The sequence below is a fragment of the Dioscorea cayenensis genome, chromosome 14, assembly GCF_009730915.1.
Source record: "Dioscorea cayenensis subsp. rotundata cultivar TDr96_F1 chromosome 14, TDr96_F1_v2_PseudoChromosome.rev07_lg8_w22 25.fasta, whole genome shotgun sequence".
In the NCBI taxonomy this organism is placed as follows: Eukaryota; Viridiplantae; Streptophyta; class Magnoliopsida; order Dioscoreales; family Dioscoreaceae; genus Dioscorea; species Dioscorea cayenensis.
The window spans coordinates 4337213-4409301 of NC_052484.1; the positions used below are offsets into that span (position 1 = coordinate 4337213).

The 72089-nt window shown below is 34.2% G+C and overlaps 3 protein-coding genes across 6 annotated transcripts; 2 read left to right on the forward strand and 1 right to left on the reverse strand.

Annotated features, from left to right (window-relative positions):
• The first annotated feature begins 7525 nt into the window (after window positions 1-7525).
• On the forward strand, window positions 7526-14243 carry LOC120275871 (protein LIKE COV 2-like). Of its 3 annotated transcripts, none has more exons than XM_039282594.1 (8): window positions 7526-7681; window positions 10840-10892; window positions 10983-11092; window positions 11921-12088; window positions 12711-12808; window positions 13442-13568; window positions 13665-13778; window positions 13862-14243. In XM_039282594.1, the coding sequence occupies exons 1-7, from the start codon at window positions 7580-7582 to the stop codon at window positions 13763-13765; spliced, it is 759 nt and encodes a 252-aa protein (XP_039138528.1). In that variant the 5' UTR covers window positions 7526-7579; the 3' UTR covers window positions 13766-13778; window positions 13862-14243. The 3 variants fall into 3 exon arrangements, with proteins under 3 accessions (XP_039138528.1, XP_039138527.1, XP_039138529.1); XM_039282593.1 differs by having other exon boundaries at window positions 13665-13774; XM_039282595.1 differs by lacking the exon at window positions 7526-7681 and adding an exon at window positions 7718-7738 and having other exon boundaries at window positions 13665-13774.
• Window positions 14244-31332: 17089 nt separating this feature from the next.
• Window positions 31333-40289, forward strand: LOC120275802 (RNA-binding protein 39-like). Its single transcript, XM_039282509.1, has 13 exons — window positions 31333-31901; window positions 32998-33076; window positions 33263-33319; window positions 33871-33926; window positions 34816-35035; window positions 36337-36423; window positions 36496-36570; window positions 36740-36823; window positions 37523-37587; window positions 37689-37884; window positions 37954-38042; window positions 39284-39398; window positions 39738-40289. Exons 1-13 carry the CDS (start codon window positions 31450-31452, stop codon window positions 39777-39779), a joined length of 1617 nt encoding a protein of 538 aa, XP_039138443.1. The 5' UTR covers window positions 31333-31449; the 3' UTR covers window positions 39780-40289.
• A 1965-nt stretch (window positions 40290-42254) lies between these two features.
• LOC120275682 (polypyrimidine tract-binding protein homolog 3-like) lies at window positions 42255-48541 on the reverse strand. 2 transcript variants are annotated; one of them, XM_039282348.1, is made up of 15 exons: window positions 48291-48541; window positions 48060-48132; window positions 47729-47800; window positions 47559-47635; window positions 46404-46491; window positions 45238-45370; window positions 44865-44929; window positions 44727-44776; window positions 44601-44642; window positions 44142-44193; window positions 43929-43986; window positions 43823-43836; window positions 43561-43668; window positions 43328-43471; window positions 42255-42955 (listed from the first exon to the last, which is right to left on the reverse strand). In XM_039282348.1, exons 2-15 carry the CDS (start codon window positions 48114-48116, stop codon window positions 42566-42568), a joined length of 1350 nt encoding a protein of 449 aa, XP_039138282.1. In that variant the 5' UTR covers window positions 48117-48132; window positions 48291-48541; the 3' UTR covers window positions 42255-42565. The 2 variants fall into 2 exon arrangements, with proteins under 2 accessions (XP_039138282.1, XP_039138281.1); XM_039282347.1 differs by having other exon boundaries at window positions 43929-43989; window positions 48291-48540.
• Between the last annotated feature and the right edge of the window lie 23548 nt (window positions 48542-72089).

Sequence of the window (72089 nt, forward strand, 5' to 3'; positions counted from 1 at the left end):
CCAAAATGAAAAAGAAACCATATTGATAAATATCATTAATTTTAAAGTACTCCATTCATTTTTTTACTTGTCTCATTCCAGAAGTTTTATTTATTTATTTTTATTTATTAATTTAGAAAATTTAGAAAATATAAATTATTATTTTTTAAAAAAAATTACCTTTTATATTTAGGGTATGTTTGGTGGATATAATAAGAACGATAAGATATGATAAACTATCATATTTTGTTGTTGTCCTTTATTTGGTGTGCCAATAGGATATGATATTTCTATCCTATTGACCCACTTTATCCTGCCGTCCACATGATAATGAATCCTATGGGGGGAGTAAACACGTAAGATATGATAAAAAAATAAATTTACTTTTTTACCCTATTATTTGGTTTGTCTCCCTTATCTAGGATTTCATTGTATCTTTTTTTTTTTATCTTTTGAACACGATGCTTGGGACAAGAAGCTTGTCAACAATTAGATAGAACACTAATTTCACTATTTTAAGTAGGATTTTATGCATTCAGAGTGTTTAAAAAGTTTCTCCATCAATCTTTGTGCTTGAGCAGATTATTTTTCATCTAAATCTCTTTTTTTTTTTAATCATGTCTTATTTTTAATTTCTTTAGTCTGATGATTTTGTTTTTTCAAATTGATTTTGATGCGATCTATTTATTTTCCATTAATGAGTTTGTTACTCTAGTTTTATGTCATATTGATGACTTTGTGTATGATTTTCTCTAAGGAAATAAATATTAACTATAATTTTTGCAAGTTGGTGATATTGCAATCTATATATTTGTAGACATTATTTATAGGTTATTTATTTTTTAAAAATTTAAAATATACCGATAAGTAAATCATTAAAAAAATTCAAAAAAGTCTATTTTAAAAGAATATATATATCTATATTATAAAGGGTAATTTTGTCTATTTACATATCATTCATATTATATCATGTCATTATCCTATTCATTTCAAACATAAAAATAGGATAACAAAATGCTATCTAATGGTTTATCCGATACGCATCCAACATATGATAGGATATGAGCTTATCATGCCCATATCCTTTCCTACTCTCATTTAGTCCTCATATTATATCCGTCCATATCCTATTCTGTTTATCAAACAAGTTTAATGCACTTTTACAACTTCTAATAAATCATATTCAACTACATATTTTGATGGTTCCGGTGGGTAGTGTGGTAAGATAAGTCACTCAAAAACTCACTTGAAGATTGGACACATACACACAATCAAACAAGAGAAAAGGAGACACGCAAGTTGGTAACCCAGTTCGGCACAACCTTGCCTACATCTGGGGGGGGCAAGCCCGGAGAAATAATCCACTAAAAGAGGTTCTAGAATAAATAGTACAACACTCCCTTACTCTCTCAAGACAAATAATACCCTCTTAAGATTCCCCGATGCCCACTCTTCTCAACCCTCACCAAAGGGTCTCTCACTCTGTGACTCATCCTAAATCTTCAAGCAGAATATCTTATATAGACGCGCTGACGTCCAAAAAAACCTTCCTCTTTTAGAATTCTCCGCAGCTTCCTAACTTGGACACCTTTCAAAGTTAAATGTTTCAACACCTAGTTGCAACACGGGCCACCTTACTGAACATGATTGAATTCTAGCCAGTTGTACCTGAATCTACTACTTTCAACCTTCCCGGTTCCTTCAGTCGGCCTGGTAGTAGTTGACTCGACCCGAGCTCCTCCTACCTCTAGCTGCTTCATTCCTCACATCACTTCAGCAAATCTCTTCTCCCGAGGAATGCGCCTACCAAGGCACACTCAACCATCTCACCAAAGATGGTCACCGAAGATCTCCCGATCTTCTTTCCAAATTTGGTCCAAGTTTGGTCTTCCCAAATAATCTTCGTTTGACTCATGGAAATATTGTTACTAAACTTGATCTCATCTCATCCAAGTTTAGCCTTCAATATCTTCAAGCATGATCTTCAATCATCCATGCTTGGATCTTCAAATCTTCAATCATATCTCAAGTATTCTTCAATCAATCTTCCACATATGATTTGTCTCTTTGAATAGCTCCGCCCATAATTAGCTCTTAGATCTCCCTTCAAATTGTGTTGCTAAATATGGTCTTGATAATCTCATTGGCTTGTCCTTGCCTAACTTAGTTTGTGTCTTCAAATAACTTCACACCAAATTAAGTTTGTCCTTTCCTATCTTAATTTGTGTTTTCAAATAGCTTCACACCAAACTAAGTTTCATGCAATCTTCATGATCTTCTTTTCTTGCTAATGATAGAATATTTCTCTCCCTCTTTAAAATAGATTTTTCCAAAAAAGAGTTTTATCAAAGATATAGTTTATCATCCCGGATCTTACCAAGGATAGATCAACCTACTTTAAATAAAACTTACCCTTTTGAAGAGATCCTTTAGACTTGATGCACTTTCCAAAAAAATAATTGATCATCATATGACTTCATTGAGAGGAATATCTACTAAACATAATCTTCATCTTGACTTTCTAACCCTTGTATCTTCACATGTCATGACATCCATATTTTGCCACATCATCATCCTAGTCATTATTTCTTTCGCTGAGTCATCATTGCCACGTCATCTTTCTTTGTCATATCACCTCTTAGCTTGTTATATAATGCCAATCTACGTCGTCAGACCTAACATATTTTATTAAATTATATTTTAAATAAAGATAATCTAAGTTAATATATTTTTTTATAAATGTTAAATTAATAACTAATTTTATCCCTTTTTTTAATTATTAATTCATATAAATTAGTTTAAATTGGCAAATAAAAAAAACCGAGGGAATAATACATAATTTTTTTTTCTCATAATGAACAAATAACCCCTCTAAAGTTAAAGTATTCACAAAAAAAAAATCAATGACTTTGAGTATTTTTAAAGGGTCATTCTTTTTTTTTTGATAGGCTACTTTTCAAATCTTTTGACATAAAAGTAGTTGATATTGACATAAGGGTAATTAATATTGGAGAAATGCTATTTGAGCCGAACTCGCAGGCCGAATGACGTGGTTGCCGATGTGGCAACCACGTCATCAATTTTCTCTCTCCTCTGTTTTTAAAAAAAACCCCAAATTGAAGCCCTATGTTGAAACGAACTCCTCCTCATCTCGTCTTTGAAGCCGCCGTAACGAAGAAAAAGAGAGATGGGCGAAGAGGTTGCGGTGAGAGAACCCATGGACGCCACTCCCCTCGCCGGCGACCTTCTTGGACAGAACGCCTCCTCATCTGTCTTTGAAGCGTCGTTCCTCATCTTGTCTCCAAACCGAAAAAGAAGAGAGATGGGCGAAGAGGTTGCGGTGAGAGAACCCATGGACGCCACTCCCCTCGCCGGCGACCTTCTTGGACAGAACGCCTCCTCATATGTCTTTGAAGCGTCGTTCCTCATCTTGTCTCCAAACCGAAGAAGAAGAGAGATGGGCGAAGAGGTTGCGGTGAGAGAACCCATGGACGCCACTCCCCTCGCCGGCGACCTTCTTGGACATAACGCCTCCTCATCTGTCTTTGAATCGTCGTTCCTCATCTTGTCTCCAAACCGAAGAAGAAGAGAGATGGGCGAAGAGGTTGCGGTGAGAGAACCCATGGACGCCATTCCCTCGCCGGTGAGCAGGCCATCTTCTATGCTTTCTACCGATAGTATGCATATGGGTGTCCTTGCTTCCGCAGATCATGCTGCATCTAGTCAAAGCTCTTTCACTGTTTATTATAATCCAAGGTTCATCAGTCTCTCTTCTCTTTAATACCTTTGTTGGAATCCAGTAAACACAGGTTGGTATCATTATGAGAGCCTTTGGGTTTAACTTTTAATTATCAATATTTATCAAAGGAACAACATGTACTTGTCAAGCATAATCACCACTTTAATCCTGAAATTTTCAGGAAAATTTAAGAACAGATCTCTGGAGAATGTTTGCCCTTTTATTATGTTTATGTTATTACATTGAATCACTACGAACAAATGTAAAGTTTCGCTCTTTGTTCTTAAGATATATGGGCACAATTATGGGTATTAGTGATTATGATCCTCTGAGATGGCCAAATTCACAATGGCGTGATCTGTGGGTGAGTTTTTTTTTATGTGTATTTTGGAATCATTTTTATGCAGTGACATTTTCCAGTTAAACCTTGCGAATTTGCTCTTCCATATTCCATATAAAGCTTAGCAATCAACTGTAGGCTCTTGTGGAATGAATCACTATCAGCTTGGCCTTCCTTCTCACAGTTATTTTGTACTGCCGCCTCATACTTTAAAAGAAATTGCTTCAATGTGCTCTTTGGGTGTATATATCCATCAAAATACGAAACCAAATTCTCTTTGTGTTGAATACATGACAACCCTGTAGAAAATGTTTCTTTCACAAAAACTGGAGCCTTGGAATGCCTACTTTCATACAAGGATTCGAGCCAGACATTGTCTTGAAGCCCATGTTTTTCAATCATATTTCGCCAATCTTCTTTAAATTCTTCAATTCTCAATATAGCTCTCTTGAGCAATCCTTTGACTGCTTTGTATTCAGAAAGTTCTCCCAGATTATCCTGCATTTCTCTCATTATATGCCGCAGACACATGTGATGACGAACTCCTGGAAACACTGCAGCAACTGCTCCTCGTATGGCCTGAGATTGGTCAGTGATGATAACACTTGGATGATTTCCTGACATACATGCTAACCAAGACTTAAACAACCATATAAATGCATCAACATTTCTCTCTGAATTGAAAGATAACTAGCCCTGCCCAAACAAGAACTCATTTCTACACACACAAATGCTGAACAAAATGGAAACTTTCCAATAATCCAATAATCCAACATGGTTTTTAGCGAATAAATGCTGAGCAGATTAAATACACACATTCATTCAGCCATGTGAAAACATTCATTTAGCCAGGTGAACAAAACAAAGGAGCCAATTACAGCAGCCAAGGACTAATAACAACATCAGCCAAGTGAACAGACTAAATACATGAAAGAGAACAATTACAACAGCCAAGGACTAATAACATTAGTTGAGCATAAAACAAAACCAGACTACAACAAAGTATAAATCCTAAATTATGAACAGAACAAAGAGATCTAGAAGTGCATTCACTTCACCCGCAGCTTCTGCAGCTGCACCATAGGTACTCCATCTACAGAAAAATATGAAAGTGAGTGATAACAACAGCTCATAAACAAAAATGTGTTATAATTGATGCCCGTCTTGCTTATAAAAATTGGATGCAAAAAGCTGTATGAAATACAGAATAACAGTATAATGTACAACTTGGTATACTTGGTTTGGAAATCAAACTAGCCTCGTGTTACAAATAGGAGTGTGGTTCTAGAGGAGAGAGTGCCATCAGTATTCCACACAATCAAATAAAAAACAGATTAAAATCAATTAGCATGGTATCTATGGCCCCACAACTCACCCCATTCAAGAGTACACTGACTAAAAGAATTTCATGGCATCAAACAAGTAATGAACAAGCACGTTCTTTAGAACTCTACAAGTATATAGAAGAGCTCATCAACTGTATAAAACGTTTGCAAAGTTCATGTATGCAATATGCAAGCATAAAACAAAAAAAATAATCCCAAACACTCGAAAGAATTGGATAATATACAACAAAAACTAAAAAGCACATGAAGCACAACCACACAAAGATTTGCATGATAAGCTGGGAATGCTAACAAATTAAAGTTGACAAATAACAAAAAAAGTATATACTTTTATCACCTCCTCAAATAAGAAAAGAATGAAGCAACACAATATAATCAACATGTGAAGTTTATGCTAGTCTTATAGATCATAATGAAAATAAAGATATGTATTTCACTAAGCTCAAATCATTCAAAAATAAATAAATAAATACCAAAACTCAATCAGACCAAACAAAATAGCAGGTATAACAGACAATCCTTGAGTAATTATAAAACAAGAAAGATATTGAAATTAAAATTTTCTTAATGGAAAGTAAACTTTATTATAAACTTTTCAGTTTAAGAATCTTTTAGAGTGGGTAGATTTTCATGATAAAATGTGTAATTTACTAATTAAAAAAAAACAGAAATTAGTTAATGACAGAGGCTTTGTTTTTACCAAGGATAGACATTCATAACAACATTTCTCAAATAAAATTTAATTATATGATTTTTTCCCATAACAAACACCAATTTATAACAAATAGAATGCAAACAGTAAATATATTAAATCCAACACTAAATCAAATATTATCAATGGAAAAAAAAATTCTCTATGTAGCAAATATTCATAACAAATTTTCATGCTTCGGATACAATAATAAACAAAATATAATCAAATAAAATCTTCACCATCACAAACTAAATTTGAAACTTATCTCTATAAAGCTAACGAAGATATGCTTAGAGACAAGATTAGGCAAAAAAATATTTTTTCACCGAATGACATGGTTATTATCTACACTAAGAAAGATGAAATAATACCTCAATTGATTGATGTCAAGAATGGTGGAGAGATGAGGAACGGCTTCGCAGATGCTTCACAGTTGACGAAGAAAAAGAAGGAGTTCTGTCCGAGAAGGGGGGAGCGGCTTCAGTTTGGAGATGAGATGAGGAGTAGCAGCTTCATAGAGGAGATGAGGAGGAGCTTTGATGAGGAGCGGCGACTTCAATATGAGGAATGGCAGATTCGATACAAAGAGGAGATGAGGAACGACGGCTTCAGTACGGAGAGGAGAGGCCGCTTCAGAGAGGAGATGAGGAGCTTCGATGAGGAGCAGGGCCTGAGACGAGGAACCATGCCTGCAGAGAGGAGTAGCGGCTCAAGACGAGAGAGGAGATGAGGAATGACGACGTCGAGGCGTAGATGAGGGGAGTTCGGTCCAAAAATAGGGCTTCGGCTATTTTGCTGACAGAGAGGAGATGAGGAACGACAGCAAGATGAGGAGGAGTTCATTTCAACATAGGGCTTCAATTTGGGGTTTTTTTTTAAAAAACAGAGGAGAGAGAAAATTGATGACGTGGTTGCCACATCGGCAACCACGTCATTCGTCCTGCGAATTCGGCTCAAATAGCATTTCTCTTAATATTGACAAGATTGACTCAGTTTTTTAAGTAGAAACATATAATTTTAAAAGGGAAAGTTAGATTTTAAGCGGAAACTTATAATATGTTACATAAAAATGTAAAATATTAAGTAAAAACTTATGTGGTTATACATAAACACACAATATTAAATGAAAACTATAAATATTAAATGGAGTATATATTATAAGATAAGATAAACTGACAGAGTAAGCTATATTAATGGAAAAAAATATACTAAAAAAAAAATACGTCTGAGAAATTTAAATATTAGAGAGTCGGTCTCATATGTTACTTCAAAAAAAAAGCGCTATGTTATTACACAAAGACAGCAGACCGCGTGGTCCAACCCGAAGAGACCCCTCACCCACCTACCTGAAGGTCATAGGTAGTCTCTCACTGTCGAACAGGGGCAAAATAGTAATTTCCTTACCTCCCACGTATATAGTTCGCCGTTCTTGGATCTCACCGCCCCCTTCTCTTTCTCTTCCGAAACTCTCGACGCCGACAATGGCGGAGGAGAAGGAATCCACATCAGTCCCGCTAAGCCAGGCAGTCGATCCCGAGGACCCCGCCAAGACGCCACCCCCTTCACCCAACTCGACCCGCAAGGTCCGCTGCTCTCGATCCCTGGATCTCCCTCCATTCTCGGTTAATTCTTTTTGATTGGTAAAGTTTTTGACGGATTTGTTGACTGTTTAGTGGTTTTTTGTTAGTGATTTGATCTATTTGGGTTTAGTCTTTGGAGCTGGAGCTGGAAAATTTGCGAGAGATAAGTGGGATTTGTGAATTAGGGATCATGATTTAGGGGAGCTTAATTTGTTTGAATTTTTTAGTTGATTGATTTGAGATGAAAATTGGGATATTTGGAAACTGGTGCATTGGCATTTGCTAAGCTGTTGGGGTTTCCTTAGATCTAGATGCATTTCAATTTTTATGGGAATGATTATATGAGGAACTCTGTGATTCTTTCTATAAGAGAATGATGAAGTTTATTAGTTCATGGTGAGAAAGGTTTGCTGAGTGGCTTGTTCAGTATTGGGGTTTGCTGAGGAGCTCTGGGATCCTTTATTTCTGTTACTCTTGATGGAGCCTTGGAAGATGCTGAGTCCATTACCTAAGCATCTGTTTGATGTATATTCATGTAATTGCATCTTAATTTGAACAATCATGCCCATTTACATGTAACTGGTTCATCTAATTTTATTCATTTGCATGTGAGAAATTCTTATAAAGAGTTCACCTTTATCTTCAATGTGAGAGTAGGATGTGTTGCTCTTTAAACAAATAGTTGATTTGGTTAGAAGTTTGATTTAAAGATATCGAAGGGGCCTATAAACCATATTTGCACTGATAAAATTTCTTTCTTTTTTTTAATTTAAGGAAAATTATAAAATTTGTTTTTCTTGTTTTTCTGGACTGTCATTTCTGTGAAGAAAAAAAAAATCTTAAAAGGTTGGCTGTTATCAGGCTAGATATTTGGCATTATGCCAAGCTAAGATGAAGTAATACTGTGGTCAGTCTGATTTAAAGTCTAAATCCAACCCCAAAATGTAAACTAAAATGGTTAAGGCCAAGTTTGGCCTAGGTAGTACTTAAGTTGGGCCTAAAATATATTTTTTTTGGTATGCAGGCCCGCTCCATGACTTACTTAGACCCTAGCTGGGTCTGACATGTTGCAATCCCTAGGGTCATGTTGGAGTACCACTTATGGCTGATCTCCTTTAAGTGTTAGATCACATGCAAGTGCCAATTTACTGCAAATCAAACACTATGGTGGCCATAAGTGTTCCATTTAGGACCAATTCTTCTTAGTTGCTGCTTTTGTGATTCCCTGTCATTATTATAAACAGTAAACAAACAAAAGTTATTCTGTCCAACTCATGAAATTGTTATTCCCAAAAATATTTTGGGGTGTAGGGTTTAGGGAATAATGTGATTTGACTGGAAAACCATTCTCTCTATTCCTTGAGCCTAAATCAAGCATTCGGCCGGAATAAATTTTATTTTAGGATTTATTCCATGTGAGATATGAATTAAATAATGCGTTGGCTTATTCTTATCCAAAGTTCAAAATTTGCCCTAAATGGTAAACTGAAAAGGTTAAGGTCAGATCAGGCTTGACTTCTGCCTATAATATTTGCGTCTCAACCCTGAGCTAGGCTTGCCTTATTTGCATCTCACGCTCGGTGAACAAGCTTTATGGCTGATTTGCCCATAAGATCATCTCGTTTATTTTAAGACTTTTCAAGGAGTTCACTTACATGTGAGTGCTAGTTTCACTTAGTCAAACAATTTAAAGTGGCAATGAGTTGTTCCATGCATAAGGCTTTTTAGTAACTTGTTCATGTGTGCTCCATTGACACCAAACTAAGTAATTAGTACACGACTTATGATAGGTTTTGTTGCTAGCATAAGAAAATAGACAAAATGAATCAAACCATTGCATGTGATTTTATTTGGTCATATTTTCCCAAGCTATGGTTTTGGTTTTGTTTGAATTTGTTTTAAATGAATTTTATTCTATTTGAGTGAGGTTTGAAGTTCTATAAAGTTGACTTTCTCGAACAGAATTGGATTTGAATCAAGGCTCTGAATAATAGACCCAACATTGTAATAATCTGATACTAAAATAGGTTCCCTTGAATTGTATTGTTTTGAAACTGATAATGTTTTTTAAACTATCTACATTAAATTAGAGTCTAGCTAGATTAATGTATTAATTAGCTGAAGTAGTATTCATGTCACATGTTATAGTTCTTTAACTAGTTATAACCCATCCTACATTGCTTGAGAAACCCTAATCAACCAAGAAGAAAAATTGAATGGTAGCAAGTTCAACTTGGATTTATTTGTGTTTTTAAAACTCGTTTGGTTTAGCTTAGTTGCCTCAAAGAAAATTGAAAATGAAAAACTGATTAGTCTATTCTGGGTTGAAGAATCTTCCAGAACTGAGGTAAACTGACTTATGTGCACCTCCTTTGTTATTCTATTTTCATTTGTTTGGTTTACTGATTTGGTATTCTGATTCTATCCCTCAAATATTTTGATCAAATTTGACCACCTTGACCAAACCTTTTTCCATTTTTCATCATCAGATATTCTCAACCATGAAGTATCTCATTATTACCCTTGAACTTTCCAAATAACAAAGTTGACCATATTGGCCATAGCTTTTTGCTACTTTGCACTTTTGGAAGGTTAAATATTTGTGGGTAATTTCACCCCAAAAGCATGAAAAATATTCAACTTGGACCATTTTACCTAACAATTCCCATAGTTCCTGCTCTCAAACATATAAATACACACATTGGACTGTGGTGATCAATCTGTTTACAATTTTAACCCTCTGTAGTGTACAACTACTCTAGTTGGACTGCTGAAAAATGTTGTGCACTTGGAACTTAAAGTTAAAAATTGCACCTAAATTACATGGTGTTGATCACACTTGTTTTTAGTTTTATATTAGCATAATGACTAGTCAATTTAATGTTGAGATAATGCAAAACTTTATTTGTAAGTTTTGTGGGGCTGTGAAGTTGGCTTATTTATATATGCCTTTAAAACTTCCAGGTTATTAAATGCTTATTTTCGTCTACTCGATCTGCATATCATTTTATTAGTTGATGTTAATTTTTAGAGAAATCTGTTAGTTACAGTTTTATAGGCATCTTTCTCATTCTATGATATATACTATGCAATTGTTGGTATTTGCATTCATTTGCTTTTATGTGCAATTATCTCACAAACTTTATGTTGCATTTCACCAGGCTTGTTTTGCTGTTCTTCAGAGCTGGGTTTCAAGAAAATTCATGACTGGATGGTAGAACATTATCTTCTTTTAGGATTTTACAGTGAGAACTTACTATCAGTCTTTAACTTCTAATTCTTCTTCCTTAATTCAACATTGCAGCGTAGTTCTTTTTCCTGTGGCTGTCACATTTTTCATTACATGGTGGTTTATTCAGTTTGTTGATGGTTTCTTCAGTCCACTATATGAGAAGCTTGGAGTTGATATATTTGGTAAAGCTTTCAATACAGTTATAATGCATTGTCTTTGTTGTCTTTGTTGTCTTTGCTTACAATGGTTGAGATAATTGGCGTGCCTTAATTTTTAAAACTGATGACAACATTTTAATTTCTTGACAGTTGTCCTTGTTGATGCTTTATAAATTAATACACACAAATCTTGGCTTTGTCGGGAATGGTATTAGCTGGTGGAGGCTAGGCTGGGTATTAGAGTAGGAGTTGAAGGGGGTCCTTAGTCTTAGGTCGGTGCTGACTACTACATGGCCTACTCTTGCACTAAAACCCAATGATAGTATGTCTCCAAGATGTGTTAGTTAGTACTGTTATTAAGTGCATTTAGCCCTAAGAGTGGGTATTGGACTGTTGGTACTAGATTTCCTATTTTATCGAGTTAATATTAATCCAAACATTGCCAATGACTTCGTTTAAGCAACTCTGTGGCTTATATTTATTCTTGTCATTGATGTGTTACGAACCAATCTTTTATTACTTCATATTTTCTGACAGAGTTTGGTGGAATCTTTGGGGATAGCTCTGTCAGTGACTTTTGAAATGCTCAAGCCCCATGTCTATTTTAGATGGATGATAGAACGTTATATGTTAGAATTGATCTCTTGCTGCTTGACATAAAAACCTGGACAAAGTAGTGGAAAGTTTGAAACTTTATGGTTTTGAACTCCGTCCGCTCTCTCTCCCCCCTATGTTCTGGAAATGTTATGCCCATGGAAATTAATATGTTTTGATTAAGTGCAATTTGCCGTTTGCTCAAATCCATTCTGACTTTACTGACATGTGCCTTGCTGCTAACTTTTTATGTTGCAGGCCTTGGATTTTTGACATCACTTTTGTTTGTATTTCTTGTTGGCATATTTGTCTCATCATGGTTGGGTGCCACTGTTTTCTGGGTTGGAGAATGGTTTATAAAGAAAATGCCATTTGTGAGGCACATTTATTCAGCATCTAAGCAGATCAGTACTGCCATTTCACCAGGTATTACTATTATTTGGGATGGATATTTTTAATTCCAAATCAACAAAAAATTTTTTTTTTTTTGGAGAAACAGTACCTTAAATGAAGGTGAAATATCATAGGGAGTGTTCAAACCTTGGACTTCTCTTTCTCCTTTGTTTGTGTGAGCTAAATTCCACTCAAAGATTGAAGATTCATGCTTTCTCTTGATTTAATTCCATTTTTACCCTAATTGACTAAATTTTAGTTTCCTATAGAACCATCACGTTCTGTGAGTGCCTGTTGTGGTAAACTATCTTGAAAACTCCCTTTCAGAGTTTTGTTATTATAAAATTTGGGAGGAATCTTATGAAACCGGGGGGAATACAGGAGAAAAGAAAATGCTAAAGTCCCAAGCCAGGTTCCGACATAGTTTTTGCATTTTCTATGGCAGAAGATGTTTGACTCACCCTTCCCTAATATGGGCATACTTCAATTTGACTCAACCATAGCAATATTATTTTCTTGTTTTATTAATATATTGGCTTTCGGTCTGCTCATGCATGTATAGCTGCTTCCTGTTAGATGAAGTTGAGTAATAACACACTAGATACTATAAGTAAAAATTCAGATTTTGATTAGAGTGACTTCTACATTTTTGCAGATCAGAACACAACAGCGTTTAAAGAGGTTGCAATAATCCGTCATCCACGTATTGGTGAATATGCATTTGGCTTCATTACATCATCTGTGGTGCTTCAGGTAAATTGTTAGCTGATTATTATAAGATTGCCTACAGACTCTACCCTTCGCAAGTAAGCATAATGCTGTTCCCCTTGAATTTTGTGGTATATGTGGATGTAATATATCATATTCTCGTGTCTGATCCTAAAATCATAGAATTTGTTACCAAGGGTTAATTTTAAGTGTATGGTAACTTTTACTTCGTTATATCTTCTGGCATTTATTTTGACGGTTGTTATGCTGGTTGCAATGTGACAGTAATATTTATACACTGATAATGAGGGGGTATCTGCAATTTTGTGTATTCAATAGCTTAGATATGATCACATCCTAATTTAACTCTAACAAGTCCTTGTGTGGGTTCTATGCCATGAGTATCTAGATTTTGCCACTAGTGGACACTTATCTGTGCATATCTATCCATCCTCCTGACGTCCATAGGAATATATCTAACTCATGCTCAAAATTGTATTCTCATACTACATACTGACATATGTATATCCATTTCATGTTTGCCATGTCATATACTCTTGCCTCTTGATTATGTTGCATCACAGTTTCTCATTATCATGTAAATTATTGCCTAAACTACTTAATGCAAGCAGACTCAACTGCATGTTGTAGCTGACTTATCTTTGGGTGGAATTGCAGAGTGATAAAGGTGATGAAGAGTTATGTAGTGTTTATGTTCCCACAAACCATTTGTACATAGGTGATATTTTCTTGGTGAACTCTAATGACATTATCAGGCCTAATTTGTCTATCCGGGAAGGCATAGGTGCATTTTTCTCCTCATCACCTTTTGTTTGACAGGATTTGTTCTGATAAATAATAACTAAGCTTGATATTCTTTTTCGCCCATGATGCAAATCAGAGATCATTGTTTCGGGAGGGATGACAATGCCCCAAGTGATTGCTCCTCTAGAAAGAATGCACCGCATGAATCAAAGCATTTGCTTGAACAGAATAACATGAACACACATGGTGGGTACCCATCTAACTCTCCAATCTGGGCTTTCTAGATTAATTTCCTGCCCCTCATGTTTTGTTTGCTTTTCTCTGATGTTTCAGGTCAACTGCATTAATCTATTCGAAGCACAAGAAAGTCTTAACCACCTAGCGTCACTCCATTCATGCTTCATTCTGTCATTATATGTTGTCTTGCAGGTAAACAAACATTACAGAACCATAGTATGGCGAAGACGAGGACGAAACTGTATCTCTTGCAAGTTACTGCCACTGCATTGCTTTTGTAGCAACTGTGGAAGAGATAGTCTGAACAGGAAATAATGTTGCTGTTTCTTCTCTGTTCATTCTTTGTTGTGAATTAGAGGATTTAACTCTACTCATATACATGTAATAGTTAGATTTACTTTGGTCTTGTAAACCTTTCATTGTTATTGATGATATTGCAGTACTTTTATACATGATAATTAATTGTATCTTTCAAAGATATCTATTTTTTTTTTAAGACATTGGAAAAAATATAATTTAGACAGGAATTTAATTCATCTCGTCTTAAAGTGGTAAATATTTTGTGTGGATATTATATTATGGTCAATTTTTATTTTGAACATCAAATGTCAATTTGTATCAGTTTGGTTATTCAACTTCAATGTGGTTTCACTGGAGGGGTACTAAGGTTTTTGGGAGGAATTTGATGAGGGGTACTAAGGTTTTTGAGAGGAATTTGATGATACTGCCACCAAAATTGCTTTGTCAGTAGTAATTGACTACATCATCTTTTGATATGTACATGTCATATTATCAACAATGTCTATGTTGCCATCTATTATGTACACGAAGACATCATTGAATTGCATAATAGATAATCACATTGATATCGTTGATGATGTGGTATGTATGTGTTAGTAGGTGATGCCATGTGTTGCTGACAAGGCAATTCTAGTAGCATTGTCATCAAATTCCTCTCAAAAATCTCTTGGGTAAATATCTTGAGTGGGTGTTATACTATGGTCAATTTTTACTTTGAGCATCAAAATTCAATTTGTATCATTTCAGTTATCCAACTTCAATTTGGTTTCACCAAGCGGATACTAAGGTAGTATTTGGTGCTCTGAATATCCCAGGATAGGGATGGGATATCCAAGGTTGCAGCCCCATCCGGGTGTTTGATTTCCCGGATGGGGCTGGATGGGGATGGCCCCTATCCCTGAAAATGGGATGAGTGGTGTGGACCCCACCTATCTTAAATAAGAAAGAAAAAAAACCCACCTCCATTAAATAAGAAAGGAAAAAAAACGGGGGCTTTTATTTTCCCATCCTTTAACCCATAAAATCCCTTTATCTTCTTTCCTAAAGCCATGAGCCATCTCTTCCTTTTGTTTCTTCACCCAACCGGAACTCCTTATTCCTTAGCCTCACCATCGATCTCACCGTTAGCCATGCCATCGCCTTGGGTTTGGAGCTTCAAAAAGGTGATCCGGCTGTCAAAAACTTCATCTATCTTCCTTTGTGCCTCCCTTGTTTGGTGAGCCGATGAAAATCATAGACATTTTCCCTTGCATGCCATGGAGCTAGGAGCAACCTCAAGTACTTGTTGTCAGCTTAATTTTCGCCATCCAACCTTGTAAGCCTTTTGTTTGAAAATGTTTTCTTGTTCTTGCCAATTAGGTTGCCAAGCTTGTGGGTAAAAAGAGATGATGCTAGCATATTATATTTTTTTAGTTCTTCTTTGCTTTGCTAGTAAAGGATATTAGTTTATATTGAATAGCATGTTCCTTATTTCTCTATTTGGCTAATTGCTTAGTTTTGGTTATGCCCACAAGATGTTTGTTGAAATGTCATTTCCCTTGAAACATGATTTTTGGCTATTGTATGGCTAAGTAATCTTGTGATTAGATGCTTAGTGTTAGATAGAGTAGAAAGTGAGTCTTTGAATTTTGTATGGGCTTTGATCCATGTTTTGGGTATTGTTAAATTATTATTTGAGCTATTTTGATTATGCTTTTAGGGTTGTTCAAGAATGATTGATCTTGTGTTCGAATGGGAGTTAGATTTTGGGGATCTCCAGGTAAGTAAACCACATATAAATACACATATATGTATATGCATTTTGATTCTTGAAAAATAACCAATTTTATTTTGTTCACTTATTTATCTTGTTAGTGATATATATATATATTATATGTTTTTTTAATCATTGAGTTAGTTTTAGTTAATATTTATTAACTTTCTCATTGTTTGTATTTTTATTAGTTAGCTATTCTGATTTTTGTGGGTTTTAGTGAAAAATTCATTTTGTTTAATTTTTATCAGAATTCCAGTTATCATTATTTCCTCTATTATGGAAACTAATGAATTATTTTCATATATTTGTTAAATATTAATTATTGTTGTCACGTGATTTATTAAATTTCTAAATATTGTTGTAAGACATTAGCATTATCTTATTTTGAAACAACTGGAATTATTTTCATTAGAAAACGGGATCACCGAATTTCAGTATTTCTGTGTTGACAATAATTTCGGACATACCGATATATTTTTGTATAAAAATTCGTAGTCCCCAATTAACAATGCAATAATCCTGTCACTGGGGGTTAAACACTGACCGTGTCGACACGTATTTTTGACATAGAAACTATAGTTTCGCACCATTCCGTAGGTGAAGAATAACAGGTTCTGATATTCTGGCTCGGGTCACGAGAGTAAACATATGTGCTCTAAAATCTGACTCGGGTCACAGAGTTTAAATAAATGAGTTCTGATGTTTTGTTTTGGCATTAGTTGTTTGGGGGACTTATATGCTCGTTATTTTGGTAAATTACGTTTGTTTTGAATTATTTCTGGTTTCTGGGTTTCTTTTTGATATTACCTCATTATGTTATATTTTAAATATTTTTGGAAATTACTGAACTTTTTCGTGATCCTAATATTTTTAGTGGTTACTTACTGGGCTCCCAAGCTCATAATCTTGTTGTTGAATTTTTTTCAGATCCGGAGTGAATAGCTCAACAGGCATCTTAGTGGGCTAGCGAGATATTATGTTCCGTTTCTAAATTTGAGTTAACTATCTAGTTGTGTGAGTATTTGATTTATATATATGACACTAGCTTCTATTGGATATGGAAATTATGAACTTTGTGTTTCCTGTTGTGTAATTAGATTTTGTGGCCTTGCACGCCTACTAGGTCTCGGCCTTGTGGGTTTGCGGCCATTTGTCGGCGCACCGCGTCTGGTGAGCCCGGTTCGGGGCGTGACAAGTGGCGTCCCTCTAAATTGGTGGGGCGCCGTTCATCCCACCATCTCATCCCTTTCTCTTCCTCTTTCTCTCATCCATCTCCATCTCTCTTAATATTTTAAACTAATTAAATTTAACTCAAAAAATTAAGTTAAATAATAAATAAATATGTTATTCATTAATAATCCATTAAAATAATTTAAACTAAATAAATAAAAATATATATCCATTAATTATCAGTTATTTAAAAAATCAAATACTTCCTAAAATATTTAAATTTAAATAAATTAAAAAAATTATCCATTAATTAAATTAAATTAAACAATTTATAAATATTTTTTAATGATATTTTGAAAATACATTCTTAGTTTTTAACATAATAGTTTCCGGTTATCGTTGCAGTTTCTGGTTATTCATAATAGTTTCCGTTTATTATGTTATTCATTAATAATCCATTAAAAATATTTCATACGAAATAAATAAAAAATTTATCTATTAATATCCGTTATTTAAATCAAATACTTACTTAAAAATGGATATCTAAAACTTTACATATTTTTATCCCTCTAACCAAACACCAACCAATCTTTATCCTTATTATTACATCCCTTCAACCAAACACTTAAACATGGATATTCCCATCCATGGATATTTCATCCATGAATAACTCCCATCCATGAAATATTATATCCCACTATCCGAACACTACCTAAGAGGTTTTTAAAAGAAATTTGATGACAATGCTACCAGAATTGCCTTGTCAGTAGTAATTCATGGCGTTATCTACTGACGCGTACATATCACATCATCAACGATATCAACGTGGTCACCTATTATGCAATTCAATGATGTCCTCTTGTACATAATATGTGGTAACATAGACATTGTTGATGATGTGGCATGTACACGTTAGTAGACGACGTTGTCAATTGCTATTGACAAGGCAATTCTAGCAGCAACGCCATCAAATCCCTCCCAGAAATCTCTTGGTACCCGTCTAGTGAAACCAAATTGCCATTGGATAACCAAAATGATACAAATTGAAGTTTGATGCTCAGTAAAATTTGACCATAGTATAGTACCCGCTCTAGATATTTACCCAAAATCTCTTAGTATCAGTTCAGTGAAACCAAATTGAAGTTGTGTAACAGAAATGATATAAATTGAATTTTGATGCTCAAAATGAAAATTGACCAGAGTACAATACTCACTCGAGATATTTACCTGGTAAATGTTTCATTCGGAAGGACTTTGAGGTCACTGGAAAAGAATGGCTATTGGTAATCGGAGAGTTGTATCAACTTTATATTCACTGGTTTATTAGCAATTTTTGCCAGGATGAGTGGTTATGCCGCTAAGAAAGGTAAGATCGTGCATAAGCCTTGGCTGAGCAAGTGAGAGGGGTTTGGCAAATTTTTTTTTTCTTTTATTTTGTGAAGGAAAAAAATCATATTTTTTTAATTATATTTGTGTCCCTGCGCTAACATGTTATTCTCTGCAGCTTAGATTTTTATAATGATTATCAGTGCTTTGTATGTATCTGCAATAATTTTATTTGTTAATTATTTATTATTTAGATTTATTTAAAAAAAATAAAAATTACTGTTAAAATAAACTTTTTGTATTTAACATGATTTTAATTTGGCATTTTCTTAAATTATTTTTATAGGAAATATTCATAATTTTATAGTTAACTTACATAATAACTATTATTATTTTTCAATAATATATTTTTATTTAATATAAATATATCAAATACCAAGGTAGTCAGACTCGGCCCGAACATTGATCTGGCCAAGTTCAGGGGTCAGGGGTCGATGGGTTCGACCGGATCGAACCGGGGTCAATAATAAAATATTAAAAAATATATTATAATAACTAATAATGATAAAAAATAATATAACTTATATTTTAATAATTTAAAAGCACAATTAATTAAATATGATATTTAAAATTTTATTTTATATATTTTCTTTGATTTTAAAAATATTTAAAACACAATTAAATTTAATATAAAGTTTTAGTTTTATATACAATATTTTTTAAAAAAAATAAAATATTAAAACCTAATTATCTCTAACCACTCCACTCACAAAAGGAAAAAATAAACACCTCTCTCTTTCTCTCCTTCTTGTCTCTGTCTGGGGACTTATCAAAGAAAGAAAAACAAAAAAAATCACTCACTCTCTCTCGGGACTCACTGAAGAAAGAAAGTGAAAAAAAATCACTCTCTCTCTCACACACATTTTTTCTCATCTCCATCGTCTCTCATCTTCTTCTCCGGTTGTCTCTTATGTTTTCTCATGCCCACTGCCGCCACTCGCCAACGCTCTCTTTGGCTACTTTCTCACTTTTTCTCACCATGACAATTTTTTTTTAATTTTAATTTTTTTAACCCGGTAGATCCAACTTAGTTAACCGGTTTCCGGTTTAACCGGCCGGGTCACCAGTTTTTAGCCCAGTTATTTCACCATCGAGTCAAAAGTAGTAGCCAGACCGGCCTCATGACCGGTTCCCAATTTTTTCAGTTGAACCAGTAGTGCCGGTCCGGGTTTGACAACATTGTCAAATACATTAGCTAACTTATCATCCACAATAAACCCAACATGTGTATTTTAGGGCATTTTTAATTTACATACATATAATTATGTTTAAAAAGCATGTATCATTATGAACTTCATCATTAATCATTTTCTTAATTCTTCTCTCTATCCAGCATCAAATGGCTGCCAACTAAGTAAGATAAATGGCTGAGATTTATCCCCATATCCAGCTTTAAAAAATCATAAAACTATTCAAGAGAAATTTTGCTAAAGGCTGTTGTGGGTTGACTTTTTATCAATTTGGGACTTATGATTTGAGTTGTAATATTTTAGTACAATGCAAATTAAATTTAAATTTAAATTTACTTTTTTGTCTTTATTTGCATTAAAAACACATACTAATTATGAACCATGCAATTCTACCTCCAACTATAATTTCAATGATTTTTAAATACTATGCAAATAAATATGAATGGTTCTTATTACTACATGCTTTAGTAACGTAAATAAGGACAAAAAAAGTTAATTTAGGTCTATTTTTATGGGACGTCTAGAAAGAATTAATGGAGTTAAGCGTTTTAGTACCTTTCTGTAAACAATTTAGACTACAAATGTTATAACTCAAACCACTCATAAAACATTACTAAAACATGTAGTAATAAGGACTATTTATATTTATTTGCATAGTACTTAAAAATCATTCGAGTTATAGTTGGAGATAGAATTGAATGGCTCTTAATTAGTATGTGTTTTAGTAATGCAAATAAGGGTAAAGACGTAAATTTAGATTTAAATTAAGGGAGTTAAGCATTTTGACACTTTTTACAAATAGTTTAGATTGCAGGGGTACTAAAGTGTTACAACTTAAACCACAAATTTGAATTGATAAAAAAAAACAAATTACAACGTATTTTTAGGGGTAGTTTTACTGGTGGCCACAAATGTTTCATCATTATAACGCTGTGGCTACAAATATTTTTTTTATAACGTTGTGGCCATAGAACTATTCTCTGGTTGCACTGATGGCCACATATGTTTTTTGTAATGTTGTGGTCACCAAACTATACTTTGGTTGCACTGATGGCCACAAATATGATGATGTGGCCACAAAACACATGATCCACATAAGAAACCTTTGTTGCTACATCGTTATAATGATGAAACATTTATGGCCACAATGTTACAAAAAAAATTTTGTGGTCATCAGTGCAACTGGGAAATAGTTTTGTGACTACAACGTTACAAAAAAAAAAAATATTTGTGGCCATAACATTATAATGATGAAACATTTGTGGCCACCAGTGAAACTACCCCCGTATTTTAGTAAAATTTTCTCAAATATTAAATATCTAAATAGTCCCTCTATTATTCGAAACTCATCCTTTGAGTCCCTTTATTATAATTCCAGCTTTTTAGGTCCCTCTATTTTAACATTTTTGGCAATCTTAGTGCGCTATGTAATAGACATTTCTATTGCCTTGAGACATTGCTGATGTGGCATTTTTTATATTAAAAAAATTAGCAGAAACATGAACAAATATTAAATTCACTCATGGAATATAATAATAGTTTTGCTCTGCGTCGAGCTCCTTGGCAAGCTTCCTCTTCTTGTGACGTCTCCATGCTGCTTGAATAAAACAAGCTCCCCATGTTCTCCATTGGACATTGAAGACATGCTGAAGCTTCTTGTTATTGGGACGCTTGTCCAAGAGTAATGCACTTGAAGAATCCATACCTGCCACAATTGGTTGTTGAGCTTTCAAGTTGACCTCGAATTATGAAAAGCATTTCATTTACAGGGTCTCCCTCTCTAACAATGTATGTGTCCTTTATACTTAAAGATGAAACTAGACAGCCACATATGGCATCCAAAAGGTGATCATCCATTTGAGAGGAAAAAGGGACCTATGTGGGCATGAATATAGACATTAAAAGTAACAACAAAGTAAGAAATGCAGCTAGTTTGAAAAGGCAACAGGCAAAACCTAATTTTATGTTAAAAAATCCAGCAACTTAGTGTAGACCACACATTGAATCCTCGAGGATATTGTAACAATAGCCAGTCTCGAAAATGGCAAAAAAATCCCCCGTAAAATTAAAGGGAACAAAAAAGTTGAAACTCATTGGGTCAAGGGCCTTTATCATGGTGGAAGGTAGTGGGGGAGTTTCACTGCCGTTGTTGACTCGTGGATTTCTGACGAAGCTTCACCAGCATGAGGGAAGGGGTAGAGGGGGGTAAATTTTTGAGGAGGTAACTGTGTTTTGGCCAATTCCACTTTGGTGACTATTTTTCAATTTGTATCAAAGCGGTCATCAGAAATCAATTTCATTTCACAAGGAGGTCACTCTTGGATTTCCGGCCAAATTTATCTGATGTGGCAGTCGGAGATGCCACATTACATTAAATTAAACATTTCTTAACACCCAGCTGGACTAGACACGTCAACTCCAGTCCATGTCATATTAACTAATCTACTCAGCATACACACTCAGCTACACAGTCAGCATCTTCATCTTTCCCCTCTTCCATGTTCTCGATTTTCAGCTGAGGTAGGGGAAGAAAATCACTGGAGGTCAACCATTTCTCTTATCAATTCAGGGCTTTTCCGCAAGCCGACGGGGAAGTGAAGCGAAGGATTGGAAAAGAACTTAGACCTTTCACCTAGGGCATCGTCAGATGAAGTTGGAAGCTAGGGCATGGCCAGGGGGAGCTGACATGGAATGCTTATATAAGTGATTTTTGAATCTTTTTTCATGACTATATAACCTACCCGGTCTTCATAGGAAGGTGGAAGAGGATGGCCAGTGAATGTGCAGTGAGAAGATGTTTTGTAAACAATCATAATCCATTTTTTTGTACACGAGATTGAGTTATGAGAATAGTATGTAATTATACTTGTTGTACAAGAACAATCCATGAATGAGTTTGCTGCATATTCAAAGTCTCGAAATGAATTTAAATGAAAGTCCTAAATATTGCAAGGTTATAACACTGTTATTGTTGTTATGAAGATGCAAGAAAAGAAAGTACCATAACTCAACCATCATAATGGGGAAGATCACATTATAATTCAAATCCATTAATACCATAACAAAATTGGATGCATACAAGTAGTTTCTTCGGTTTAGAATGCTAGTTTGACAAACTTAAAAAATAGGAAACTTGGACAATTTTTAATCAATTGAGATAGGTAACAAATAGAAGAGGATATAGTTTTTTTTAAAACCTAAGTTAAAGCTGCCAGGTCCCCACTATAGCGGTCCATACACAATTTTAAAACAAAAACATGCAGCACAATACAACACTACCCACTTTGATAAAGTCATCTTTATAGTTTCCCAAATGTACTGCTCCATAGTGGAAGCCAAAATTTTCTTTTCTTTTCTGCTTCACTTGGTTTGCTTCTATCTTCTGAATTTCTCACCACTCCGTCATTATTGAGCACAGGTGGTCTTGATGGGAAATGCTTCCTTGCCAGGCTCTTGAATAGTGATTGATTTTTCCATCCCATTGTGGTTTGATGAGTATTCTGATTCTAATCTAATTGGGTTTCATCAGAAAAAATGTGTCTCATAAAAAAAAATAAGTGTTTCATTAGGAAAATGTTATGCATCAATGAAGTATTCCAACAGATATACCTGTGTTACTTGTACAGCTGCTTGGCTCACACTTGCTGTAGGACTCTGCCTATCATGTGCTTGGTTATGGATGACCTGAGGAAGTGGGCTTGTAGGTAAATGCTTCCTTGCTTGGCTTTTGGAAATAAGTTGTTTTTTCCCTCTCATTGTGACAAGCTTTTCCATCTTTGATCTTCCATCACCAGCTACTGTTGTGAGGGTGGTTTGAAGACTGATTTGACTCCCCTACAATTTTCAAATGAACAATTTTTCTCACAAATCTGCAAAATGATTTTTAAGGGTGAAAGATTTCAGCTAATACTTGTGTCAGTAGTGCAGCTGCCTGATTTCCATTTCCTATAGGTATATGGATATCATGTGCTAGGTTGGGGATGTCCTAGGGAGGTTTTTGCATGGCAAGAGTAAATTAAAAATTAGTAAACCAACTGCATGAGGTAATTGATAATAAACAAATGCCCTCATCTATCAAAATACCTGTAGTTGTAATGAGGGTGTTTATTTTGCAAGATTGTCATGTCCCTCTACTGATGTTGCAAAACTCACATGAATGTTTATGTGAGCAGGTATGTTCCTCATCTGCATTAAAGTTCAGTAGGAAAAACAACAAAATAACATTGCCATAGCAACATGTCATAAAAATTTTGAAACAAATACATCTACAGTGTCTATGAAATGCTACTCAAGCACTTTAGGATCAATTGTTTCCATGGGGTCCATATCATTTCCAACATCTTATTACAAACCAAACAATGCTCTTGTTACCTACCAACAAAGAAAGGAAAAACATTAAGGTATAGGTGTTCTTATTATACTTCTTGATTTTGTTGCTCTCCAGTTGTTCTGTGCCTCTGCAAAAATAGGTATCATGTAAGAAATTAAGAAATTATAAACAAACAATGCTTCTGAAAATATGAACATCTACTCACTTGCAAGTCATGGAATCTCTTGTTATGTTTAATGGTTCCACAAATACTGCACATCTTGTTATGGCGTTTCCTACTGACCTTCCCTTTTGTGTATCCTTCCTCCTCATCGAGGGTTTCCTGTCCTTAAAATGTTTGCTAGTTTTGGGGGTATCATTGGACCTTGTGGACTCTTGGGCCAGCTATTGGAGTCTTGTGTTGGGTTCAATATATGGTTATAGGTTGTTAGGAAAGTTCTAACTGTATAGCACTCATCTATGTAATCTTCAAGGCTATTTTTTGTTGTAATAAAGTGTTGATATTGTGTGGCAACATGGTATGCCTGTCAATTGCCACTTCCTACAGCTGCAAGATATATCTTTACTGTCAACAATAAACTTCCCATCAAAACAAACAACCTAACCAGGTTGTCTTGCAGGAGCAGCTAACCTGTTTGGCTTTCTCTAATTTGCTAATAATCTTAGGATAGTGCCATGTGGTGCATTTTTTCATTGAATCACTTTTTTTTATCGTAATCATGAGTTGTGTCCTAATCATCTCATTATGAGTAACTATGCCTTTGGTCCTAGCTTCCAAGATCTGGATGTTAAAGCATTCACATAAATTATTAAGCAACATGTCACATTTAAATTTGGATTTGAAATGTAATCTTCTCAGGTATACAAGGTCAATATTGTTCATGAAAGTGTATGCCTCTTCTGACTTATCCTTGAGTGCTTCCATTGCTAGATTAAATGCAGGGATATAACTACACCTAACACAAGCTCATACTTGATCCTGAAGGCTTTTGCCTCTAAATCTTCTTCTAAAGTTTGTTTGTATATGCCTTATCCAAAACCTATGTTTACTGTAAGGAAATACTTCCTCGATTGCATTTAAAAGGCCCTATGGGGTAATTTTTTTTTTTATATAAAAAAGATCCAATAACCAGCAAACAAACACAAAAAAAAGTAACAACACCAAAGAAAAACATGATATGAAAAAAAATGTACGGAGAGTTGCTTATCCATAGGACAAGTTAAGAAAAAATTATTAAATGACACAAAATAGCATTGAAATTAAACACTTACCTTCTTCCTATCACTCATGAATGCCCAGTGATGCGAGTTGCTTATCTGCAGGTCTTCAGCCAAAAGTTCTAGAAACCAGACCAATTATAGTAGTTCTCCCTATCCACCACTACCCATGCTAATGGATAGATGCAGTCGTTCGCATCAATGCCAACTGCTGTAAGGAGCTGACCTCCATAATGTCCCTTCAAGAAATAATCATCCACAGATATTACCTGTCTACAACCTGCCAGGAATCATGATTTGAGTGGAGATACACACACATACATTGTTGAGAGCACACCCTCATTGCATTTAAATTTTATTGTCGATTGTGATGTGTCCTGAGCAATTCCAACCTATAGTCATATAGTCTACTCACCTGGGTGTGCTCATCCCCATCAAGTAGTCTAATTCCTAGCAAGTATGTACAAAAGACAAACTTAGATACAATGTAAATGAACACCATAGTGCATTCATTTTGCATGCAAATCAATACTTTTGGGCCTCCATGCTTTCAATCTGGATATTTAAACCTCTTGATTTGTCCTAATAGCCTGTGTTATGCCTCCAAGCTTCCAAGATGGGCCTGCTCTAAATTGTTCCATATAATATTCTGCTATCCATTGAGCACTGACATGCCTTTATTATGATCCCTTATGCATTCATATTTTAGATTACCAGCTTTGATTTGAATTGTGTTCTTGTACTTCAGCATTGGAGAAGCCCGTAGGTAAAATGGGCAACCTTTTAATCAATATGCCTTACATCTGACCTTACTATTTAGCCTGAAATTCATCACAACACTATTTTTTATCCCATAATTTTCACTGCTTACTTGAATTGTGAAAAACTCATAAACTTCATCCCTATGTGAAAATGAGGATCCTTCATATCTATCTCTCTGAATTCAAGATATTTGGCCTTGGATGAATTTATCTCATCCTCATTAGTTGTGGAATATGACTGAAGATCATCAAATGCAGCATAGTCAGTGTGGACCTCCTCCTCATCAACATCTTCTTCTCTACCAGTTTCATCCTAGACATCTTCCTCAGGCCCATCAGCACAATCTTCATTAATGGCAACCCCACCATCATTTTATTCACTATTTAAACTGTATTCAGAGTCATGGATATCACTCCCATTGGCTTCCTCATCTTTAGGATCTTGATCTACATGATCCTGCACACCTTTATTGCCTACATCTTCTTCAGGATCTTAATTTAAAGGATCAACTTCTTTTGATTCATGTTCTTGCACAGCTTCATTGACTTCTTCTTTTTCTTCTTCTTCTTCTTTAGTATCTTCATGTAAATAACCAGATTTTTGTAATTAGACCTCCTGCGCGTCTTCATAGCCTTTCTCTTCTTCAGTATCTTCATGTAAATGACCAGATTGTTGTAATTAGACCCCCTGCACACCTTCACTGGCTTCTTTTTCATTAGATACTTCATCAAATTGTTCATCAGCCTCTTCATCTCTAAAATCTTCGATAACCTCATCTACACTTGCAATATGTCCTGATTTCTTCTCATCACTAGGGCCATCGATCTTAGTTACCTTCACATAAGTACTTGTATACCTACTCTGACCCACAATTGAAGCCATTCTAATGACATCTGAATCGGTTTTTATTTCCGTCACGCCACTCCTGCTTTCACAGAACAAAAAATTGCATCTCTTTGTATTAATGCTCAACTCACTGGCCATATGTGTAAGCTCTAATTTGTAAAAGAAATCAGCATCATAGAAGTCTACAACACTTGCCATCCTATACTCACTCCTATTTTGAATGTCACCCACCCCATAGAATATTTGTATTGAGAAATATTCAACAATTGGTAGTGGACAACATCAATGCAAAAGGTGTTAAAAATTATTATTGCCTCATCATATAATAATAACCCTCATCATATATTAATAACCCTAAAAATTATTGTTGCCTCATCAATCCAAAGGGCTACACAACTATCAATAAAATACATGTCATCAATCAATTACTGATAATTCACAATTCACAACCCATTCAAAATTGGTTCATTTGTAAAGTAGTGTTTCATTACAAGAGAAAACCACATTAAGAATCTTCTATGTCATACTTTGTAAAAATTTTCGCAAGTGTAATAAAAACAACTTTGGATATACTCATCCCCACAAAAACCAAGTTTAACATGTTGTGCGACAATCTTCTTAAATAATATGAACAACTTTCACAGATTTAATAAAAATAACACATTTCGACTGGTGCTTCATCTTGCGCAAATCAATGTACGAAAGAAGGAGGTAATATGACTTACACTATACTGGAGCTTTATCTTGCACACCTCTTACCCGTCAACCTCTCACTATGGTGTACAAAGATGGCTGTCATTGCCTTACCCTAACTCCAATCGTCAGCAAATGCAGAAGTTAGACTCCCTCCCTCTTCCTCTCCCCGCTTCCCCACTTTCCCGAAACTCTCTAGTGATCACAAAGGGTTTTTGCTTCTCAGATGATCAGCTGTAAATTGGGGATTGTGGAATTTTGCATAGGACCCTCTCACAAAAGAAGGGAGAAAGGTGAAAGATGAAGATGATGACTGTACAACTGAGTGTGTATGCTGAATAGATTAGTTAATATGACGTGGACTGGAGCTGACGTGTCCAATCCAACTGGGTGTTAAGAAATGTTTAATTTAATGTGATGTGGCATCTCCAACTGCCACCTCAGATAAATTTGGCCAATAATCCAATAGTGACCTCCCGATGCAATGAAATCAATTTCTGATGACCACTTTGATACAAATTGAAAATAGTGGCCAAAGTGGAAATTGGCCAAAACACAGTGACCTCCTCAAAAATTTACCCGGGTAGAGGGTATCAAGTATTTGGAGAAGAAGGTAATGTTATTTTTTTCAATCATTTTTTAATATAAAAAATGACGTATCAGTAGCATCTTATGGTAAAAGAGATGCATAAAAGCAATTTGGTTAATATGTGTTAGAGATTATATAGTAATGAAAAATTTTATCAACAAAGTTCAAAAACATTAATAGAAGTTAGATCAGTAAAATATGAATCAGGGAAATCGGATATGGATATCAAAATGGATACGAAGAAAAGAATTACATCTTTTAGAACATCAACAAAGAATGATTAGACTAAATAAATGGAAAAAAATCATTAGAAGATCAATATCAATCTATTGAAGTTTGTTATACATGAAAAGCTTAATAGATTCAACAGACATAACATTAATAGATAATCTTATAAATGACTTAATAAAATATACATTAAGAAAGAATAAAAATCTAAAAGAGAAAATAAAAGCTAGACAATGTCTTTGGTTAAGAGGAGTCAAAAGATATATAACATTAAGAGATCAAATTCATCACCAAGCAAAATCACTTATAGAAGTAAGAACTAAAACAAAAGAAAAAGATGAACAAGGTAATTCTATTTGGAAATCAACACAAATGAAATATAAAGATTTTCATCTAGATGAGTATCTTAGAGACCAAAGAAGATTATGGTATTACAGATCAAGTCTAAGAAATGAATATGATTCAATAGAAAGTTGTCATGATTAAAATGGAAAAATAATTAAAAAAATATATCCAGGATATGTATGGACAGTAGATTTTGAAAAATTACTAGAAGATATAGATGATGTAAATTTCTTAATAGAATGTCGATATGATCATTATAATTATCCTACAAAATCAAAAGAAGAAACTTATATAATAGAAGAAATCAATAAAATAGAAGAAACTTATATAATGGAAGAAATCAATAATGTAGAAAATGAAGAATATCAGGAAATGGTTAGACAATTAGAAGAAATTGATATAGAAGAAATAATGATGAATGTAGAATCAAGAGGAAGTAATAATAATCAAGATAATCAAAGAGCAGAAAGTTTAAATACTAGAACAATAGTAACACCAACAACAATTGAAAGAACCAGTAGAACAACACAACCTTTACAATTTCCATTCTAACATAATTTTACTGGATTCATTTCACTGGTGGCCACATAAGTTTCATAAGTATAATGCTATGGCCACAAATGTTATTTTTATAACGTTGTGGTCACAAAACTATTCTCCAATTGCATTGATGGCCACAAATGTTTTTTTTGGTAACGTTGTGGCCACAAATGTTTCATTATTATAACGATGTGGCAACGAAGGTTTCCTACGTAGATCATGTTTTTGTGGTCATGTCATCACATTTGTGGCCATCAGTGCAATCAGAGAATAGTTTTGTGGCCACAACGTTACAAAAAAAAAATATTTGTGGTCATCAGTGCAACTGGAGATTAGTTTTGTGGCTACAACGTTACAAAAAAAAAAATATATTTGTGGCTACAGCGTTATAATGATGAAACATTTGTGGCCATCAGTAAAACTACCCCTAATTTTACTTCAAACAATTATTATGAACAAAATTACAAAACAAACAAAGGAAAACTAGACCCCTTAGAAGTTATAAAAATAATGCCAAAACAAAACAATGAAGGCAGTATGTTAGTATTAAGTACAGTTTATCATCAAAAATGGCCTGAATTAATAGATAGATGGGAATTAGATGCCATAAATGCATTAGAAAGAATACCTCATACATTATACTCAATTGGAACAACAATTTTTGAAAATCTTTTATAAACCAATGCAAAAGATTTACTAAATAGTTAGAAAATTAATTATGCAGAAGAATATCAATATATGGTAAAAATGGCAAATAATACCCATAATGTAACAAGACAAATAAGACAAATCATATTAGGCACTAATCCATCCAGAGGAGATACATTATTATAAGATATGGCAGCTAGAGATTTAGAAGGACTCTAGATAAATAATTTTGGTGAAATAGTACTAATTTAGTCAAGCATATATCACCCTAGCAGCTAAAACAGGAAGAGCATTTACAAATAATGAATTAACAAAAGATGGTTTTCTAAATTCCCTAAACCTTTAGGAGATATCATTTTAAAAATTTGGATAGACAGAGGACATGAAAATTTAATTGGAATAGGACCAACAATAATATTTACATTTAATTATATATAAAAAAAAATGTTTAGAAGCGGAAGCAAATAGACAAATTTTAAATTATAGTTATTGTAGTAAAATTTATGTACTAGTACTTAATAAAGAATGGAAAAAACATAGAGGACTTAAAAGAAGACAATATTTAAAAAAAGAAGACCTAAACCAAATCATGTTAAAAAAATTCAAAACACATAAAACACCAGAAAAATGTAAATGTTATGTTTGTGATATCAAAGGACATTATGCTAGAGAATGTAAAAATCCACGAGTTAAAAAAGAAAGATTAAACATGTATCAAAATCTAGAAATCCATGATGAAATAAACATAGTAAGTGTTGACAGTAATGGTAGTGAAAATGATAGTGATGTGTATAACATATTTGATGGAAATGAAGGACCAAACTTTTTCTTTGAAGACTTAATAGTTTTTCATGATATGAGATGACTAAGCAAACATATAACCTTGATATAAATCCTAAATATTCTTTTTCAAAAAAAATATTCTAAATATTTATTTGAACAATATAATCAAGTAGAAGATTTTGAAAAAATGTATACATGAATTTGAACCATTTTAAATAAATTTAAATCAAAATGTGATAAATGTTACAAATTCCATATAACAAGACATAGAGCAACTTGTAAAAAATATGAATTATCTTTATGCCGAAAATATGTCTCGGAATTTTATAATTTTAATTTTGAAAAATAAAAAATAGAACCATCAAATAACATACCAAATAAAGATAAAGTAATAGTTATATGGTGGACTAGGATTGCCAAAATGTTAAAATAAAAAGACCTAAAAAGCTAAAATTATAATAAAGGACTTAAAAGGGCGGGCTTTGAATAATAGAGTAACAATTTAGATATTTAAATGTATTTTATGTCCTTGTTTGGATTGGCTTTTGGAATACCCAGAAGTGTTTTTTTATAAGTTAAGCAGTTCTGGGTTCTAAAAATATTGTTTGTATTGGCTTTTCTGAAAAAGTAGAAGACCAGCTTATGAAAAAAAAGCTATTTTTTTTTTACAACTTCTACTTCTACATAATAGCTAATCCAAACAGAAAAAACTAATCCAAACAGAAAATACAAAAAGTATTTATATAATATACACACGTCCAATGCGTGCACGTGTGACTCACGCGCTCGAGGTCTGCTTCTCCTTCGCACGGCTTCGGAGTGCTGAAACCCCGAAGCAGGGTTCCCTTCTTGCCTTTGTTCCTAGGCTTCCAGATCGCCGGAGCTCGTTCTCCTCCTCCGATGGGGGATTTCGATGAGTACGACTACCTCGAGCAGGCGGTGGAGGCTCCTGACCAGGAGGCCCGGAAGGATAAGGACAACCGGAGCTCTCGCCATCGTGAGAAGGACGGGGAATCTCGTGAACGGGAGCGCTTTTCAAGATCCGACCGCCTGGATAAGGTTCGCGACCACCGAAGCAGTAGGGACGACGAGAGAGCTCGCGAGAAGCACCGGAGCAGGGATGGAGATGGTCATAAGGAGAGGGTGCGGGAGAAGGAGGAGAGGGAGAGGGTGAGGGATAGGGATAGGGAAAAGGATAAGGATAGAGATAGGGAGAGAGAGAGGGAGAGGAGCAGTAGCAGATCGAGGAGGCACGAGAAAGAAGCTGAAAGAGAGATGGATAGGGCTCGGAGCAAGGATAGGGCTTTGCGAGAAAAGGACCTTGAGAGAGAAATGAGGGAGAGGGAGGGCAGGTAACACTGTTTTCTCATGTTTCATTAGATTTTCGTTACTTTGTTCTTGAGCACATTTAGATTGAGGAGAAATGGTGAGAAGAAAGAGTGAAACTGATTGAAAGAAATGAAAATAGCTGATTTTTTTCCTCTCTACATGCTTAGTCATCGCCTATTCTCATTTGACCAAATAAATTTTATGTGTTATTTCTATTACATACTGTTTTCCTCTTGTTTTCTCGTGTTCAATTATATTTTGCTTGAATATGTTTTAAGTCAAGAGAAAATGCTGACAAGAGAAATTGATGGAAAGCAAGCAAACTAGTTGAATTTTATTTTTCCAATATGCTTGTTCATCTTGTATTCTCATTCAACCGAATTGAAGATATGAATTTTTCCCCCAGTATTTCCTTTTTCTCCATCTTCTCTCAATCCAAATGAATTTTATGTGTTTTTTAGACCAGTGCATTATACTTTGTTGGTGTCCATTATGTGATTAGTATATCATTGTTGACACATGTGAGTGTGCATGTAATCAGGAGATCCTCAGATTCCACTTTAGCATGTTTACTAAAGTTTACGGTTTTTTTTATTATTATAGCTGCTTTAGCTGATTCATATTTAAAATATTTTGGCAGAAAAATGAATTTATAAGGATTCATCAATCGAAGTAAGTTGAAGATAAAGATTTGTTTTCAGGTATATGCATACCATAAATCCTATAATGCGTAGAGAGGAATAAAAGAAATAGCGAAATTGTATGCACAGGCACTCATGAGCTGAGTGTTGACATTTTTTTTGGCATGAGCAGAGATTGATGGAACCATAGGGACATGCTCCCTTTAGTTTGTGGCATATTATAGTTTTGATTGATAATATTGTACCTTTTGTGGTTCCAAATTGTTAAAATAAAAGAAATTTGTGCCTTTCTATAGTGTGCGGTGTGTAGTTTTGACTGTCAATATTGCTGATAACTGTCACAGTTGTTTTGATTAATTTTTCTAATATTCCTCCTTTTCTTTTACAGATGTGTTTACAAGGGTTAGAGCAGCATTTTTGTGCGTTTTCCAACTGCATAGGTTCTATTTATTTGTTCTAAATTCTAATTTACATGCAGGAGATTCAAAGACAAAAAAGAAGTGGTGGAAGCTGAAGTTGACCCAGAAAGAGATCAAAGAACTGTTTTTGCATATCAGGTATGGGGAACATCTTGCAGAAGTAATGTTTCATTTAACGTGCAACTTTTAATTTAGGTTCCCTATTAAATTATCTGTTTGCTTTATTGTGAATTGCCCACTTCTTGTTTTTCAGCTCATGTTTTATGTTTTTTTTATAACTGCAATCATTTTAATAATATATTTTGTGCACTTTTCTTGTGACAGATGCCTTTGAAGGCCACTGAGAGGGATATTTATGAGTTTTTCTCACAAGTGGGAAAGGTTGGTAGATTAAAGCATTAAGCTCCATTGCTATTAAGAGTGTCAGGAGATTGATGTTTGTTTGGTGATTTCTTAGGTTAAACTGCATATTTTGATATAGCATTCACCCACCAGATTTAAAAGTGTTGTGACATTTGCATATTTTATGCAGTGACAGGTATACTACTTATACATTTCTGTCATACCTGTACCAATACTTAGGGTATTCTTCCTTGTAATAGTTCACATTAGCCAGCATGTCTGTACAAAAGCTGATGCAGAATTCACCATTCAAATTAATATTGGTGTGATTGAGATGCATTTGCTTCTTATTGCAGTAATGCTCCCCTGCCTTCAATGAGATGTATTAAAATGACTTATTTGTAGCTCAACATACTTTTTATTTGGTGAGTGTGATAATGAATGGAAAGTTTGATTGGTGATCCCGCAGGCTCCTTCCACGGATTGGTCTAATGTGCATTAACTATGCCAATCTGTTTAATAAGTATAAATATTGCGCATATTCGTTTGCATTCTTTTGAAGGACAAAACTTTGACTAGTTGGTTTTCAGGTGAGGGATGTGCGCTTAATAATGGATCGAAACTCGAGGCGATCGAAAGGAGTTGGGTATGTATATTTTTACTTAAGTTTACCAACACTCATTGAACACAAATTTATGTCACCATTCTTTTTGGTTGTGTTTTTAGTTCTGTTAATGACAGTAGCCGTTCATTTTTAAGTTATAGAATACCATTCTTATGAGCTTGAAAGCTCCTTCCCTTGTCTTGTCATGCTTGAAACATATTTGAATATCTTATTGCTGGCTTTATGTTTTAACACTGCTTCATCTATCTCTGACGTAGCGGTGCTTTTCTCTTTATATGGCTAGTTGTATTCTTTGACCTAGCCTTGGAGATGTATGTTGTTCACGATTTGATTTTTCTAGTGATTGAATTTAGAGTGTCCAAAGGAAATCCGAAGAAACTTCCATTGTCCTTCTTGATAATGCTCAGAATAATAAATTTGTTAGTTTTGCTTGTGTAATCTATCTTTCTTCTTGAGAGTCACAAGGGAATTTGAAGCTTTTTGTGATTAAATAATTTGATTTTAGGACTCTCCTCTGCAGTATTTAATTCATTTTTCCTGTAGTATGTAACTCATTATGTCAACCATCATTCTTCATGCCTTTCTTTTCATTCAATTCTCTTCTGCTATGCTATTAGGGAAGAACATTATACTCTGGCTCTGCTCCTGTATGAGCTGATTCATTTGTCTCTATTTGGTATATTTCTTGTTCCTCATTGGCCTAGAGGTGCACGGATGAATGAGAAGAGAAAATGATGGCTTTCCTTTTTTGCATGCTAAGAGTTTTTTATTCTTTTTTTTTCTTTGCATAAAATGATTTTGTTTATAAAGCACCATCTTGAAACTGATTTCCTGTGAATTTGGGAAAAGCTCCTCTGTGCGTGGCTGTTTTAAGTAAAGTTTTTTGACAATTGTGTTCATGGAAATGCAGGTACATTGAGTTCTATGATGCCATGTCAGTGCCGAATGCCATTGCTCTGTCTGGTCATCTGCTTCTTGGTCAACCAGTGATGGTCAAACCTTCTGAAGCTGAAAAAAATCTTGTTCAATCCAATACTGCAGGGGCATCAGGTACTGCAGGAGCAGCGGCACTGAGAAAACTTTATGTTGGAAATCTGCACTTCAGCATCACGGAGGAGCAGCTGCGGCAGGTAAATTTGTCTATAATATCAGTGGCATAATCTCGCTTCTAGTAATAGTGTGGCTCTTAGAAGTCCCTTAAAAACATAAGTATTTGACCATTTTGGATGCTGGCCAGAAGCTATGGCTTCTTGAAGTTGAGTTAGGAGAAGGGATTTGAATTATGACTTCTCAGAACCAGGAATTGAATAAAAAGACCATTTCTGAGATATTAACTGATTGCATCAAGCCACAAAATAACCTGAAAGAATTTCTCTTAGCGACAAGTTCAATTTTAGCGGTATGATTTCTCCTCTGAGGACTTTTTCTTGTGGCTGGGGTTATAATGCATCTTACATGACCGAGTCAAAACATTCCTGAAAGCTGAAATAAGGCTGAATAAACCTGAATAGGTAACTGAGCAAGCTCAGTTTATTCAAAATGACTTTCAATAAGCATTATGTAGATAGCTTGACCATGAAACAATGTCATGCCAAGAATTTAGAAATTATTAGTTATTATTGGTTTTCTCTTTAATTTGAATTAGCCTGAACGTCAACTATTACCATATTTCTCAGCTTAGGTGCTCTTTCTTTTGTCTTTGACAAGACAATACATCTTCATTTGTAATCTGTGGTTTGGCAACCTCAAACGTCCTCTTTAGTTATTTGAATTACATTCCAAAACCAGTACTAGCCCTTTAAGTTTCTGCAACGACAGGCCTGCATTACTTTCACTTTGAGCGTTTGTGATCCTTTTTGCACCATACATAAACTTTTGTTATCTCACTCAGTACTCTTGACTTTATACTCATGTATCCTAGAGTCATCATTCTTTTGGTTCTTGATGTATCGGATACATTTCTGTTGATGGACATTCATAGCAAATTTGTTGATTCTACTATTCCAGCATTAGCCAAGTGAAAATTTGCCTTTTTGGATCTCTGAATGCCATTCACCTATTTAGTCGAATTAGATTTTTCTAACTATTTGTGAATGTGGTCGACCCTAGAACAGTCAAACTTGGCATTGGACCACACAAGTATATTTATGTTGAATCCACTGACACCATCCATGCTCAAAACCTGGACCGTTGGCTACCACTAGCATAATCAAGTTGTGGTATTAACAGCCCTTGTTGCCTCTGCATTAAAGTTCTAGTAGCTCACTTTGTATGGTGGTACCTAGTGATCATTTTTTATGTCAATACAGTATTCTATTTGATGCATTGTCCCTTTTAACTTGATCGTGGGTTGTCATACTGTTTACCCCCTCTTCTTTATCTGCAAGTATATTAGTTCCACTCTCATGTTCCAAATGTGAATGTGTTACAGATATTTGAACCTTTTGGTCCTGTGGAGCTTGTGCAACTACCCCTTGACCTGGAGACAGGGCAGTGTAGAGGTTATGGATTTGTTCAAGTAAGTACAAAGTTAGCTAAAGTTGGTGCCATTTGTTTGTACTATCTGCTAATATGTTCTTTCATCTCCTAGTTTGCGCAATTAGAGCATGCAAAGGCAGCACAGAGTTTGAATGGGAAATTGGATATTGCTGGCCGGATCATTAAGGTATCTCTGTTTATGTAGTTATTTGGACATGTTGAGTTGTGCATCTATGATAGTTTTTTTTTTTATTTTTCTATTTTCTATCTTTTACTGCTTTTACCACTTTAGTCTTCTATTCAAACGTTTCAGCACAATCATTGCCAGATTATTAATTAAGATGTATCTGTGATAGGTTTCAGCGGTAACAGATCATGTTGGAGTTCAGGATCCAGGAGCAAATGGTGCGGATTTGGATGATGACGATGGTGGTGCTTTGGTGAGCAAATATTTTTATTGCACCTTTTTTTTTATCTTTTTGATTTTCTAGTTTTTATTGATGTTTTGATTTTGTTGAGTTATCTCTGCTCATGTTTCCTCGGACTTAGGATTTTTGGCTGCAAATGTGTTTCTTTTTGTCTTTAGTTGATTTTTTTGTTGATAACTTGGCCAAACTGAAGCTACAAAACTGTTTTTGTTGTAATTGTCAAAGTCATAGCTTCTTCCTTCATTGATTCCAAGTATTTTGTTGATGTGGGAGTATACATGTACTATCAATATTTTCAACCAAGATCGATATAGGTTAGATGAAATGTGGATGAATGAATCAAGTGGGAAAAGGATAAGTTCCTCATCTTAACTCTTATCTCATCCTTGTTGTGTACAACTTTGTTTGGAAGTAATGTAACCAGATTGGATTTGCTGCTTCACTAGTAAACCCGGGATAAATATATTTATTGTCTACTCCACAAGCTACCTAGAATTTCTTTTTGAATTCTATTTCAAATTTTCCGTTGTGGAAACCTGCAAGAGGAGCAAGTATTTTCAGCACTTTTCTTAAAGATTTACAACCAATTAAATGGCTCCTTATAGTTTTACTGCTGATGTGCATCCAAACTTGTCTTTGTGCAGATCAATTTCACATCTAGAATCTTGAGGATTATTTATTAGGAGATTGGTAACTTTTACTTCTGTGCAGGCTCTCAATGCCCGTTCCAGGGCTATGCTTATGCAGAAGCTGGACCGTACTGGGACTGCATCAAGGTACAGTCCTTGGTACATGTTTTATACTGTTATTTTGAATCATTTCACCATGTAATGATGGTAATTTATTTTCTTGTGATGATATTCATTACAATTTGCAGTATTGCGGAATCATTGGGCGTTCCTGGGCTTAATGGAGCAGTTCCAAATCAAGTAGGGTTTGGTTTGTTGCCTGCAAATGGCCAACCTGTTATTCCTTCGGCTGTTCCTGCTGTGCGCACTCCACCCATTATTGAGCCTGTTGGTGATCCAAGCGAGTGCTTATTACTAAAGAATATGTTTGACCCAAGCACTGAGGTCTGTTTTGTGTTTTATCATCAATCTAGCTTATTAAGTTGAGATTCTAATGTTCTGGTAATACTACAGACAGAACCTGATTTTGATTTGGATATTAAGGAGGATGTCCAAGAAGAGTGCTCAAAGTTTGGCCCACTGACACATATATATGTGGAAAAGTATGTTGTTGATTTGAGCAAATCTTGTTTACTTGCTATCATGCTATGCTGGTTTTTAGTATCTTTGAGTTTGGCACTAGTTGCATATTTGTCTTGGCACAGGACAAATAATTGGATGTATGTCTTGTGCACTTGCACGTAGATAGATATACCTGTAATGCATGTCTCTCATGTGGACGACAATGAATTAGTTCAGAAAATTCTAACTTTTAACCATGGTGTTGGTCTTGGATTCATGGATCTGAATTGATTTCTAGCATTTGTTTTTAATTTGGTAGGTATTCTCTAGATGACAGATTTAACTCATGACTAGACATTCTTGTCATATAAATGCTTTTTTTAACCTCCGGCATATTTATGTTCATTTACATATTTTAGACTTCCAATTGGATTTTGAATGCTTTTAGTTCCCTGAATTATTTTCCAGGTTATATTCTGTTTGTAGAGGGCTGTCCGCATAGATATCTAGTCTAGATTTATAGTTAAGATAGACATTTAGCATTAATGTTTTTTCTGAATACGTTGATTTTAAATGATTTTTTTTTAATTTTATTTATTTTTATTTTTGCATTCTCTATCTATTCTACAATTGAACTATGAGAATTACCAAAGAAATGGATGACCAAGTAGCAACATAAATTGCTTTCTACTCTAAGAAGCAACAAAATCCAATTTGAATTTGATCAGTAGATTTATTTTTCTTTAATCTATCTCATTAATGCTTTCTAGTTTATCCGTATGTGTAGCTTTTGTAAAACATTGTGCAGAAAACAGCATATTCTAATTGCCAATCTTCGTGGGTCTATGTGCCATTTTATTTTATGAGAATTTTGGATCAGGATTTGGGACCTTATTTGTTCATGTTTCTTCAATTGTGATTATGTTGTATCTATGTTCTGGATGAACATTGGTTGACCTGGCTGTTTGGCTTCTTATTTGTGTGTGCGTGTGTGCGTATTATGTTGGGGCTCATGTTTATGTTTTAGCAGCTTCTTTTCTTTTTGTGTGTGCACTCCCGTGTGTTATGCTGGGGCTCATGGCTATGTTTCAGCAGCTTCTTTTCTTTTTGTGTGTGCATGCCCGTGTGTTATGTTGGGGCTTATGTTTATGTTTTAGCAGCTTCTTTTTGGAGTGATTCCCTTGTATTCTTTTTGTTTTAGTTTGCAGCACACCAGTACTTGTCAATTATTCTTGGTGTGTCATGAAAAAGTGTTTCCTTTTTAACACTATTTCCATTACAGGAACAGCAATGGATTTGTTTATATGCGATTTGAGGCCATGCCCTCAGCAGCTAGTTGTCAGCGTGCAATGCATGGTCGATGGTTTGCAGGAAGGGCAATATCTGCGACTTTTATGGTATGCTTCTTTTTATGTATTATGTAATAAGAAATACATACTACACAGTCAATTACACACTATTTCTAGGCATGCCTTTCTATTGCTGAAAAACCTAGTGCTATGCTTCTATTTTCTGAAAATCATGACCATATTCTAAAGCAACAAAAATCATCTATATGTAGACCAGGGTTAGAAACTCAAAAAAAATGGTCGTAACTATATTGAACAGTTTCAAGTGGTTGGATAGATTAAAATTCATTGAGGGGCATGTTGACAATCAAGTATAGCAATGATTTGATGTAAAAGTGGTTACTTCTTCAATTCATATTATTCTCACTCATGTCTGTTATTTTTCAGAGGCCAGCTGATTATGAAGCCAAATTTAAGGGCAGCATGTAGATCTCAATTCTAGCCAGGTGAATGGTTGGTAGGCGGCATCTTTGCGCTTATGTTTGCTGTGAATGGTTCAGCTGAGTACATGCTCTCGCAATTCTGGATGGGAAATTTTTCAAATGCCATTATAATACGCAGTTCTTGGTTTCTCATCAATTTAGGCGTATGACGAGATCATTGTTCTTCTTTTGGATCAGTAGTGTTATTATTGTGATGCCGCGTCCTGTTTTTGGACACCATTTTGTTTTTCTTGTGGTAAGTATTTAGTGAAGCTCTGTGATAATGATCAACTTTGCTGCTTTTTTAATTGAAGGAACCTGTATGGGTGGAGTAAGGTGAAATTCACAGGTGAACCGTGGTCAATTTGTATCAGTATTAACTTCAAAGTATATCTGTGTGTCCGTGGTTGCTTGTTTAGGCTTAACAAAGAAAGACTTGGTGATATATAAATTTAGTAAAAGGATAATAGTGCATGAAAATTGCACAATTTTGGTGAAATCCACATGATTTCATGAACTTTATTGAGTGGTAATGATTATTTGCCGAGGTGGGTGTTTGATGCTTTACCATTAGAATATTATAGTAAATTTAATTGGTAGGGAAATGATTGATGAGAAGGTGATGGTAGCAAAAAAAAACATGTTTGTTGTGTCTAGTGTTTAAATATGCGAAGTTTGTTTAAGACTCAGTGAAGCAAGTGGGGTCAGAGTCTGCATACATATGGACATTAGGATCAACTTTCAACATTTGTAATGGATTCTAATAGGAATCTCACTATCAATAGGTTATTTAGTCATTGATGACATTTTAGTAGAAAATTTAAGAGTTTGATTTTCTCTTAATGTATTATTGAGATGCAATAAAATATGTATTTGAAGTGGTTTGTTGATAAAATTAAAAGATATCTATATTAATAAAAAATTAATATTTGTGGTATTTTAATCTACGTGGCAAGGCCACTGGAAAAAGTGATGTGGAAATCCAGTGATCATGTTGGATTGCCGCCGTCCATGTCAAAATAATCTCACCAGATTCCATTGGTTAATATTTTTTTAAAACTAAATAAAAAAATGATCATTTTAATACAAATTAAAATTTTGTATTCAAAATGCTAATTGAGTATAATTTGGTTATCTACACTAATATTTACTCAATGACAATAACTGCAATATGATGAGAGGAGAGACGACAGTGTTTAACCAGAAACAAATAAAAACTAAATGGTATAATGCCTGGGTTAATCCCTCTATTATATTCACTATGTCTTTTTGGTCCTCCTATTATAAAAGTTACCAATTGGATCCCTCTATTATCCCAATCAGGAAAATCAAATCCTCTCTACCAACAGCCGTCTGAATCTCCGTTTGTTTATTGTGAAGTGCATTAAAATATTAAATGGTAATGATTAAAATATTAGAAAAATTATAATAACTTAAATCATTGTAACAGTTGACTATTCTCTGCCGAGATCCCGCCGGAGATCGGGAACCTGGAGAACCTTGACACGCTGTTCCTGCAAGCGAATGATCTCTCTGACGAGATCCCACCGGAGATGGGGAAGCTTAAGAGCCTCAAATCGTTGGATATCTCCAACAATGCGCTCACCGGAGAGATGCCACCCAGCTTCACCGAACTGAAGAATCTAATGCTTCTCAATCACTTCAGGAACAAGCTCTATGGCACAATCCCGGAGTTCGTCGGAGAGCTTCCGGCGCTGGAGGTGCTCCAGCTCTGTGGAAATAACTTCACTGAGAGCATCTCGCGAAGCCTGGGGACGAGTGGGATGCTTCAAGTCCTTGACTTTTCATCCAACAAACTAACGGGAAGTCTCCCGCCGGAGCTTTGCTCCGACGCCAAGCTTCACACGCTCATAGCTCTTGGGAACTTCCTCTTCGGCCCTATTCCGAAAACTCTCGGCGTTTGCCGATCTCTTGTGAATATCCGACTGGGAGACAACTACCTCAACGGAACCATCCCCGCCGATCTCTTCAGCCTTCGGAATCTACAGCAGGTCAAGCTCTAAAATAACCTCCTTGCCGGCGAGTTCCCGGACACGGTGATGTCGGAGATCTCAATGAATCTATAGTTGACTTGTGTTATTACTAGAATACTCAAATGTTATAATGATTTAAGTTATTATAATTTTTTTAATATTTTAATCATCCACATCATCATAACCAAACGGAGATTGGGATGGCCGTTGATAGAAATGACTTGAGATAATAGAGGAATCTAATTGGTAACTTTTATAATAGAGGGACCAAAAAGACATACTGAATATAATAGAGGGATCAACCCAGATATTATACCAAAACTAAATAAGTTCAAATGCAATATATTTTATTTGTAAAGTACAGCCAAACTCAGGTTTTTTCCAGAGTTTACTTGCCAATCATCATGAGGTAAAATGTACTCTTAACCTTGAGCTAATTTTTCTGATTTTCCTCTCTACATCTATTTTTTTCCAATCCAAACACAAGATTTATCAGATTATAATTAGAAACATTCAATATTTAGATACAAAGACAGGCAGAGGAACTCTGCTTAGTACAAAAACCAAATGACAGTAACAAAAACATCAATTGCACATATGATCTGTATAAGTTTAGAAGTTGCAGGACAAAATAGCAAGGGAAAAAAAACTCATACCCGGGCTTAAGTATAATCAAATTAAAACACAAAGCTACAACTACAAATTTCAGGCTCTCAGTAACTTTTCTTTCATAAGCCAATGCTTTAGTTTTTAACGCAACCGACGAGAGGACCTCCAAGCCGGATCACAAAACCGATATTTAGATGCTCTGCAACTGAGAGAATGAGATGCGAATAACCGATCTATCAATGTTGGTGGCATGCTTGCACACAAGGGCTTCAGTAGCTTGCTCCTCATTCTCAAACATGATCAATGCTTGCTTCTTACCATTCACCTCAAATAACTTAGTGTTCAAAATGGTCCCATGCTCCTCGAGGTGGGTCACAAGCTCTTCCTCTGTGATGTCCTGCGGGAGGGCGGACACATGGATCATCTTAGTTGGGGAGCAACAGTATCGGTAGTTCTTGACAGCATTGTTGTTGTACCGGTTAAGGGGCGATCCAGCGTACTCACGAGTGTCAGGGGCTTGTGTGATGTTTGGGTACTTGGAGAAGTTGACCTCTAATCTCTTCCCAAGTAAAAATGCTCCCTACAACATAGATCATTCAAGATAAAGACGGTAAGATAAAGTAGTTCAACAACAAAAGGGAGATGTGTTTATACTCCTTCACCTACTTTAGGAAAAGGATTAAAAATAAGCATAATTGTCACAAAGTAACCTCAGGGATCATCATCTTAATAGCATTTCCCAAATAAGACTTGACTGTAATGACATATTATAACAAAAATTTCTTATCAATATCTTCAATATGGAACTAATGTGGGAAGGAAGCTGTTCATGTTAGCAAGATGCAATAAAAATAAAAACACACCATGGATGTGAAACTAAACAATTTAAGATCTTGAGCTAAAAAGCATCAACTCTCATTATTAGTATGAACAAGGTCAGGTGCAAGTATACCTTCAAGAAGTGCAAGGCTAATTCAGCCTGAAACCCATCCCCCATCTGAACAAGAGCATGATCTGGTTTGTTTCGAAGCAGTTTAATTCTTACAATATTTCCATAGATAGAAAATAGATTAAAAAGTTTGTCTTCATCAATTTTCTGCAGTAAAATAATCAAATAATTATATATTATATGCTGATAGAGTTTCCCTATAAATGTTATTCAGCACAAGAGTCAACAATGCTTACTTCAGGATTTAAATTAGTAACTAGGAGCGTGCACCGATCATTTGTGCCAGTCACTCCATGGGGTAAAACTCCACCAAAGGCAGCTGCAATTGCTGCTACATTGCTCATCTAACAGAAACAATATGCGAAAACCATTTGAACGCTTCAGTGAGATGTATATCCAACCATGTCAGATCATGCAATTAAACCACCAAGAAAAATAAGACGAAATTTGAAGTGTGAAACATGGTCATCCCGAAAAATCTTCACTGAGGCATCTTACCTGTGTAAAAGAACCTGAAACAAGACAAAGATAAGAAGTCATAATTAATACTGAGACAGGGATAACAAAGAGGAAGGATAAATGATGCGAGACTTGTGTCAAGTACCTGGCCTAACTCCAGCTGGTTGGAGTCCATAAAGGCTTCCTGAATCACCATACCCGGACTGCTGCATTTTCAGTTTAATGTCGGGAACAATGTCAAAAACATATAAATTCAAGCATTGTTGACCTTAAAAGGGTGGGGGAAAGTTTCGAGTATTAATCATTGAAAATAATAGGCAGCGATAAATGAATTAATGATAACCAGAATAAAACTTACTTGTGATGATCTGCCTCTCTGCTCAGAAGGCAAAGATGGATTTGTAAAATCTCTGAATACAAAAATAGGCAAATCAGGAGGAGAACATGTAAAAGTAAAAGAAAAAAGACATGAACAGACTGCTTATAAGAGAAAAAATGAAAAAAGTTCAACATATCCAGTATCTCTTTCAATTCAAGTTGTTGTGTATTCCAACCACAAAACGAGAAGAAATGGAGGATTTGTAGCTAAAGAACGTGTGTGGTTTACCCTTATATTTCAATTCAATTAAAAAATACTCCTACCCTCAATAAGATCAAACAAAAAGGGATGTCCTTAAAATATATGTTTTCTATGTGCCCGCTTGAAAAGTGACTAAAGTTAATAGAATCTGAGAAATGTAAAAGAATTCAGTTTTAAAAAATGAATAATAAATGATGAAGGAAGGTTTGGCAAACTATCAAATAATTACCAACATACCTAGATCGGTCGTTGTTGTAATTAACTTGTAACTCATTGAGGCTGTTTTCAACAAGAGAGCAAAATCAGTTAACATCCAGAAGCAAAGTAACCAATTGATAACACAATGATATTACAAAGCCATACTTGGAATACTGAATATCTAGCTGGCAACAGCCATCATATATATTGCGGCCCTACAAAAGGAAAATGTCCGATAATAAATGTCAAGCCCTTATGCCTAAAGAGTTTCCATAGCATATTTTAAATTAGGAAATAGTGTACTTGTAAAGAGCTTTGTGCTTGCACAGCACTCTGGCACAACTGATACTGGACAAGAGCTTGAAACCCTGAATAATAATAATTTTTTCATTATGAACAACAATAAAATAATGATAATAATAATAATAATAATAATAATAATAATAAAGAGACAAACTAGACATAGTAATATGTAATCTGACGAACAGATGCAGCATAGTCTCATGGAAATCAAAACACTATTAGTATTCATATCTAGGGAAAATCCCGTACAATTGTAAAATAAATAAAAAATAAAAAGAAGAAGAAAGATTGTGAATCCCAACCATCCAGTTTAAAATATCTGAAATACTGTCAAGTATCAAAGAGAGTAGAGAGAAGACTTGAAGAAGCTGACCAGCCGATTTATGAAATGTGACGATCTTCTCCACAAACCCATGGGGAGAAAAAACTTGATGTAGCACTTCCACTGTTATAGGATAGAGCATGTGATGAATTGTAACTAAGAGAATTCGATTGGGTTGTGAATCCTGAGTTTCCAACAGCAAACCATCACAGAGACAGAAGAGAGAGAAGAATAAATAGTGGCAAGAGGAAGAAAGAACAGTAGACAGAGAGAGAATAAGCTTAAGAAATACACTAGCAACATCATTACATATAATTTTATAAGGAGAAGATGAGCCAGACAAATCAAAACTGCTTATCTTACACATACTCCCCTATATGCTACAACCCATTAATACAATTTTATAAGGAGAAGATGAGCCAGACAAATCAAACTGCTTACTTAACTTACACATATACTCCGCTATATGCTACAACCCATATTCGTTGTGAGAACACGAGAAAAGGCATTTATGCATTTAGCACTATACTCCGCTATATGCTACAACCCATATTCCTAGTCGGCCCACAAACGAAAAGCAATTTATGCGTTAAAGCAAAGGCGCTCTTTTCATAATAGAATATAAGCTCCAAGTTTCAAAGTCAACAGCATATAATTCAACAAAACTTCAACACTGATGCAAAAAAATAGTCAGATAGAAGCAAAAAAAATGATTGCACGACTTCATTCTGACCTATGTATCTATACACCAGGATTTTCTGATCACCCCTTTGACTCACAATTTCAGAAATTCTCTGCAACCTCCTCAAGAGGCCATTGCTAAAAGCTCGAAGGAGTGGATAAGTTTCTAATGTCTCAAAAGGTAACCCAAGATGCACAGACAACAGAGAAATTAATATAACGCAGAAAGTAATTTGAATTTTTAACAGATAAATATCAACTTGAACTTTTCAAAGGCATAACAAACAAACCATAGAAAAGTTACGCTATAATTGAGTTTTTCTTGTGGGAGTTTGCTGTGTTGTTTGCATCTACCAGTTCACTGCCAAATTGATTAGAGCTACCAAGTAGTAAATAATCAAAAGATGAATCAGTAGAATTACCAAAGAAGCGTAATTTTTGCCCCAAAGTTCACATGCCCATAAATGGCTAAATTATATAGAGAACAGCACTGTAACAATAGATTCTAAACCATTGACGCTCATTTGACAACTAACCTGTTCACCATTTTTTCGTCCCTGCGAATTCTGATCAACTGTAGTCAGCTCCTGATGTGAAGAGAATTGCATGTACACATTCCTCCCCCTAAAACCATGACACAGTACATGTTATAAAGTCTGTACAGCATGAAGTTAAGGATAGAAAATGTAAAGAAATATTTACATTTTGGTCCAAAGTCAGTTTAGTATCTACATTCATATCATTTTCTTCAAGATATAACCTAGGGAAGCATGAATGAGCCGAAGAGTATAGACAAGTTTTTTGCATGATTATCAAAAAGGACAAAAAAGGCGCATGTGAGATGACACTAGCTGAAATACCAATGCAACTAATTACAATATATATATATCAAGTTACATAACACGCTCAGCTCCTCTCTAAAATGATCATAAAATCATTGTCCAATAACCTTCACTTTGATATGGGATCTATGGTAAAAATTGCCTTAACTAGATAAGTCTTGACAAAAAAAAAGGTCAAAATCAGCATTTCTTGTCCATTGACAGCTTAATAATCGGTTCCTTTCAACATAGGACATTGAACATCTTTGGAACAAAATGAACTTTCTGTACAATATGCTATCCAGCTGACTTTGCAGAGGGGAGATGATCATTATTTCCATGAAAATGGAGTAAATCTAACTGAGGATACCCACTAATATTCACCAAAGTAAGAGAGGCAATATGGGGAGTGGGTGGTGTAATAATTACCAATCTGCAGATAAATCTGCATTCCTTGCCCAACAACAGTTTAATAATTTGTTCCTTCGAACATGGGAAATAGATCATCTTTGGAACAAAAATGTGTTTTCTATACCATGTATTTTCCAGCTGACTTTGCCAAGGGGAGATTCTCATTGTTGCTATGATAAATGGAGTTCATCAACCTAAAATGACCCACTAATATTCACCAAAGAATGAATATAAGGAAGGGGTGGCATAATAATCAACTATCTGCAGAGTAAAAATTTGTATCAAGATCAAAAATCACATTACAGAAAGAAGTGACAGATGGTCAAGCATTACAATGCAAAAGACAATCTGACAAATAATGGCAAGGATCATGGGAATCTACCCTGTATCCTTGTGTGGACCTAAATCTAAAATTCTTGAAAAAGACAACTGCATAATCAGGTGTGGTCATTGGCATACCTGACACTTGGCTGGGTATTAGTGTAATACTGCAGCACATTAACAGCAGAATCGACATCTTGCATTTGGAGAAGAGCCTAAAATAATAACAGATTTCACATAATTTGTCAGCATTTTCTATCTCTAAAAAAGGAATAAAATGAAGAAAACATAAATTAATAGCACAAAACCTGATTCTTCGCTCGTAACATCACCAGCTTAGTGACAACACCAAATGGCTGCACCAATTGATGCAGATCAATCTGAAAAAATAGAAGGGGTTAAACTTAAACCCTAAACCCATTTTGATAATTTCAAAACTGACATTTTTAATCCCTCACTATCAAAAAGTCAAACCTAAACACTCTCCTCGTTTGCCTATAATCCTAAAAAGCAAGGAACTAAGAAACTATTTCAAGCTTTTCAAGATTACAATAAATTAAACCCTAAACGACCTTGTAGACTATACAAAATTGAGCCGAGCAGAAGAAGAAGAAGACGAAAATAATAATGGAGAAGAACCTCAGTGATCTCAAGGCCAACGTTTCGCACATGAATTACTTTGGAAGGCTCCGTCATCTCACCCGCAGCACAACTAGGAACAAAAACAGCATAAAATTCCCAACTTTAGTGCTCCCAAAAGAACAGATCAACACATGCTAATACCATATCATCCAAGCAATAAAGAATCAACAAGAAACACAAAAAAAAAAAAAGGAGGAAAATGAAGATGCAAAAGCAGCGATGGATTACCTCGAGGAGAAGAGAAGCGGTACCCGCAATAGAGATCTGATCTAGAAATACTGTGGGGAAGGATAGATACTAAGGGAGAGGAATTGGGGGGGAGAGTGGAGAGGGGTTTGGAGCTAGGGTTTGTTGCAATCGGAGTGGTTTTGGAATGGAAAACGCTCGCTCGCTCGGATTTGGGGATTTTTGAGCGCGAGGGAAGAGTCCAAAGACGCCCTAAATTGAGTTGAGGCTAAGATTTGCTTCTGATGCTTCGCGGAACAACTTTTGTCTTCTGGTGTACCTCGCTCTCTCTTCTAAGAACACAAGCTATATATCTGTGGGTTTTAAAAAACGTTTATTAAAAACTAATCTATGGGGTTTTCTATTTATTTATTTATTTATTTATTTATTTATGAAGGACGAAAGGTAAGTGACTTTTTTGCCCTTTTTGCCATGAGTTAAGAAAATTAGTACATATAATTTTTAAATATTAAATAAACTGTGGATCCATAAATATTTAAAACCTCATTAATACTTTAATTTTTATCTTCAATAATAGATATAATAAATTATATGATAATTTTAGAGCCTGTTTGGCTGTAAAATAAAAAATATGACATAATTTTATTATGTAGGAAGTGCAAGTGATTATTACAGAAATTATAGCATATTTTATTCCTACAGAATGAGTGTTTGGTTACCAAAATAAAAAAATTATGGAGATCGACCTATCGGCAACTAGACCACCAGTGGACCTGTGGTCGGTCGTCGGAGGTCAGCTGGAGCACTAGTGGATCGCTGGTGTGTCACCGGAGGCTAGCCGAGCAGACCACTAGTGTATCGCCGGCGTGTCACAGGAGGCCGGTGGACCGGTGACCAGTGGCTGGAAGCCTGTTGGACCACCGGTGGATCGCCGACGTGTCACCGGAGGCCGGTGGACCGGTGATCAGACCGTCGGTGGACCGATGACCGGTTGCCGGAGACCGGTTGGATCGCCGGCCGGAGGCTGGCCGAGCCACCGGTGGACTGGTAGCTGGTTGCTAGATCAAGAGAGAGAGAGACTTTTTACAATAAAAAAATATTCCACTAGGAGTGGAATATTTTTTTTATACCATAATGCCTATATTATGCCATAATTTTATACTCTAAAATAAGTACCCAAACAACCAATATGGCATAATTCTCAGAAAATATTAAATTATGGCATATTATACAGATTATGCCATAATTCTGGCCTATCCAAACATGCCTAATATTATGATATATTATAAATATATAAAATATATATATATATATAGGGCAAGTAATCTAAGAACTTTCGAACTTTCGCATTCGTATCAACCGTGAAAATTCAACGGTTATATACTATGCAATAAATAGTATTATTGTGTTAATAAACAATAGCACAATGAAAAATATGATCCACAGTATTTTAATTTAAACCATTCATTCATTTCAGTATAGTACCTGTGAGATTCCGGCAAATTTAATTCAACATGGATGTTAGAAAATACACATCACTAATGTAGAAAATTTCTTTAATCCACAATGTTCATAACACGTCAACCAAGGATCATCCAAGTCAGTAGCATCCTTCTCAGCATAACATGTCATCTGAGTTTTGATTTTAATGCACGTTGTTTATGACATATCATTTGAGTTTTGACAACTCAGCATCCAGGTCAGCACTATCTTTCTCATCTTTTGAGGGATCATCATCCCTGACCTTCATCCGAGAGAGGGTGAGAGAAGGGGTTCTTCATCCAAGGGCTCCGGAGATCTCTTTCTTCACTTGTGGGGAAGAGAGCAATGAAGAGGAAGAAGACCAAAGCTCCTCGTAGGTGTCAGTGACAAGAGCCAGAGCAAGAGCAAGAGCAAGAGCAAGAGCCATTGGTGTTCAGAACTTTGTGCACCATAGATGGAAATTGGGAGATAAGACGCGCGAATGGTGAAGCACCAGCTTATTGTAAGCCATTTTATTATCTCATTTTTCCATTGTTCTGATATATGGAAAGGAGATGTACTTTAGGAAGTACATGCGCAAAAGCTTAAATTGCCCAATCAATTAGGGTTTCGTGAGGTTTATTTGTTGAAGAAACTCTATAAACTATTAATTTATTAAAAGGTATAATTTACTTCCAATCTTGTATATTTAGTGTTAAGGGTTTTGCGTGAGCGATGACATTCTTAAGGATCCTCCCTTTTAATGCTCTCTGAAATCTTGTGATATATTTCCCAAATGGCAACAATTCCTAAGGCTCAGAATATATATATATATATATATGGTATGGTAAACTACTTCTTTGGTCACTCAACTTTTTTGAGGTTTTCTATCTTAATCACTGAACTATAAAAAATTTCAATTAGGTCACTCACGCCAACGGCATTACGATGATGCTAACATGGACTGCCACCTCACCTGCCACGTCAACAACATGAGGGCGAGGTCCTACCATATCAGCAATGGGTAACAAATGGTAGGTGAGGTGGCAGTCCATGTCAGCATCATCATAACGTTATTAGCACGAATGACCTGACAACATATAATATTATTTTTTATGATTAGTCTTTTGGGTAACATTGACATGCATATAATTTACTCCATTATTATAAGGCTAATTAAGATAAAGTGACAACCTACCTTATATATGCTATCTTGATAGGGAGGAAGTAATTTCTTGAGTAGTTTTTATATGGACAACTTCTTGATGAGTTATTTTTAGATGTAGTTTTGACAAAGTCCTTTTTTCTTTACTGTTGTACCCCTTTGCAATTCATTGCACATCTCAATAAAAATATTCATACTTCACAGCTAGACAAATCTCTATTGAATTCATCAATTGAATGTTCTAATATAAAACATTATTTAATATACAATATTTAATAAGTGATAGTATTAATGTAGGTAAGAGTAATCAACATTGCAAAATATTATATGTAGTGCAGTTGCAGAATTTTCTTAAAGGATTAGTTGGATTGATAATGACATGAAGAGTATTTCATCCAAAAAGTATTTCATCCAAAATAATTTTTTTCAAACTAAGTGGTGAATGAGGGTTTAAACTATATATATTACATAAGAAAGAGACCCTTAATTGGCTACTCCAAAGAGTTGCATATGCACAAAGTATATAATTAATGTAGACGAATCTATGCATAAGAAAGATATTCTCCATAATTGTGTTAGGTTCATCTTTACACTATTTTATATATAAGATTTTCACAATAGAAAGTAATTTAATTAGCATGTCAGGTAAGTATTTATTGCTTATAAATCATAAAGTGGTGATTAAATTACCTAGATCATTTTAAGCAAAAACAGGTTGTAATATCAAATTAAGTTCACCTTTAATGTATGAATCTATGCACATGGGGTTTAAATTGTTTTGTTCACCATATTTGTTAATGTTTTCATTTTTCCCCATGTTGCAATTTAAGTTTTGGAACCTATTGAATGTTAGGGTTTTATCCTAATGAATTAATTTCTTTCTTTGGTGGCGCTTGCCGATTATAATTGGAACTTATTGTATGTTGCCATTTTGTTTAAGTGGGGTTCCTTTTGATTGGTTACTTATTTGTCCCTTCATGCTTTTGTCCTGTGTGTTGGGCCTCCATGTGTGTTTTGATGCACCTGATTATTTATTTGTCACTTTATGTGTTTTGTGGTATGTGTTGAGCCTTTGTGAGCCATTAAAAAAATCATGGTTTTTTTATTTTGTTTGTTTGTGTGCATGTTTATTGGATGGGGTGTTTTACTTTAATTAGATTATACTACTCAAAATTTGTTTGTTCATCTCTGAAAAGAATGAGATTAGGTTGTACTACATTAAATTTGTAAGCTGACCTTTGGGAAAAATGACATTAGATTATACTACGGTAAATCAATTTAGTTAAAAGTAATTAACATTGCATATGCAATATATGTAATGTAGTTGCAGAATTTTTTAGAAGGACTAGTTGGATTGGTAATGACATGAAGAGTATTTCATCCAAAATAATTTATTATTATTTTTTTAACTAAGTGGTGAGTGAGGGATTAAACTATATATATTACATGTGTGAGAGAGTCTTAATTAGTTACTCCAAGTAGTTGCATATGCATAAAGTATATAATTAATGCAGGAGAATCTATGCATAAGAAAGATATCCTTTATAATTGTACTAGGTTCACCTTTATAAATTAAAATAGGTTGTAATATCAAATTAAGTTCACCTTTAATGTATGAATCTATGCACACAGGAAGAGGAATTGTTTTGTTCATCATGTTTGTTAATGTTTTCATTTTTTCCCATGTAAGGTTTGGAACTTAATTGAATGTTAGGGCTTGTACCTAATGCATTAATTTTTTTTTCTTTGTTAATGTCGGTGCTCGCTAAGTATGATTAGAATTTATTGTATGTAGGCATTTTGTTTATGTGGATTTTCTTTTGATTGGTGATTGCTGAGTACTGTTAGTGTAACCACACTATTATTGGCATGATTTGACACATAGTCAAGATGACGTAGCAATCTATGTGACATGGCAAAATTGATGAAATAGAGAGTATGGTGACATGGCAAGGAGTCTTGGCTTGCAAGGCAAGACATCTTGAAGATCTTGGTGGAGTTATTTAAGACCATATTTAGGAGATGTGATTGAAGACTAAATATGGAATGAAGACTAATAGAAGATATGATTTGAAGAATCATGATGAAGATTGATTGAAGTCTATTGAAGGTAAGATTTAAGGACCAAACTTGGGTGAATTGAAGATCAAGTTTGGAGAATCTTTGAAGACCAACTTGGAAGATTAAAGACTAAGTTTGGCAAGTTTCGTGAAGAATCACAAGGACGTGTGCCCCTTGCGAGGGGACTGTGTGATGAGGAACTGAGGAGGTAGGCTAGTTGCCGGCAGTCGGGATTGGGAGATTTGGCTGCATCGACTCGGACTAAGCATGACCGGGAGGTTGATGGGTCTTGAGGTCATCCGCAACGTAACCAGAACTCAGTCAAGTCAGTAGTCAGGGCCATGTTGCAACTTATGTTACAACAGGAGTTGCAACAGCTAATTTCGGTAGGTTTTTAAATTAGTAGCCGCAGAGATTCTAAAAGAGGTATGTGTTATATTTGGGGCGTTGAGGCGTCTATATAAGCTACCTTGCTCGTAGATTGTAGTAGTGACTCTTGAGTGTCTCTTGGAGGAGAGGTGGCGAGCACTAGACAATCTAGAGAGGGTAGTGATCTTCATTGAGAGTGTGAGTGACAAGTATTTGTACTCATGTATTTTTACCTCTTTTAGTGGATTGTTTATCTCCGGGCTTGGCCCCCCAGACGTAGGCGAGTGGACGCCGAACTGGGTTACCAATTTTGTGTGTCTCCTTCTTGTTTTATTTGTGTGAACTTTCTTTAATGGTTTGTGTGAGATCTATGAGTGCTTGAGTGTTCACTAAAACTCACAAACCACACCGGCGGAACTAACAAGTATGACTAGAATTTATTGTTTATGTGAGTACTTCAAGTAACTACTGTTTGTTACAATTTTTTTTTTTGGCAATGGTCTATGATAGATTAGGTTATTTGGTAGGGTGTTAACAATGACCAAGACCCCATGGATGCAATTGATCCTCAAGTGCTAGAGGAACACTTCCTTGTAATATGTGATTGATCAAATATAAAATCATTCCTTCAAATCTTTCCTAATCTATTTTTGTGGCCATAATAAGGTTGATCAATTAAGAAGCAAAATTGATAATGAGGGCTTGGATGCAGGACAAATTGCTTCACAATACCCAACTTCATAGGTATCTTTAATGAAAATCAATGTTAGAATGTTAACTATTTAAATTGTTTGACACAAGAGTTTTATTTCCTTTGAATATTATAGGTAATTGACATACATGTCCACACACATGGGAGATCAGCACCTGCAAGCTAGCCAACAGGAAATAAATCAACGACCTTAGGGGGTGTTTGGTTGCAAAGCATGGATTGGGAATCATTATTTGGGGATTCCAATGCCTTGTTTGGATAGCCATGCATGGGAGTGAGAAAGGAATGAGTGAGGAATGAGGGAGGAGTGAGAGGTGAATGGCAATCCTCCCATTTTTGGGGGGATTGCTCATTCCTCTCAAACTCCTTAGGGTGAAATACCATATTTACCCCTCTTATTTAATAAATAAAATAATAATTTAATTTAATAATAATTAAATATATAATTCTAATAATAAATAATGATTAAAGTGAAATAATAATATCTGATAAATAAATAATAATTTAATTTAAATATTAATTAATTAGGTTATTTGAATAATAAATAATAATTAATGTGAAATAATAGTAACTACAAATTAAATATAATAATCGATTTCAAATAATAATTAAATAAATAAATTTAACAATAAATTATAATTAATGTAAAAAATAATAACTAATAATTAAAAATAATAACCTAGTTTAAATAATAATTAAATAGATCATTTTAATAATAAATAATAATCAAAGTGAAATATTTAGCAAAATGAAAATAACAACAATCAAAATATTTTAAAATTAAAAAATTATTATTATTTATTATAATAGATAATTATTATCTAACTTAATATTTTTTCCTTATTAACTTGTATTAAGGGTACAAAAGTCTTTTTACCACAAATTTTCTCTTTTACTTTTCTCATTCCCAATGAATTACTCTCTCATACCTTCTAACCAAACATAGTTTTTCTTTCATTCCTAATCTATTCCCCCTTATTCTTATTCCTATTTCATTCCTTATCAATTCCATTCCTTGCAAACAAACAGCACCTTAGTGTCATAGGTATGTTACTCTAAATAATTTCATTAAGCAGTATGCATTAATTGGTTTGTAAACATATCATGAATTTTTTTCATTGGAAAAAATTCGTCACCTTTAATTTCATTGTAATTAATTTCATCACCTATAGATGCTTGGTATACATGTTGAGATCCTCCCTAGCCTATCTATTTCAAGTCAGAATTCTGAAGCGGTTGAAAATTTATCAGCTTCATCTATGTCAAAAGTATGGTCATTGTAATTAATTTCTTTCAATACTATGCATCAATTGGATTGGGGAAAATGTATCTTTCTCATTTTTAACACTGTCGATAATTGATATACCTGTCCACGCCCTCCATAACCCAAATACTTCATGCCAGAATCCTGCAACAACTGGAAATATATCAACTTCATCAATGTCATAGGTATGTCCCTCTAATTAATTCCAATCAGTATTATGCACCAGTTGAACTTTTTGAACACTTTAGATGCTTCAAATACCTATTCAGATCCTCCCCAGCAAATGTGCTTCAATCCAAAATCTTGAAATAGCTATAAATCTATCAGCTTCATCAGTGTCACAGGTATGGTTAGTGTGATGACAATCCTCCAATGTTATTCCTCCAAGATCAATTACTAAAATTGTTTCTTTCAACATTGTAGATGGTTGATAGGAGGAAAAAGATACAAAAATTGACCACAATAGGAGGAAAAAGGCAGCTCTTATCCAAATACTAGACAATGAAGCAATTCACAGCAAGACCCCAGTGTTGCAAGTAGAAGTGATGGAGAAAAATGTTGAAGGTAGCAGTAAACTGGGTGGTACAGAAAAGAAAAGAATAGTGTGGCTTCCACCAGGCCTTGGTGGTTATAGTGGATTTGGAAGACCTTAAAGGAAATGATGAGGCATATTTTGTACTCTTTTTTAATTCAGGGGACTAGTAGAGACCTTGTGCACTTGAACTTTGAATGCTTTCATGGTCCAAGTGTATTCATTTTTCATTTTTCTTTTTTTGTTGAAAGTGTATCAAGTTTTCTTTGGTGAAATATTGGTCTTTGTAGAGAAGCCAAAATTTAAATATGTAGTGAAAAATTTTGTTGTGGTCAGATACTCTAATATGTTAAGCAATTTGTATTTATTCTGTGTTTGTGACAAAGTGAGAAGTTATTATAATGTGGACTTCCATTTTTATATCCATGAATCACACAATAAAACATAAACCAATTGCAATGTTGGTTGTAATCTGCAAGGTTGTTCATTATATATAGATATCTTGTTTTTGTTATACATTGAATACACTATTATCATTGTCTAAGAATCAATACATTTATTAATTATTGAATAACCATTCATTATTCATTCATTATACATCCATAGCTCTTTCTTGAGCAGTTTCATCAACATCATGGAGTCAATCATCCTTTTAAATACATACAAGTAGCAAAAACAAAGGACATGATCAGAAATTAAAAAGGGAAACAACATAATATGGTTCATGTAAACAAACTGATGCCCTCTCATATATACATGATAAGAATATACAAGCTTAACGAGGAACACACTCAAATAAAAAAGATCCATCTTCATTGGAATAAAAAAAATTCTTAACTTTCCACATGAAACAAGATATTCACCATGAAAATTTCTAATTGATTACTTTAGGACACAACATCTCTGGTTTTTTACAAGATATTCTAAAATTTCATTCATGAATTCAAATATTAACAAATTTGACTATATATATATATATATATAAACACAGACGGCTCTCGCTATTGCCTTGACTCTTATCACCAGTAGCTGCGAGGGGCTTTGGTCTTTCTCATCTTTATTGCTCGCTTCCCCAAAGGTAAAGAAAGAGATCTCCGGTGAAGAAGGAACCCTTGGACAAAGAACCCCCTTCTCTCTCCTTATCTTAAATGAAGGTCAGGGACGATAGTGCTGACTTGGATGCTATATTGTCAAAACTCAGATGATATGTCATAAACAACGTGTATTAAAATCAAAACTCAGATGACATGTCATGCTGAAAAGGCTGCTGCTGACTTTGATGATCCTTGGCTAACGTGCCATGATCAGCATGGATTAAAGAAACTTTCTACATTTGTGATATTATTTTTTGGCAACCACATCAGATTAAATTTGTCGGAATCTCACGAGTGCCTCCTGGTGAAAAAAATTTGTTGTCCAGTGATAAAAAAGATACAAATCAAAAGTCAGTGACCAAAATGAACAAATTTAACAGTACGCCGACTTACCAAAATTTTTATTTGTTTCTTATCTATTTTTTGATTGATGATTAATTAGTTGTCAATGAGTGTTGTACTGATGCTTATGAGAAAATAGAATTTGTATAATTTCTAAAGATACCAAAATCCATCATGATTGCAAATTTTGTAAGTCCAATTACTATGGGTAATGCGATCAAATTTTCATTAGCAATCATTTTGTGTGTACCTCAAAACTAGGTTTCAAATTTTAGTGAGAATCACTGGTAACTTAATGGTATTTTATTATAATAGTGAATGGACAATTCAAGGATCAAAACCCTTTTAACTTTAATATTATATAGTACTATATAAACACTACATAATACTATGAAAATACTGCATAACACTATTCATTTATTGTTTTCACAAGGTCTATTATAGGAAGAGCTGAATTCTCCACCCCTCCTCGGTTGCATAGCAAAGAGAATTTACCATCGTGGGGCTATGGTCTATGATATATCATCTTGGGTGCATTTGACAGGCTATCATTGCCTAACATGTTAACCACCCCACATGGTAAATTTCGGTACTTACCTGTCCCTTTGACAACATTTGCCGCATTTGTAAAAAAAAAATTATAGGGGATATATGGTATTTTTGAATGATTTATCATAACAAAATATGAGCAAGTGAATATCAGATTATGTTACAATTATTATATTTTTTATCTAGAAAATTAAATTTAGTCAACTAAATACTCTTTCAACTTCCTTGCTTATAGTTATAAATTGAAATCATGATTTCAAATGATTAATTTGATTTTTCAAATATCTTACTACATTGAATTATAAATAAAGGTTTTGCCACCAAATGGCTCATAGCCTAGCGGTACTTGACCTTATTGCAGAAAACGAGGGTGAGACATTCAAAATGTCTCCAGTTCAAGACTTATTGAAAGCAATCATGCTAATGGGTCGCCGGTTGTGGGTGTGGGCTGGTAGCCCAAACCTCTCATCCTCACAATTTGTGCACACGCCCCAATGTATATAGTTCTTGTTGCTTTCATAAAAAAAAAATATTTTATCTACCTTATTTACTTAAAAACAGTTCAATATTTTCACTTATAATTATTTATGTCTACTCATTTGTTCAATATTATGTATAATTCTTATTAAAGTTTAGTATCTATACTTGCATTATTCTTAAAATCACTTAGTTTTAGAAAATGCATAAAAAATTATAGGGAAAATGCCTAATTGCCTTACAAAATTGTAACTTTTCATATAATCTGCTCTAAAATTTAACGGGGAAAATAAAATTAAAAAAATTCTAAATACTTGTGAGCAGAAAAAAAAATTATACAAAGGAAAAAAAATGCAAAGAAGATGTTTATTTTTTTAAAAAATTATATATTAATGTGACATAGTGGGAAACTTACCCCCAAGAGAAATATATATATTATAAGAGCAATGCTATTCTTCCAGAGAAAATTTCTTGATTTCATTGCTCAAATGACATGGATGTCTTGCTAGCCTCCACATCATCTTATTTCTCTTTCTACTCACTCAATGTAATAAAAAAAACATTTACTAGTCAAAGCCTCACCCCCATCTTCCTCTCTTTGCTCGTCATGTCTTTCCTTTCGCTCCGGCCGACAAAGCTCGTTGCTCAATCTTCATCTTTCTCACACCAGCCTCTTAAGGAGATGACAACATCCCACACCATTGATCCACCCATTCCTCCGCATCCCGCCATCCATTTGGTCTCTCTCTCTCTCTCTCTCTCTCTCTCTCTCTCTCTCTCTCTCACGTGCGTGCTTACTGGCCCTTACTCTCTTTCTTCAAAGCTGAAGAAGTGTTTGTGTATTTTGATTCAATGTTCAGTAAATTAAAGAAGTGTTTGTATATTTTGATTCAATGTTTAGTGAATTGGGCTATTTGAATTAAATTATGAGGTACCTCCAACCTCATGAAATTTCCTACTCTTTCTTGCATCATTTTGATGAGCTTGTCATACAAAATTAAGGAATATTTTTTATGACTAATATTATCCTAATTATAAAGAGGATTCAATTGTGATTAAATTGATTTGAAACCTTGGTAATCTCAACTATTTCATTAATTCCTTTTTATTATTTTGCAATTCTCCAACATGAATGATTTACGAGCATAACTTATGAATCCATATTTGTCAATGGGACTCCCTATTGGTTTCCATGAGCCATGGATTTCCCATTCAACCACACCACACCATTCATTTCCCCTTGGTAAATATTTCTAATTGATGCCATTATTTGAAAAAAAAAATTATGCCATTCCGTAAAAACCACTTAACTCTAATTATCATCATCCTCAACTCCTTGCAGAGTTAACATATTTTGCAAGCCAGTTACCTGGACTACGGGTGTAATCGATTGAGTTAGAGCTGAGTAATAAGGTGCTTGAGCTCGAGCTCATTTGAAAATTCGGTGCTCGAAACTCGGCTCGAACTCAATCCAGTTTTGTTTTTAAAGCTTGAGCTTGACTCAATACATAAGTCATGCTACTCGAGCTCGCTCGTTTAAGCTCAATTTCATTCTTATACTTGAGCTCGGTTCAGAGTTTTTTTCCTGAATTCCATCAACTAAATAATACCTTTTTTCATCCATGAAACATGATATTCCTTCATTTTCATCCACAAAGCATGATATTGCAATATCACAAAATTATACTAATAATCATAATAATAAAAAATTTGTAATAACATCACATCAATACACCTAAATTTAAATCTTTATAAATATACAAAGATTATAGCATTTAATTTCCAAATAGAATATATAATAGCCATACAACTTGATATTCATTCATTTTCATCCTCAAAACATGATATTCATATATCATAAATCTATAACAATAATAAATACAAATATTATAATAACATCACATCAACACACCTAATTTTTTTTTTTTTTTAAGGATAACAAAGATAATAACATCATTCTACTTAACCAAATAGAACACTTAGAACAATAAAATTATCTTGTGTTACAATTCATACTTGTGGCCACTTGCAAGTGGCAAATTGACAATACATCATATTGCTAAATTTCAAAAAAGTCCATGACTCCATAACAAAAAAGAAAACTATTAATAAACACATTAACATATATGCTCTCACAATCTAATGAACAAATATTCTTGGAGTGAGAGTTTGACCCCATGCCTTTCATCAAACTTGACAAATTAATAATTAGAGAACAAAAAAGTTTGATAATTAATGATAAAAGAAATAATAAGGCATAAATAAATAAACTTAAATGCTATTAACATGAAAAGGTAATATTTCATACCATTTAAGACTTCAACTTCAAGGAATTTCAAGTGTAATCTAAACTTGTTTCTTCTCTTTCTAATATGAACAAGATAAAATAGAAATAGTTCAAAAAAAAATCATACAAAAACAAGGAAAAAAATGAAATGAATAAAAAGCAAAATCAATTATATCAACATTACAAATTAATGAAATGTGAAACATATCACATTAAAGCAATCCATTCAAAAACAAAATCAAATTGACACAAAAAATTGCAATGAACTCACTTTTTTTTTCTTTACCCCATGAAGATTTCGACACCAATCTCCTCCACAAAATAATCCTTACACTATTTCAGGAGCTAATAAAGCCTGATACGTATCAATAACTCTACTCCCTACACTAAAGGCGGCCTTTGAAGCCATTGTAGTGATAGGAATAGCAAGTATATCATGAGTCATTCGTGATAAAATGCGATACTTTAAAGTACTCCCTTTCCACCATTCTAGGACATCAAACTGATTAGGATCTCCTTCAAACAAGAAACAACCTTCAGCTAGGTAGGCATCAAGATCAGAATGTTGTGGTGATGCTTTTTCAACAGATTTCACATAGCTTGAAAATTCAGACCAACCTGATTTTTTCTCTTTACCACTCCTACCAACATCATCATCGTTAAGCATTGAAGTTTTACCACTATACTCATTGTCAAGTTGATACTTACGAACATATTCTTCATAAATATCATATAAAGCTTCTTGAACTTTAACAATATTTTCTCTTGCATCTCTATCCAAATACATCTTGAAAAAAGAAAATTTAACAGCCCTCATTTTATATCTTGGATCTAAGATCGCAACCACCGACATCAACAAATTACATTCTCCCCCAATATTTATCAAACTTATGCTTCATTCGACCAACCATTGCTTGAATAAAATCATCTCCATCATCTGCCCTTTTATCCAACAAAACCTTCACATGATAAACTTCATTTAAAAATAAATTGGAAGTTGGATAATCACTACCATAGATGATTTTTGTGATTGCATTAAACACTTCTAGAATCTCACAAATTTTCTCCACCTTCTCCCAATCTTCAGGACTTGGACAACAATGTTAAAGAGATTCCTAATCTTTGAACATTGGAAAGACTTTTTAAAATTTTATTGCAATTGAAAACATCTCAAATGTTGAATTCCAACATAGTTTACAATCAAGAATGAGTTTCCTTTTAGGCAATTAAAGTTGTTGCACAATATCAGAAAACGACTTAAGCCTTGCCTCATTTTGATTAACAAATTTGAAATTTTCATGAATATCTTCAATTATGTTTTCAATTTCAGAAATCCCATCTTGAACCATGAGATTTAGGATGTGTGCACAACAACAAGCATGAAACAACTTTTCTCCACAGAGTAACCTTTTAGTTCTTGAAAAGGTATCTTTGAGAATTTTAATTGGCACATCATTGCTTGAAGCATTGTCAACATATATTGTAAACACCTTGTTTTTTAATTCCCCATTCCTTCAAACACCTAAAAATGCAATCGGCAATTTCAACACAGTGATGAAGTGGTAGAATGTGAACAAATTAATAACACGGTTTTGCAGCCTCTAATTACAATCAATAAAATGGGTTGTAAAAACCATATACTCAATCTTATGATTACTTGACTTCCACAAATTTGTAGTCAAACTTATCTTGTTAACATTCTTCAATAATGCCTTCAATTCATTTTTTTTCCTTCTCATAAACTTGCATGCAATCCTTCTTGATGGTAACACGTGAGATTTTTTCCCATTCAGACATCCCACGTTATTGCATCATATTGAAGCCTTCTTCTTCCATTATTGAAAATGAATACTCATGCATAAGTATCCAATGTGCAGCAGCCTCTCTCATTTTTGCCATGTCAAACTTGCCATTTGTGAGAGCCGGTAGCATTTTAATACCACAACTACTTCCTGCTTCGATGGCTTGAAAGATATCTTTTGTTGCTGATTTTGATAAATCTTTCACTTAAAACATGTTGATAGATGTCTTTTAAATTGAGTTATACTTTTACTAGCACTTATAGCCAACTTTCTCTTCCAATGGACACACTCTCCTTTTTTAGAACCATCGGCAAGAGTAATTTCTTTAAACTCCATCCAAATAGTTGAAGTTTTTGCCCTTTTTTTCCCATTACCTTCCTCTTCCTCTCCCTCTCCCTCAAAGCCAACAACATCATGTTTTTCATCATTGGGATCAATGGATTTATTTGCATTACCATTATCACCATCTAAACTTTCATTCATTGAAAAATCACCACCAAGCATAGCCTGATTAGTAGATGAATCTATTCTTGACTGAAATGGTGTAGAGGAGACATTTGGTGTGTTTGATGACATGTTATCTACCACAAAATAAATAAATAAATATAAATCTTCCTAAATTTTATTAGTTAGTTAAATATTTGAATCAAACATTAAATAACACATGGACTACAAGTAAAAGAAGGTACCTTTCTTGGATGGAAAACCAGATTGTTCTTTAAGACAAGCAAAATTCTTTGGAAGTCTCCTTTCAAGAAGGGCACAACTAACATGAAATGAGATGGGTGTAGTGCATGTAGTTTCCAATAATATGATGACACATGTCTTATGAATGAGTTAAAGATAACTCTCGTTCACTATCCCCCAGCTAAATCTCGACCTTTTTGTACATGTTGTGGGTCCTATTGCATGTTTTTAAAACAAAACCAAATCAAAAGAAGAAAAAACAATATGAATTGTGTACACACATACTTTTCATCATGTACTACTAAACATTCTTCATTGTTTCACAGCACAAGCACAAGCCTTTGTTAATTTGTTTAATATACTCTTCTTTCTTTCTTTCTTTCGTTCTTTCTTTCTCAAGAGCATGATATCACATCGGAAGATCATCAACAAAACTCATAAATTCATTGAAAATGTGACTCTGAACTCCGACAACATGTAGAGGTATGTTCTCTCCAGAGATACTCATGCAAAACTCTTCTGATGAGTATGTACTTGCATCATTATGGCTTGAAAGACGCCATCCCCCAGGCTTCAAGCGATGCATGCCCATTGTGACATTTGAAGATTTCTAGCCCAACATCTTCCGCATCGCCAACAGTGACAATTCTCCCATCCTTTATGGTCATCTGATCTCCGAGTTCCTCACCAGGTATATATATGTAATATATATCCACACACACACACACACACACACACACACACACACACACACACACACACACACACACAGAGAAAGAGAGAGTATAAATGAAGCTTGGGGGTGCATGGAACTATAAAGAGATCAGTTGTTGATGATGGGGCCCACAGCACGTGGACACAGAGTTGAGATGAAGGCGGGTCAACGAAAGTTATCTTTGACTCATTCATGGGACATGTGTCATCATATTATTGGAAACTACATGCACCAAGGTTTTAAAAACCGGAGCAGACCGGCCTGTTCAACCGGGAATCAGCTGCCAGTCCAGTTCATTCATATAATTTGAACCCGATCTTGATAGAACCGGTTTTGAACTCGGAACCAGTGAACCAGTTGGACCGGGCTGGCTTACCATGATTTTTTTATATAAAAAAAACAATCCCCCGGTCCCACCATTAAGGAAAGGAGATGCGCATGCACATGGATGGATAGATCATGAGCATCCATTCTCTCCCCCAGGTCCCACCATCAAAGAAGGAGACGCACATGGATCCCCCCTCTATTCTCTAGCCTTTTGTTTTTTTTTTCTTATGATTCTTATTTAAAAATTTAAATTATATTTCTTTTATCTTTATATCCGGTACAAAGCTTTTATATACATATTTTTTAAAAATATTTTTTTCTTTAATAGCATTATCGATTATAATATAATTAAATTTGTATATAAAACTCAAATTTAATAATTTTTTTATCCGAGGGATAAGCTCTAACTTTTAATTAAATTTTTTTTTATAGATAAACAGGGATCATTATCCATAAAAAATCAAATTTATTTAAAATTAAATTTAAATTTTTAATCCGAGTATAATAGGATCAAGCTTTATTAAAATTAAAATTTCTCTCTTTTTTTTCTATATAAACAAACATAAATCAAGAAACAAAACAATGTCTCTAGACCTTTTTTAGGAAGCAAGAATACTTGGCAAATGGGTTTTTAAAAATAATAAAATTATAACTTCATAGATATATTTATTAAATTTCTATTTTTCCTCATTTTTTCTGATTTTTTTGGATTTTTTTTATAATTTTTATTTATTTGCAAAAAATTAAAAAAAATAGAAATTATTGAACCGACCAGTTGAACCAGTTGGACAGGCTGAACCGTGAACCGGTTGGCCAATTGGTTCACCGGCCGGTCCGGTTATTAAGCCCTTGACATGCACTACACCCATCTCACTTCATGTACGTTGTGCCCTTTCAAGAATACCTTTTTTGGATTTGGAAGTCTCATGTTCTTCACAAAAATAAAAATAAAAATAATATTATTTAAATAGAGAAATATAATTCTTTAAATTATAATCAATCACAGTAAACACCAAATTTATTTATACATCTCTGAAAATTACTATGTATATGTTTATATATCCATTTGATCAGTAAAATTATATATATACACACACACACATGCACACATGTATAAGAATCAATGTATTGCTCAACTCTTTCTATTTATAGATGGGAAAATATTAAATGTTATCTTAACCAGATCAAATCAAACTCAACTACATCTCTAATCAACATCAAAGGTAAGGTTAATTGCAAGTAAAATAATCTAATGAAAAATCAAGAATCAATATGAAGAGAAATGGAACAAGAGTAAAAAATATAGCATTTTTCTCATAATCCATCTTTTCACTCAATTAGTGACTAATTATAACTACTACCTATGGACATCTTTACTCAACTAGCCTTTGATTTTTATTTATACCTTTTATATCTATAGAAAAAATAATTAAATGCAACAGTAGGGAATTAAACCAAAAACACAGTTTTCCCAAATGAAAATTAATCACATTGACAATAAAATCCCCACTAAAAGGTGAATAGATTAGCAATTAGATCATATTTTGAGACATCATGCTTGTCCTACCAATGCCTTTGTTAGAATTTTCTAAAACAGATGAACACATTCAAATATATTAAAGCATATGCAAAATACAGAGGACTGTAAGACCTGATTTCAAACTTATAACTTTGCATTGGATGGTAGAGTATCAGGCAAAATAATCACAGCATGTGGTCAGTGGACTCTAACCGGATGGGTGTCATTCCTAGATGAAAATTGTGATTATTGGTAAGCAACAAGTGAGCAGCAACAAGAGCGTGATCATTCAATAAACAAGAAACTATGACTTAATGAATATCACCAAAAAATAACTTTTCAACTAAATAGAAGCTTATTACATTAATAGTAAAATCCTCACTGAAAGTTGGATACATTTAGCAATTAGCTCACTTTGAGACATCATATAATTCATAACAATGCCTTGTTCAAATTTTCTAAAACACAAATACACAGTCAAATGCATTAAAGTATATGCAAAATGCACAGTACTAAAACCACCAAGATAGCAACATTGCACTTGAATGAAAGTTAATTGCGTAGATGGTAAAATTCTCCCTTCAAGGCGACTACACTAGGAATAAGACCACACCATCAGACATTATACAGTTCTAATGGTGAACATCTGAACATGTGCATCAATAATAGATTTGTTAGAATTTTCTTTAAAAAGAAAAAAGAAAATAACACATCCAAATATCCGCAAGAACACATTTATGAAAATTTTTCAAAAGAAATTAAAAACAAATAATGGAAAAGAATGAGATGAGAACCTGGGATTCATGGGTGGGAACTTAGGCTGGTGATGGATGGTGGACGGGTGGTGGTTGGTGGGCAAGTGGAGAGAGAGAGAGAGAGAGAGTGGGGGTTGGAGAGTGGAGTGTGCCGATAAATAGTAATGGACTGGCAAACTTGAGAGTTGCGAAGATGGCGGCGGAGCCGCAGAGGCGGATGGGAAGAAGAGATTGTTAGGGTTAGTTTTTTTTTTTAAGTATAGTTAGAATTTTTTATTTAAAATTTAAATTACAATTTGTTAATTTTTATGAAAGAAAAGGTAATTAAAAATTTTAAATATTATTGGAGGATAAAATTGTAATTTTAGTATAAAATTATATATATATATATAACTACTGTATTAGGCTCACGAGTACTCGAGTTAAGTATTAAGATACTCGAACTCGCCTTACTCGACTATTCGAGCTACAAGAGCTTGAGCTCGACTGAACTATGATCGAGTCAAGTTCGAGTATTTTCCGAGTCAAGCCCAAATAGCTTGTGATTAGTGATGTATCATTTACACCCCTACCCTGGACTACACTTAATGTAAGTTGCTTTGCGCCATTTGGTTTCCACGAAGTTTAAGATGTCTGAGTGAATTATGGTTGGTTTGCAAGAATATATACTCACAAGCATCAGTCGCATCCCTTGCCGGCATCCTTTTGTTTATCTCGCCACAAATCAAATATCTTATGAAGGCAATGTATAGTAAGCTATTTGCAGTAATAAATGATCCCTCATCGTGTGCAATATTATTACACTAAACAAAACCTATCACATTGTGTGTTATTTTGGTTGTGATAAGAGAATGAATGATCCTCGTAAGTTATTGATGAACAAGTTGGGTATGAATGTTGCAAAGTCTTTTGAGTTCTTTGTGATTTTTAGACATGAAGAAAGTTGATTTACATGAATGCCAAATTGTATATTTGAATGATTGTGGGAAGATAGAAGTACCACTGAACAAACTCTAAACATTGAACTTGTATGTGTCTTATATGACTATCTCATCAACAAAGTTAATGAACTGTAAAAGATAATTTCACAAATTCCATATAAAATGTGAGTTAAATATGAGGAGAATGGGGAAAAAAATTCTAAGTGTGGTGAACCATGGAAGACGAAAACAAACCTGAGTTGAACTTATCAATTTCCCATCTCCAAAACCACTTGAGGATAAATTCATGTAACTGAAGAAATTGCAAAAAAAAAAGGCTGAATATACTATCCAAGAAACTAAAGAAACTGCAGGAAATTAGCTACCAAGTTGATTATAAAAAGGTTGAACAAAATGCAGGTAACTTCCAAACATCCCATCTCCAAAACCACTAGGAGGATAAATAATATCCAAATTAATGCATAAAAAAGAGAAAATCACAACATTTCATGGATTTAAAAAGAGCATTCCATGGCATAAAAAGAGCATTTCTATGAAAAAAGTAATGCATCCAATGTGTAGTCAAGCTTATGTATGATTCTCATCATCAGACCAAAAAATTCAGCTAGTCTTGGTATTAAACTCGTGTTGATGTTGGATAACATAATTCTCTTCATCCTCAATGGATTCATCAAACCGCCTCTTTGGCATGGAAAGCATTCTGCATGAAAAAACACATTAACTTCAAATAGAAAATTATAGTAGCTAGGCTACTTGTATCCATAAGTAACAAACAAGAATTTATGAAAAAAAAATGTGAAAAATAGAAACAAGAAAATACATCAGCTACAAGTTCATCCTTTGTGACGTGTGATCCTAATTCATTGTCAACATTTATGAACTGCCTCAAAACCTAATGATTAAGCAAGCCAAAACTATCAAAACAAGCAAATTAATGTACATCCTAACTGAACAACCGAGTTCAGTTAGGAGCGCCTTAAACCACCTTAAATCCTAACTGTGAAGAGAATTTGGGAAGACTGTCCTAACTGCATCTTGAATAGCCATGCATTGATCTTTAATTATTGCATTAGGGGCATTGCGTGACATGCATTTCAACCAAGTTCTAAACAACCAAATGTAGGCTTTTGTATCTTCCTTTGACAGTATACCACATTCCAATAATACGATCCATCCATGATACCTCCAAAAAGTAGCAAATTCCATATCATACTTATTTATTAGGTATGTTCTGTCAAAATATATGACATCACCAAAAACTTTATAAGCTGCTATAGATCTTGCATCTGCCCAGAATACATTTTTTAGCTGACCTTTCTCGTCCATATCAATTAAATGGAAAATTTTGAATTCCTCCTTTGTATGCGAGAAAAGTAATCACCAAGTTCTTCAGCATCTCCAGCTCCAAACCTAAATTGCCTTGCTCTTGTAATATAATTTCGATAATTTTTTCCTCTATATGTCAAAATTTCATATCCACCATTTTCAACAACTAAAGAATGAAAGTTCTTGCTCAAACCTATACCTACTTGGTCATTTAGTTCAAGTCTCCTTTTGATATATGTATCCATTATTTTATTAAGCTTTTGAAAACGAGATTTTTGTGAACTAAATGCATGATTATACTCAAAATAGATATGGGATATCATAAAACATCCATCATTGTCAATAATAACTTCAACTCTAGTCTAATAGTTTATTTTAATAGATAGCCTAGGTTTAAACCAATCCTTTGTAGTAGATGTTTTTTGCCACCTCATACACATGCAAGTGTGTAATATTTTAATTTTTAGTCATCTTATGATTTTGTAGTTATTTTTGTAACACCAAACCTTTCTTGGTGTGCATAGTTAACATAGAAATCATAGACATCTTCAAAATTGAAAACCATACCCACCTTTGTAGTAATTCTTTCACATGTTGAATCTTTCACAAGCACCATTTTTTTTTTCATTCTCTTTGTGTAAGATTTTCAAATTAGAAGACCTGGCTTCTATCTCATTTTGGCTCTTTTTTGAAGACCCAATTTCTAATCTTGCCATCTAGTTTAACAACATCAACTTGTATCAGTTAATATTACTTTATATATAAAGAATTAAATTATAACATAATGCTCTATAAAGAGAGAAACACAAAAAGAAGATGATGAAATGAAGAAGAATCAATTAATTATATCATACTCTATCTATTCTAGAGAAATAACAAGCATGCATGAAGTCGTAGGAACATATTAGAGACATACACATATACACACACAAACACAAGCTAATTAACTGTGTCTTCTTACTTGCAAGAAATATTCGGGACCTTTTGTCCACTTTAATTTATGGAGGGATTAATTATATCATTGATTATGAAGGACAACGTGATTTTTAATGTCAATGAGTCACTTTGATTAAATTTATATTCATTCAAAAAAGGTTTAGCCAAATATAAGGAGATATTTGCAATACATAATGCGGGGGTTTATGTAGAGCTTTAGAAGGGAATTGGAAAGAATTTAAAGTGATTAATTAGCATGAAGATATAAAACTATTTGATTGTTAATGCTAATTGATCACTTTTCTCAAACCCAATTCCATGATGCGTAACAATTTAATTTTATTGACCTTTTGATTAAAAATGCATTTTCCTAGCAAGAAAAAAAAAATAAAAGCAAGAAAAACAAGGGATAAAGATAAAGAAGCATTATGTTGGCGCACAAGTTAAAGACACAGATACAAGCTCTATCAATTGGAGAGAGAGTAATGCTATAAGGAATGTTAGCGTATGACAAACTCATCAAAATGATGCACGAAAGAATAGCAAATTTCATTTGGAGGTACCTTATAAAACCATATTCAAGCTTTGAACTATAAGGAAGATCAAATGGATTTGTCGACTATCGCTCCCAAGTGGTATCTTCCTATGAAATCAAATTAGAAAATTTGTTAAGAGTTTTTGTTTTATATTCATGTGACCGACAAGCTAACCATTGAAGTTAGATAGATGGTGATATCAATGGAATAATAGATGTTCCAAATCCATTTTCTACAAGATCCTACAAATAACCTAATTTTAAACATATGATGCTCCAATACAATTGACTAAACATCAAATCAAAATACACAAGCTCCTCTTTAACTTTGAAGAAAAGGAGAGAGAGAGAGAGAGAGAGAGAGAGAGAGAGAGAGAGAGCAAATGAATGGCAGATTGGTGGATCAGAGGCGTGGGACATTGTCGTCTCCTTGAGAGGGTGGCTTAAGGAAGATGAAGATAAAGCAACAAGCTCTGTTGGCCGGAGCGAAGCAAAAGACAAGATGAGCAAAGAGATGAAGATGGGGATTCGGGCTTTGAATATTAAATGTTTTTTTTTATATTGAGTGAGTAGGAGAGAGAAAATAAGATGACCTAGACAACAGCAAGGTATCCATGTCAATCGGGCGATGAGATTGGGAACCTTTCTCGAGAATAATAGCATTGCTTATATTATAATAGTTATGCATTTAAATGAAGAAAAGATGTAATATTTTTAATATAAATAATAATTAAATATATCTAATAAATATATATGATATATATATACACACATGAGTTCTTATGACAAACAAGCATAGGCTCGCCATGTAAGGTAATAACCATATATATTGAGAACAAATATTTAAGTTACAAGGGTAAAAAACAAAAAAAAATAAATAAATAAAACAATAAACAATAAACAAAACAAAACAAAACAAAAAAATAAAAAAGATTTATTGTAAGCAATTTTTTGGGGGTTTGTTGAATACTGAAAAGGTTTACTACTGTATTCTATCCATAATGTTAGGGGATTGAGCTCACATCTTGAAAAACTAGTTGAAAGAAAAAAGATTCCCTAATCCCCTACCTCGCTCACCCTACTATGGTTAGAAGAACCCATATGAGAGTTCCCCTAGAGTGGCTCTAATTACACTTGTCAAGTGGTTACATCCACATTCCAAAAGATTAGTTTGAAAAATAGTTTTTAGAGAGAGAGAGAGAACGACTAGTTTATTAATTGAAAACTAAAGTTCAAAAATTCAAAGATGAACTTAAAACAGGGGAAAAAAAAGGAAGCAAAAAACAAGCTAAAGAAAAAAATTACATATAGAAACCATCCTGTTTAAAGCTCTTCATCAACCACCTAGGGAGATCTAAACCCATGTAGAAAAGAGATATAATATGAGAGCTTCTACCATGAGCGGCCAATCGATCAACAATTCTGTTCCAACATCGAGGGATTTTAATGGTATGCTTGTTGTCAATGTCATATGTGCTTTAAGTATCTGCAATTCTTTGCCAAGCCTCCAACTATTGTCATTACTATCTTAACAAAACATTTGAGTAAGGTTTTTGCAATCTGTAAAGATGAATCGAATGTCCATTCCCCAATCTTCAGCAACTTTGAGTCCAACCTCCATTGCCCAAAGTTTGTCTTCAACAATTGAATTTGCTTCTATGCTGATACAACCTGCCACAATTATTTGTTTGTTAGCTCTAATTAAAACAAAACTAGCTCCACCAACATGATTACCAGGGAGCCAAGAAGCATCGGAAAACAGATAACATGTGGAGGAAAAAGCAATAGAACAATTAAGGAAGAAGATCTCTCTCTGAAATTAAGCATTCTTAGTATACTCCCTTGTATGATCTAACGCTTGAACCATAATCCAACTAGGGTCCCACTAGTGTTTTTGAAGATAAAATTGCACGTAGCTTTCCAAATTAGCCAAGTTGCCGAAATAATAACAGAAGTTTTCCAAAACCTTTTTTCCGTTGAAAATA

Bases quoted from the DNA above. Each gene is read 5' to 3' on its own strand.
- LOC120275802 (XM_039282509.1), top strand. From the start codon at position 31,450: ATGGGGGATTTCGATGAGTACGACTACCTCGAGCAGGCGGTGGAGGCT. The intron at 36,424-36,495 runs GTAAGTACAAAG...TTCATCTCCTAG, and splicing joins GAGGTTATGGATTTGTTCAA to TTTGCGCAATTAGAGCATGC. The intron at 39,399-39,737 runs GTATGCTTCTTT...GTTATTTTTCAG, and splicing joins CAATATCTGCGACTTTTATG to AGGCCAGCTGATTATGAAGC.
- LOC120275871 (XM_039282594.1), top strand. From the start codon at position 7,580: ATGGCGGAGGAGAAGGAATCCACATCAGTCCCGCTAAGCCAGGCAGTC. The intron at 10,893-10,982 runs GTAGAACATTAT...TCAACATTGCAG, and splicing joins AGAAAATTCATGACTGGATG to CGTAGTTCTTTTTCCTGTGG. The intron at 12,809-13,441 runs GTAAATTGTTAG...GTGGAATTGCAG, and splicing joins CATCATCTGTGGTGCTTCAG to AGTGATAAAGGTGATGAAGA.
- LOC120275682 (XM_039282347.1), bottom strand. From the start codon at position 48,116: ATGACGGAGCCTTCCAAAGTAATTCATGTGCGAAACGTTGGCCTTGAG. The intron at 47,636-47,728 runs GTTTTGTGCTAT...TTATTATTTTAG, and splicing joins TGTTACGAGCGAAGAATCAG to GCTCTTCTCCAAATGCAAGA. The intron at 44,194-44,600 runs GTATGTTGGTAA...TTTTGTATTCAG, and splicing joins TACAACAACGACCGATCTAG to AGATTTTACAAATCCATCTT.